Raw genomic sequence first — 72,089 nt, forward strand, 5'->3', positions numbered from 1 at the left:
TAAATAGTCATTTTAATAAACTTTCCTCTAATTAACCTACTTTTAGGAAGCCATCTATTTCCTTTTGGAAATATATATTATAAGCCACAAATATATCATTATAAGCCTCAATTTTATTTTCTGTAAAATGGGCATAAGAATATTATTTACCTCATAGATTTGTTGTGAAGAATAAATGGGATAATGGACCTAAAGCATTAGGCATAGTACATAGAAAGCACTCGATACATTTCAGGTATTACTATTAATAGTTGCAACATCAATTTTCTCCCATTCTGTAGGTTGCCTGTTCACTCTGATGGTAGTTTCTTTTGCTGTGCAGAAGCTCTTTAGCTTAATTAGATCCCATTTGTCAATTTTGGCTTTTGTTGCCATTGCTTTTGGTGTTTTAGTCACGAGGTCTTTGCCCATGACAATCTACCCATCTGACAAAGGGCTAATATCTGGAATCCACAAACAACTTAAGCAAATTTACAAGAAAAAATCAACCCCATCAAAAAGTGGGCGAAGGATATGAACAGACACTTCTTAAAAGAAGACATTTATACAGCCAACAGACACATGAAAAAATGCTCAACATCTCTGGCCATCAGAGAAATGCAAATCAAAAGAGCAATGAGATACCATCTCATACCAGTTAGAATGGCGAACATTAAAAAGTCAGGAAACCACAGGTGCTGTAGAGGATGTGGAGAAATAGGAACACTTTTACACTGTTGGTGGGACTGTAAACTAGTTCAAACATTGTGGAAGACAGTGTGGCGATTCCTCAAGGATCTAGAACTAGAAATACCATTTGACCCAGCAATCCCATTACTGGGTATACACCCAAAGGAATATAAATCATGCTGCTATAAAGACACATGCATGCGCACATATGTTTGTTGCGGCCCTATTCATAATAGCAAAGACTTGGAACCAACCCAAATGCCCATCAATGATAGACTGGATTAAGAAAATGTGGCACATATACAGCATGGAATACTATGCAGCTGTAAAAAAAGATGAGTTCATGTCCTTTGTAGGGACATGGATGAAGCTGGAAACCATCATTCTGAGCAAATTATCATAAGGACAGAAAACCAAACACCACATGTTCTCACTCATAGGTGGGAATTGAACAATGAGAACACTTGGACACAGGATGGGGGAACATCACATGCTGGGGCCTGTCGTGGGGTGGGGGGAGGGGGAAGGATAGCATTAGGAGATATACCTAATGTAAATGACGAGTTAACGGGTGCAGCACACCAACATGGCACATGTGTACATATGTAACAAACCTGCACGTTGTGCACATGTACTCTAGAACTTAAAGTATAATAAAATAAATAAATAAATAAAATAGTTGCAATATCATTCATCTTAAGATAAGGTCAAAATTAATCTACTATTGATTCTGATTACTTCAGAATTCTGTTTTCCCAACATTTATGCACTTTGAGTTTTTCCTGAATTAGCCTGTGGTAAGAAATGTTTATTTCTCATTTTTTTTCTTTTTCTTGTCTTGTCCTTTTAATCAATACTTTTCTGGAAAGATGGCTCATAGGTAATAATAGAGGAGCATTTATTAACAGGCAGGCTGAGAGAGATTATGGATTACATAGATATTGAGTTCCTATTGCTAATGTAACACACAAACACACACACACACACACACACACACACAAATAAAAATAAAAAAGATTACCTGCCTATCTCTGATAGCTTAATCCATCCATAGAGATAAGAACAGAAAATATATTTACAGTAGAATAAATCCAAACCCGCTTAGAAGTGTGAAGTTCTGGCAGGAGTTAGTAAGATAAACTAGTTGACTTTAGCTTTCCTAATCTAATTCTATGATTGATTTTGATAGAAAAAGAAAGTAACAGACAGGATGCCCAGGATCACACTCAAAGTCACCAGTACCTAACACGGTGAAGTTTTAGTCTGTGTTGATGTAACTTCAGAGCACAGTTTTGTACACGGAAGAGTTTAAAACATCTCGGGAACAGATGTAAAGGCACTTTTTTTCTTTTTTAGCAAGAAATGTGGTTACTGTCGGCCACCACAGTCAGAACCAGAGGACACCATGCTGGCTAACGGAAACCAGATGCTCTGGTAAAGAAAGCCATGGATAAATATGATTTATTTTCAGCTGAATGACCTTCAATTATCTCCCTTAACGTTTAGACCTGGTTCTCTGCCATATTCTTTCTTTGAGTACTTAAAGAAGAGACCAGCAAAGGGGCACCATTATAGAGTGATTTATGGAGGACATGGACAAGGGTCATCTATGGAATGTGAGAGAAAACAGGAGGGGGAGGAGAAAAGAGGGAGAGGGCGCACGCAAGAGACATTGAGAATAAACTCAAGATAAAAAATAAAAACATGGGAAATATAGTTTTGTGGGTAGATTCCTGGCTAGGAGCCAGGAGTCCTGGGTGCCAGTCCTTCTTTCGGTATTAACTCATTGTGACAGGCTGAACCAATTCAAAATACATTTGTTGTGAATCCAATCTCTTAGCTTCATTATGCCAAGATTCTCCTGCCATCACACAATGGAACTAGTTTTCGTAGATTTTCTAATTTCCAGGAATACTATGCGATTTGATAGTAAGATGATTTGTGTTTCTTCACCCCAGCTCTTTAATCCCAGTGTTGATACCTTTATCTTATATGCCATCCTAAGCCCGTAGTTAAACGTCTTGAAGACGCTGAGACTGAATAGCCATTTTTGTCTCCCCATCCCTTTTCCTGGAAATTCTTATTGACCACCTTTCCATTTATTAAACCACTGTTTTTCAGCTAATAACTTTATTTTGGTAACTCCTGCATGTCCTTAGGAAAAGTCAGTGGTGGTGGTGCCAGCAGGAACTATTCATAGTAAGCAAACTGTTTATGAAAAATATAATCTTTAAGAAACAACTTGCTTGTAGACTTACTTCATCTCTTTCTTTGCATTTTGCTAAATTTTTCTCAACAGTTTCAACAGCCACAAGAACATCTCTCTCTAGGTGTCTTACCAAATTGAGACTACTCATTGAGAAAGTGAAAATCATCTCATTTCTTTTTTCCTGTCTGCTTGATTCTTTCTCCTTTACTTAAAAGCATTTTCTCTTTTTCTGATCCATTCATCTTAAAGGATCCACAAGTCTTCTAGAAATCCAGATTTGGTAGAATCTCTTCTTCTTCTTTATTAAGTTTACTGATTCTACTACAATATCTATTTTAAAAAATCTGGAAAGATTTATTTTAGAGTTTGACTGAGGCCTCAGGCTAAGAGGAGCTCTAAAAAAATGAATAGTAGGGACAGATCCCAGCCATTTTCTCCTTCTCAACGAACATTTTTTCCATTAGTTCTCTCCTCTCTCCTCTAAATTATATTTTTTCCCTCTGTTTTTTTCCTAAACACACACACTTGCTTTTATTTCTTCTATCTGAAAAAAAAAGTAAGAAAAGAAAAAGACTATGTGAGTTTGCTTGGACTGCCAAAGCAAAATGTCACAGACTGGGTGGCTTAAACAACAAAAATTCATTACTTACAGTTCTGAAGGCTAGAAGTCCAAGATCAAAGAGCTGACAGGTTCGGTTTCCCGAGGTCTGTCTCCTTAGCTTGTAGATGGCTGTCTTCTCACTGTGTTTTAGTCTTTCTTCTCTGTGTGTGCATCTCTGTATGCTCTAATCTCCTCTTCTAATAAGGACACCAGTCAGATTGAATTATGCCCACCCTAACAACCTCATTTTAATTTCTCCTTTAAAGGCCATATCTCTGAACACAGTCATATTCCTAGGTACTAGGTTGCCATATGTACCTCCTATGAATTTTGGGGAACACGGTTCAGTCCATAATACAAAGGAACAAAAAAATTCTAAAATTCACTTTTTACTCGACTTTTCTCTCCTACTACCACATAATTTCCTGCTCCTCTTTACAAAAACAATTTCTCCAAAGAGTTGTATATGCTTGCTGTCTCTAGTATTTTCCCTCTCATTCTGTCATAATTTTACTCCATTCAGCTTTTTGCTTTCACGACTCCATGAAAACTACTTCAGTGGCCAAAGTCACTGATGACCTTGCTGATAAATCCAATGGTCATTCTCAGTGCCCATTTTATTTGATATAGCAATACCATTTGACACAGTTGATTATCCTTCTTCCTCAATACCCCCTGCTCCCTTGGCTTCCAGAACAACATACTCAATTGATCCTCCTTTTGCCTTCCTGGTTACACTCAGTCTCTTTTGCTGGTTCCTCCTTTTTTTCCAGAACTATTAATATTGCAACAATCTGGATTCTCTTCTCTATCCACATTCATCCCCTTGGTAAACTTATCCAGTCTCATACTTTTACTATTATGAGTATACTAGACTCCAAAATTTATCTCACTAGCTTTCTCTCTTAAATTTCAAATGTCTCTGTATTATTTCCATATGCTCATAATATGTATAAAATTGAACTCCTAATCACCTTCCCAAACCTGCCCTATTTGTAATCTTCTCCACCTAAATTTTTGGCAGCTCTATCATTCCGGTTGCTTAGACTAACAATATTGAGTCATCCTTGACTCCTCTCTTCTTTCATTCCATATCTTATTCACCATGAAATCCTGTTGGCTCTAGGATCAGAATTGATTTGGAATCAGATCGCTTCTCACTAACTCTGTTACTACTAATTTGTGCCAAGACATTATCGTCCCTCACTTGGAGTACTACACTTGACTCCAAAATGATCTCCACGATTTCATATTTAGCAACCAGAGTGATGCTCTTAAAATACAAGTCAGATCATGTTACTTTTTGAGCTGGAATCCTCCACTCACTTCACATACTACTCAATGAAAAAGTCAGTCTTTACAATGGCCAAAAGACCCTTCATGATCCCATTCTTTCATCTCATCTTCTAATATTATCCCCCTCATTTACTTCATTAGCCATATTGGTCTCATTTTTTTTCCTACAATACAGCAAGAACATTCTACCTTAAGGCAATTGGACTAGCATTTACATCTGAGGCATTTGTTTCTTAAATACTCTCATGGATAACTAGTCCTCCCTCTCAAGCCTTTGCTCAAATCACACCTTTTCAACCAGGCCTACTCTGATCTTCTTTTTAAAATGGTAAATTGCCTCAAACCCAACTCCATCTATGTGGTCCCTCTGACTGTTCTATTTTATCTATTAAATATAACTTATTACCTTCTAATATAAGATACAATGTGCTTAAGTGTATAATACAGGCATACAATGTGTAATGATTACATGAGGGTAAATGGGATGTCTATCACCTTAAGCACTTATCATCTCTTCATGTTACAGTCCAATTATACTCAATTATACTCTTTTAGTTATTTTAAAATGTACAATAATTATTGTTGACTGTAGTCACCCTTTTGTGCTGTTAAATACTAGATCTTATTCATTCTATCTAACTATATTTTTGTAGCCATTAACTTTCTCTATTCCACAGACCCCCTATATTAGTCTCTTCTCACGCTGTCAAGGCTTGGGGCTTGTACCTTCTGAGAACATGGCCTGAGCTGAACCTTGGCCCCTTTTAGGCATGGCTGGAGTGCCCAGGATGAAGGGCACTATGTCCCCAGGCTGCATATAGCAGGGGGGCCCTGGAGCCAGCCCAGGAAATCATTTTTCCCTCCTAGGCCTCCAGGCCTATGATGGAAGGGGCTGCTGCCAAGGTCTCTGACATGCCCTGAAGGCATTTTTTCCCATTGTCTTGGCATTAGCATTTGGCTTTTCATTACTTATGTAAATTTCTGCTGCCGGCTTCAATTTCTTCCCAGAAAAATGGGTTTTTCTTTTCAACTGCATTGTCAGCCTGCAAATTTTTCAAACTTTTATGCTGTGCTTCCTCTTGAATGCTTTGCCGCTTAGAAATTTCTTCCATCAGATACCCTAAATCATCTCTCTCAAGTTCAAAGTTCCACAGATCTCTAAGGCAGGGGCAAAATCCTGACAGACTCTTTGCATAACAAGTGTGACCTTTACTCCAGTTCCCAAGAAGTCCCTCATCTCCATCTGAGACCACCTCAGCCTGGACTTCCTTGTCCATATTACTATCAGCATTTTGGTCAAAGCCATTCAAAAAGTCCCTAGGAATGTCCAAACTTTTCCACATCTTCCTGTCTTCTGAGTCTTCCAAGTCTCTAAGAAGTTTTAAACTTTCCCACATTTTGCTGTCTTCTTCTGAGCCCTACAAATTGTTTCAACCTCTGCTCATTAGCCAGTTCCAAAGTTGCTTCCACATTTTTGGGTATCTTTAGAGCAGCACCCCATTATCTAGTACCAATTTACTGTATTAGTCCATTCTCATGTTGCTATAAAGAAATACCTGACACTGGATAATTTAATGAGGAAAGAGGTTTAATTGACCCACAGTTCCACAGGGCTGGGAGGCCTCAGGAAACTTACAATCATGGCAGATGGGGAAGCAAATACCTCCTTCTTCACACTGTGGCAGCAAGGAGAAGTGCCAAGCAAAAGGGGAAAAGCCCCTTGTAAAACTGTCAGATCTCATGAGAACTCACTCACTAACACAAGAAAAGCATGGAGGTAACTGACCCCATGAATCAGTTACCTCTCAGTGGGTCCCTCCCACCACATATGAGGATTATGGGAACTACAATTCAAGATGAGATTTTGGTGAGGACACAGACAAACCATATCACCCCCTAACTACCGTTCCCAGTGTCTGGTAACCATCTTTATACTCTCTATCTCCATCAGTTCAATCGTTTTAATTTTTAGATCCCACAAATCAGTGAGAACATGCACATTTTGTCTTTCTGTACCTGGCTTTTTTCACTTAACAAAATGTCCTCCATTTCCATCCATATTGTTGTAAATGACAGGATCTCATTCTTTTGAATGGCTGAATAGTATTCCTTTGTGTGTGTGTGTGTGTGTGTGTGTGTGTGTGTGTGTGTGTGTGTATCACATTTTCTTTATCCATTTATCTGTTGGTGGACATTTAAATTGCTTCCAAATCTTGGCTATTGTGAGTAGTGCTGCAATAAATATGCAATGACAGATGTCTCTTTGACTTTTGATTTCATGTCTTTTGCATAAATAGTAGTGAAATTGCTGGGTCACATGGTAGTTCTATTTTTAAGGAACCTCTGCACTGTTCTTCATAGGGGTTTTATTAAGTTGCATTCCCATCATTGGTGTATGAGGGTTCCCCTTTCTTCAGATACTTGCCAGTATTTATTATTGCTAGTCTTTTGGATAAAAACCATTTTAACTTGAGTGAAATAATATCTCATCATAGTTTTGATTTGTATTTCTCTGATGATCAGTGACGTTGAGCACCTTTTCATATACCTGTTTGCCATTTGTATGTTTTCTTTTCAAAAAGTCAATTCAGATATTTTGCTCATTTTTTTATCGCATTGTTACATTTTTTCCTGTTGAGTTGTTTGAGGTCCTTATATATTCTAGTTATTAATGCCTTGTCAGATGAGTAGTTTATAAATATTTTCTCCCATTCTGTAGGTTGTCTCTTCACTTTGTTGATTGTACCCTTGCTGTGAAGAAACTTTTTAACTTGATGTAATCCTATTTACCCATTTATGCTTTTATTGCCTGTACTTTGGAGATATTACTCAAGAAAATTTTTCCCCAGATCAATGTCCTGAAGAGCTTCCCCAGTGTTTTCTTGTAGTAGTTTTATAGTTTCAGGTCTTAGGTTTAAGTCTTTAATCCATTTTTGATTTAACTTTTGTAGATGGTGAGAGATAGGGATCAAGTTCATTCTTCTGCATGTGGATATCCAGTTTTTCCAGCTTCATTTATTGAAGAGCCTGCTCTTTCACCATTGTTTGTACTTGGCACTTTTGCTGAAAATTCACTGTAGATGTGTGAATTATTTCTGAGTTTTTTATTCTTTTCCATTGGTCTGTGTGTCTGTTTTTATGCTAGTACCATGCTGTTTTGATTACTGTAGCTCTGTAGTATAATATGAAGTCAGGTATTTTGTTTATTTTTGCTCAGAATGGCTTTGGCTATTGTGAGTCTTTCATGGTCTTGTGTAAAATTTAGAATTGTGTTTTCTATTTCTGTGAAGAATGTCATTGGTATTTTGATAGAGACTACATGGAATCTATAGACTGCTTTGGGTAGAATGAACAATTTAACAATATTTATTCTTCTAGTCCATGAACATCAAATATCTTTCAATTTTTTGTGCCCTTGTCAACTTCTTGCATCAACGTTTTGTACTTTTCATTGTAAAGATTTTTCACTTCTTTGGTTAAGTTTACTTCTAGGTATCTCATTTTTAGCTATTGTAAATGGGATTACATTCTTGATTTCTTTTTCAGATTGTTCACTGTTTGGCATGTAGAAACACTATCAATTTTCATATGTTGATACTGTATCCTGCAACTTTACTGAATTTATCAGTTCTAATATTAATAGATTTACTGTGGAGTCTTTAAGTGTTTCCAAATATAAGATTATATCATCTGCAAACAAGGATAATTTGACTTCTTTCTTTCTAATTTGGATGTCCTTTATTTTCTTCTCTTGTCTGATAGCTGTTGTGAGAATTTCAAATACTATGTTGAATAACAGTGGTGACAATGGGCATCTTTATAGCATTCCAGATCTTAGAGGAAAGGCTTTTCATTTTTCTCCATTCAGTGTGATACTAGCTATGGGTCTGTCATATATGGCTTTTATTTTATTGGGGTATGTTCCTTGTATACCCGGTTTTTTAAGAATTTTTATTACGAAGGGATATTGAATTTTATCAAATGCTTTTTCAGTGTCAATTGAAATGATCATATGTTTTTCCTTCATTCTTTCAATACGATATAACACATTGATTGATTTGCATATGTTAAACTATCCTTGCATGTCAGTGATAAATCCCACTTGGTCATGATGAACGATATTTTAATGTGTTGCTGAATTCAGTTTGCTAGTATTTTGTTGAGGATTTTTGCATCAATGTTCATTAGGGATCGTGGCCTATAGTGTTGTTTATTTATTTGTTTTGGTGTGTCTTTTTCTACATTTTGGTATCAGGGTAATATTGGTCTTGTAGAATGAGTTTGGAAGGATTTCCTCCTCCTGTGATTTTTGGAACAGTTTGAGTAAGATTGGTGTTAGTTCTTCTTTAAATGTTTGGCATAAATCAGCAGTGGGTCCTGAACTTCTCTTTACTGGGAGATGTTTTATTACTGCTTCTATCGTCTTACTTGTTATTGTTCTGTTCAGGTTTTAGATTTCTTCCCAGTTCAATTTTGGTAGGTTGTATGTATCTAGGAATTCATCTATCTCTTCTAGGTTTTCCAATTTATTGGCATATATTGCTCATAGTGGTCTCTAATAGTCCTTTGAATTTCTATGGTGTCAGTTGTAATGTCTCCTTTTTCATTACTTGAATTCTGATTTCGTCTACTTGAATTTTCTCTCTTTTTTTTTTCTTAGTCTGGCTAAAGGTTTGTTAATGTTAACTTAAAAAGAATGACTTTTTGTGTCATTGATCTTTTGTATTGTTTTTATTTCAATTTCACATATTTCTGCTTTGATCTTTATTATTTCTTTTCTTCTCCCAATTTTGAGTTTGGTTAGCTCTTGCTTTTTGAGTTCTTCACAATGCATCATTAGGCTGTTTATTTTAAGTTTTTCTGCTATTTTGATGTATGTGTTTATTGCTATAAACTTTCCTCTTATTACTGCTTTCGCTGTATCCCATACATTTTGTTATGTTGTGTTTCCATTTTCATTTGTTTCAAGAATTTTTAAAATTTCCTTCTTAATTTTTTCATTAATCTACTGGCCACCCCGAAGTATATTGTTTAATTTCTTTGTGTTTCTGTGGTTTCCAAAGTTCCTCTTGTTATTGATTTCTAGTTTTATTCTATTGTGGTCAGAGAAAGTACTTGATATTATTTCAATTTTTAAAAAGATGTTTAAGAGTTGTTTTGTAGACTAACATATTATCTATCCTTGAGAATGATTCATGTGCTAAGGAGAAGAATATGTATTCTGTAGCCATAATATGAAATGTTCTGTAAATATCTATTAGGTCCATTTGGTTTATAGTGCAGATCTGGTGTATCTTTGTTGATTTTCTGTCTGGATGATTTGTCCATTGCTCAAAGTGGAGTGTTGATGATGAACCCTGCCAGGACTAGGTCCTTCCCTTCAAGGCAACAGGCTCCCTTTTGGCCCTTGGTGTGTCTAAAGATGTCAACCAGGAGCTAGGGCCTAGAATGGAGTCCTCAAGACTTTGCTGGGTGTCCTAGTGTGGCTGAGCTAGTATCCAGGTTGCAAAGCAAAGTCTTCTTTACTCTCCTCTCTCCTCTCTTTAAGCAGAGGGAAGGAGCTCCTCCTGGAGCTGCAAGCTGTTCTGCCTGGGGTTGGGAAGGGGTGATGCAAGAAAACTCTTAGCCATCTTGGCTGGTGTCTCAGTAGGACTGCATGCATCCTAAGTCCACTGGTTCTAAGCTCAGCACAGTACAAGGACTTGCCCAGGAATTGCAGTACTTGTGGCCTAGGCAGCCGTTTAAGTCTATTTAAAACTGCAGCACACTTTAGCCCTCAGTGGTGGGACTTGCCAGAAATCAGATTCCCACTGCTGGGATGGGTGATTCCCCTCTGGCTAAGGTTGGTCTAAATGCATTCTTCTTGAGTGCTGGTTGTGTTCTGCCCAATGTTACTTTCTGTGACAGGACAGCACTGAGTTCCAATGCAAAGTACAACAATCACTGCACTCTCCCTCCTGCAAGCACACAGATTCTCAATCTGTGCCACACATCTGCTGCAGGAGAATAGGGGAGGGGTGGTGTCAGCAATTCAAGAGTCTTGCCTACTCTCTTCAGTGTCTCCTTGCTTTGATGTTAAAATCAGGTACCATGATCACTCGCCTGATTTTTGGTTCTTATGAAGGTGCTTTCTTGTGTGAACAGTTTTTCAATTTTGTGTTTCCATGGGAGGGATGATTGCTGAAGGCTTCTGTTTTGCCATCGTGTCTCATCTCTCTCCTTCCTAATTCTGTCATGAGACCCTATGTATGACTTAAGATTGCAAGCATCTTGCTCCTATGGTGTTTGTTCATACCTGACACTAAATTCCTTCAGGTGTCATTCCTCACCTCAGTCCCAATTCATACTGGCCTCCCTTCTAATCTTTCATGGCTCGTTCCTACATTGACTCTACAAGACAGCAGTATTTGTCACATTTAATATTATTGCTGTGGTCTGGGTATTCATGTCCCCTCAACATTTATATGTTGAAATATTAACCCCCAAGGTGATGGTAGTAGGAGGTTGGCCTAACTGGGGGATGATTAGACTCTGTCCTAATGAACGAGATTAGTGCCCTCATAAAAGAGGTTCTAGAGAGCTGCCTTATTCCTTCCATCATGTGAAGACGCAGTGAGAAGGCACTATCTATGAACCAGAAGGCAGGCCTCACTAGACACCAAATCTGACAGCACCTTGATTTTGAACATCTCAGCCTTCAGACCTGTGAGAAATACATTTATGTTGTTTGTAAGCCACTCAGTTTATGGTATTTTGTTGCATCAGCCTGAGTAGACCATGGCAAATATCAGAACATTATAGCAGTCACCTCCTTCTTGAAGATGTTCATTAAGTTTTGTACTGGCATTTTTAATAGCATCTAAATTTATCTCCCACTTCCAATCTTTTTTCACCTAACTTATTATTTTATTATTATTTTATTGTGTCCAGATTAAGCTTCAAAAATACAGCTATGATCCTATCATACCTTGAGTAGCTCCCAAAGATGGCTGAATAAAGCCCAAATCCTTTGGCTTAGTATTCTAGGCTGCTGTCTATAACCTAGCCACAGTCTACTCTTCAGCCTCATTTCTCACTATGTCCTCAAGCATACCTTAAACTTTAGACGAAATGGAGTACCTGATGCTTATTAAACATAGCTAGTAAGTTTCCTACCTCTATGCTTTTCTTATAGTGTTAATTCCAAATGTAGTGTTCTTCATCCTTTACCTAGCTCTTGAATTTCTTGTACCTCAGACTGAGCTTACATAACATCCCTTCTATGAAATTACCCTGAAGCATCCTTTAATGAAGAGATGTTTTCTTCCTTTAAATTACGACAGCACTCTATCTGAACTTCTCCTCCAGCTATAATTACTTCTGCCTTCTGATATATTTGTATACATACTTGTCTTTTTTTCCCTTCCCCCAGCCCCCCACCCCAACCTGCAGACTATAAACTTTCTTTCACTAGTCTGAATTTTATTCATCTTGATGCACTTCACAGCTCTTAGCTTCATGTCTGGGACCTCAGAGACACTCAGTGATACTCAGTTAAAGTCTGTTTAATAGATGTTGAATAAGTTTCTAATTTTCTCTATTGGGCTGTGTAATTCTGTACCAAGTCCCTTCCTCTTACAATATTCTACTCTTCTGTCACCTACTTCCTCTTCTTCTCTGGTCCTTTTTAGTTCTGACTTTACAATAGATCCTGTGTTTTAAGTTACTTAATAAAAAAAGAGTATAAGTGAATTAGGGAATGTCTCAAATCACTATTTCTTCATGTGTGCACTTACCAAATTGGTTTATGTATTTTTAATGCAGAAATACATGTTCTATTTATAGCACTTATCTTTTCATTGTGTGTTATACAGTTTTAAAGTATTTTTATCTTTATTTTCTCATATAATTGTCAAGGTCTAACTGGAAATTCTTGAGGCATATTACAGACCAAAAGTACTAAGAACCAAACACCTTAGTTGATCCAGAATGGTTCTATTTTAAAATATCCTCGGGGCTGGGTGTGGTGGCTCACGCCTGTAATCCCAGCACTTTGGGAGGCTGAGGCGGGTGGATTACCTGAGGTCAGGATTTGAGACCAGCTTGACAAACATGGATAAACCTCATCTCAACTAAAAATACAAAATTAGCCGGGTGTGGGTGGCACATGCCTGTAATCCCAGCTACTTGGAGGCTGAGGCAGGATAATGAGACAGGAGAACGGCTTGAACCCAGGAGGAGGAGTTTGCAGTGAGCTGAGATTGCACCATTGCACTCCAGCCTGGCCAACAGGAGAGAAACTATGTCTTAAAAAAAAAAAAAAAAAAAAATCCTCTACTGGTGTAAGACTATGTGTCTCAGTTTTGGCTTCTGATATTATGTTTGGCATGATAAGGAATCCCTATGCTTTGTTTCTTTCTTGTTCATTAGTACTTGGGGTCCTGAGTGAAGTGAGGAAAGGTATTGATATTTCAAAATAAAACCATAACTGGCTTTGCTGGTATATATTCATTTTGGTAACCTTGTCTTTCTATCTGAAGGAAAATAACTGTCTGAGAATTGACTAACCAACCAGCATTTATTGAGCATCTACTCTGTACCTAGCCATGTACTAACTTAGAAAGACCTTGAGGGATAAAACTAAATCTTATTTGTCCTTGTAATCACTCTCTCCCCTCCAATGGGCCAAGTTTAATCATTGAAACATGTATCGACCCTGTGCTATGAACCAGGCACAGAGTTTAGACACTCATATGGGAAGATAAATATGTCTGGTATCTGTTTTCAAGGAACCTATAATAAAGAAGGAGAAACAGTCAATGAAGCAAAATGATTACAATGTAGCATGGCAGGTTCTGCCTCAAATATTTCTTAAGGATGTGATAGAAGCACTTAGAATGGCCAGCTCAAGTATCACTCTGTTTTAGAAGCTTTTTCTAGGTCTTAAAAAGGTTTAATAGAGACTCAATTTATGTTCATTCAACAAAAGAATTATTATGAAAATGTAACCACAATAAAAGGTCAAAAGTAATAAAGTGGCCAGTGAATGGTAGAGGTAGTGAGTGTAGGATTTTGCAGGAAGATCACTTGGGATGGGTGGTTTATGGGGAGAGCACTGAATTCCCCAAACCTAATCTAATTGATGGCCCCAAGTCTATGGAGAGTAAATTCTTGGTCTGATTGCCCTATCCAGAATTGTAGGTCAACTTCTGATAAAGAATGTTCTAATATATTCTTTAGAGTTAAAGCTGGGATAACTGCCTGGATTGATTTTTGAGTATGTGATACTTTGATCCTCTGAACAGAAATTATATTAATATTCTATGCAGCTATGAAGCTTCCCTTGCTACTCTTTGTGGGAATTTGGGAAAAAAATCCTGAGTGAGTGTGGAAGAAAGTCTGTAAAATGATCTACTTATGCTTATTAAAAGGTAGTGAAATCTCTCTAACCAAAAGATGAGTTCTTCACAGTTAAGAAAGAAAGAGTTGGATTCTATTCTGTGTCATCTGTCATAATCTGCTATCTGTGGTCCAGCAGTTGAATATTTATTACCAGCAGTGATGCGAGAAGTGAGAAGAGCCTAGTTTGATTTTCCAGATCTAAGACTGTGTTTTGAACCACCACTTAGACAAATGCTTTGACTTAAAAGCACTGAGCCAGCTTGATTTGGACCTGTCACCACCAAGAGAGAAAATGTCTGGAATACTGCAGTGTCATTTCTGGGCAGTCTGTCTTTTATGACTTGTCATGCACTACTACAGGGAGACAAGTGAATACTGTGTACATGAAATCATTAGTGCTGTCGTAGCAGGCAGAAGAAAGACCACCAGGCAGAACACAAGACCACCCAACACAAAAAACATGAGCTCCCATTAGCAATATGGTTGAGACTATATGCCCTTGACATTTGCCTTTCAGAATATTGAGCCACCAAGCATGCTGTTGGATAATTATTGCTTTGTGATGATATTCAGCAACTCTCACAATGTGGACCACCAGTTCTGGTTTGGGTTTCTTCTTTTTATTAGGACCATTTGAGAATGTCTGTGGTAGAGACTTTGGTGAATTTCATCTGTCCTGTGGCCAAACGAATGAAAGGAAGAGCAACTTAGTTTGTTAATATGGAAGAATTCAGCAACAAAAAACCCATGACACATGTCTGGAAGAGGCTTCATTGAGGGATTTTTTTATTTTTCAAACAAAGCATTCTAAAATGTTTTACTACTGCTTATTAAAGGGCACTCTATGCACATAGCCTTATACTAATTAGCCTTATACTAATTTCAGAGCTGTAGTGATATATTTTTAATCCAACAAAACTTTCTGGTTGGTATTTCTATTTCACACAGACTGGGCTATCTCCTGGTTGAAAAACAAGCCAAAACAAAATAAAGCATTTTTTTTTTTTTCTAAAATAAGTTAATGTGATTTTAAACAATCATAAAGTTTTTATTTTTAAAATATTTTTGTAAAGCAAAAATGAGTTCAATCTCTTTCCTTTACTTGCCTTTGCCCCAAACTTTTTTTTTCTTGCCTTTATTTCATTTTATTCGCCTTCTACTTCTTATATTGAATGTCTTGGTCAAATTTTTAAACTTGAATTTACCAATACTGCTTCTCATCTGACTCATTTATTTCCTGATGACAAAGTTTTTGTTCAAGTTTTTTTTTTTTTTTTTTTAGATTTGCCATTGTTGTTGATACTTGCTTCTCTTGTACTCTTGTTCTTTCAGTAAACATTTTATTGAAGTTATTTACAGATGTTCTCAGGCATGTAAAATCTATTAGCCAACTACATATCTGTTTCATCTTTATGATTTCAATGCCTTTTAAATTCAACTTTTTTTTGAGGAATTTCTATTCTCTCTGAAAATTTTGAATTCCAAAGAGAATGGATAATCAATCCTTAAATAAGTAACTCATTATCTTAGTTGTCTTAAAGAAACTTATTTAGATTGCAGATCTTTAAATTGACTTGACGTGTTATGTTGTCATTGCTTGTAAAATCTACCTTTAGTGGAAGCAAACAAAAATTACTTTAAAAACATATATAGAGAGGTTAGATTTTATACCTAGTGCAGAAATCTCTTGATTCAAAACATTTGACAAAAATACCGTAAGTTGAAATTGAGTTATCTTCTGCAGAAGCCAATTCTCCAGCAGTGTCAGTAGTAGAACTGGGGCTCTTTACTATTCCAGTCTGTTGCTCTGATAAGCAACATCGGTGTGTACAGGTGAGATTTTCATCCAGTTAACATTCATTCAGAGAATTATATCTTCTAAAGCTTTCTAACTCAACAAGAGCAGAGTACATAAGCATCCTACACAGTGCTCAACTACAAAATATTTGATGAATAAATGGCAGGAGCTAAATATAACTAGAAAAAGCTGTAGAACAAAAAAGAGACAAAATCGTAAAAGGACTAGATCTGGAAAAAAACATTCATGAAGATCGTGGATTTTAAAGTTTAGACCCCTGATTCATCTCTACTTATGCATAATCTGTTTTGGAACCCATTGTATATGCCACTATTTCCAGTAACTGATCCAAAATTGAGTTCCATCCTGGAATGTTGTGGTTTCCAAATACTAAATTGTTTACCAGATATAGAACAATACAGATTTTTCATCAACTTACCCAGGCCTCTTCTGACCACCATTTCCTTAGTATCCTGACAAGAAATTCTGAGTTTCTCCTACTGGTATATAAGCTCTCAGGCTTATGTGAATTTGTCTTCTTTCTCACTCAGGAGATTTCTCTGCTTTCCCATGCCCTGCATCATTCTTTCATCCCTAAGGGCTGATCTGTCCATTTCCTGTGGGGTACATGCTTGGCCCAAATGTGTGTAATTATGAAGTTTCCCTTGGGATCTGGGGTGGTGGGATGGGGATAGTTCTTGATGCCTGGTGCACACAGTTTGTGTCTTGGGAGAAGAATCATAGAAAACAATTAACTGAGCATTTGTCAAAAATACTGGCACGTGCACATGTCTTTTAGCTCCCCAAAGATTTGCCTTCTGCTTTGCTAACCTCAGGATACTGGCCAGCCAGATGGAAAGACTGCCAAGCACATCCAGCTCATGTAGCCAGAAGGCCACTCCATTTGAGTATCTGGAAATCATTCTTTGCTCACTTGGGAGGTTCTGGGGCCTCTTTATTTCCTCAGAAACAAGGCCCACCCCAGTGATTTCAAGAGCACATTGCAGCCTAGTCTCCACAAGCGAACAAGCTGTGAGAGCTGGAAATCTGCAGCTCCTCTCCTGCTCTGTTTAATGCAGTACATTCTTTTCCCAGCAACATAGGTTTACGGCCTCCCAAGACCCTTCTCATGAAAGGTACTAAAATGCAGTGTCAAGTTAAGTTAAGATGAGTGATTAGGGAAATCTGTAGCTACTGAGAATGAGGTTCCCGGATGAGTATCAGAAGCAACCACAGAAGGTGAGGGTTTGCCTCTTTTCCATCTGTTGTCAGGAATAATGAAGAGAAGCAGAAGGCATTGGTTTGCTTCTCAAATTCCCAGCTCTGCTTCTTACTGTTGCCAATAATGATGCACTGGGTAGGGGATGAAGCTTCCTTCCCATATCTCTTTCCTGGCTTTGGTGATGGACTGGCCACATCTAGAAGGGAAAGAAGTGAAATTCCCTGAATGCAGATCAGTGGCCAAGGTCCTACCAAGGTCAGTCATTGAGTAGGACAGCTCCTTTACCTGCAGGACCTTACCAGAATGTCTGCAAGGCAATGACACCAATGTGAAAATAAATCCCATCTTTCACTCTGCACTTCTCTTCTTCTTATCTCAGATTAAAATGTGCCCCCCTTTTTAAAAAAATCAAGCAAATACAATAAAGATGAAAAAAGTGACTGACAGAAAGATAGAAATTTAGAGGAAATAAATTTATACTTGACTGTTCCTCCTCCCCACCCCTTCCATTCCTTAAATTGGAAACAATACTTCAGTAATGGTCTTTCTAATACATAAATGTAACCATATCACTTTCTTGCTTTAAAGTCTGCAACTACTATTTAGAGTCAAGTTAATGGTCTTTAGTATAATACTCCCCCACAACCACCCCAAACTCAAGCCAGGCTGAATTGTTGCAGCTCCTTAAATCATCAGGTCCTTTAGAGTTTCCACAGTTGGACACAAGCCACTCCCCATACTTGAGATGCCTTTATTTCCCTGGTCTTGCAAAACTGCTGATTTAAAATGCCATTCAGATGTCCCTCTCACTTGCAAATCTTCTCCAGCTCTACCAAGAATAGCATTTGCTGTCTTTGCACCATGGAATTGTGTGTATATCTTTTATAACATTATATTATTTTGGTTTTGTTGCTGTTGTTCACTTGCATGTGTATCCTAGTGGACTGATTTCTTTGGGGGCAGGGATTTTGTGTTATTGTCCCATTAACCCCAAGGTTTCTGAATGACTGCAGTGTAGTAGATTCATTACACTGTTGCAGAATGAATGGACAAAACTGGAAAATATAACTAAAGTTTGTATATATTTCCCCATTTTCTAAATTCCCACACCTTAAGAAAGATGCTTTTTCCTCCTTTTTCACATTTTGTTGAAGTAGTACAGTCTTTCATCTCTTCCCTTTATTCCTATCTTTCTTTCTTGATTTTATCTTTTTTTGGAAAAGAAGGTATTTGGCATGGCATCCTTCTCTCTGCTCTCATCATCATGGCTGCATTCTCTTATCAGAGACCTGGAGACCTCAGCTCTTGTCAAGCAGCCCTGTCTCATGGTTGCAGCGCCCGCTGGGATCTGTGCTCCCTCTCATTCATTGCCCTCGGGGTGCAAGAGTAAAGACCACTTCCCACTATGAACAGTCCCTTAGTTATTCTCCCTCCCTCCAAATGTGTAAATAGTCCCTTCATTAAATGCTCTTTACCCTTTGAGTGAGCCATCTCTTTCCTGCCTCAACCCTGACTGATACTGTGGTCAACAAATAATAATTGACTTACTATTTATTAATTAATCTCTTAATTTATAAACAAGAATAGGGATTTCTTCCACTTAGTTACATCATATCCACAATGATATCTGTAGGAGTCAGGAGCCAAAGTCTTGAAAATGTTTAGGGACCCCAGAGAAATATTCTCCATTGAAGTTGAAATTTGTATTTTCAGTCTTTCCTGTTATGTATCTCTGTCCCACTCATGCAACAAGCATTTATTAATCACTGCCTTCTCTTCATTCTTATCTTTGATTTTTTTAATCTTATCTTTCCCCTTTTCTATGTGAGAATATTCTTAGATCATAAGTCAGAGAACTTCGACTACTGGCTATGTAATTAGGCAAGTCTCTGCACCTTGGTTTCCTTATCTGTGAAATGGGAAGGATGATTCCTCTCTTACAGAACCCACAGAGCTGCTGAGTAAATCAAATAAAACAATTGTATGTATAATCTGTAATCGCATTTACTACTTTTACTGTTTTTGCTGTTTTCATGTTTGTAATTGTTGATGTCTTTCCTCCATAGTGCTTCTTTTTTTTAAATAAAAGTTTTTTCTTTCTGCTGTTTTAGGTTTTCTTCCTTTTCCATGATATTCCTTTCATGCTCCTTTTCCACAAGTGCCACCCTCTTGACCAGTCTTTTGAAAATACCCTGCAAGACCCATTAGTCTATACCTCAGCTCCTTTGGAACTGTCCTGTTCGTTTTTCTCTCTTGCCTTAGTGGCTTTCTTAAAAGCTTGTTTAAAAAAATATTCCCTCTGTGGTAAAAGGATAAAAATTCTAGAAAAATATAAACTTGTACCTAGACTGAAACAGATGTATAATTCTCCTTTGTTGAAATGGTTTGGCTTTGTGTCCTCATCCAAATCTCATCTTGAATTATAATCCCATAATCCCCATGTGTCAAGGACGAGACCTGGTGGGAGGTGATTGGGTCATGGGGGCAGTTTCCCCCATGCTATTCTTGTGATAGTGAGTTCTCGCAAGATCTGGTAGTTCTATAAGTGTTTAACATTTCCTCCTATATGTGCTTTTTCTCTCTCCTGCCGCCTTGTAGAGAAGGTATCTGCTTCTCTTTCCGCCATGATTGTAAGTTTCATGAGGCCTCCCAGCCAGGTGGAACTGTCAATCAATTAAAACTCCTCTGTTGATAAATTATCCAGCCTTGGGTAGTATCTTGATAGCAGTGTGAGAATGGACTAATACATTTGTTTTGTGATTTTTGAGAATAAAGTTAAGGTGAATATCAGAAAGGTTTTTAGGGTTCAGTTGATCACAGCCTGAATAGTGTCTTCATATGCTACTGTTGTAATTAGTAGTCTAATAACACCATCAAGGTATTGTCCCATTCATCTTTCTATGTATTCTCATTTCTTATTCTTAATATTATTTGCTCAGTGTTTATTGAGCAGCTATTTTGTGCCAGACTTTTGTTCAGTGCTGCATTTTTAAGAGAGACATTGTCTTCACTCCCAGCAAGTTTACAGTTCAGTGGGGATGAAAATGAGCATGCTGGTAATTACAAGACATGTTAGGAGAAAACACAAATGAGTTTTGTTCCCTGATATATCCACAACATCAAGAACAGTTTCTTGGACATAGCAGGTCCCTAATAAATACTGTTGAATTTATGAATGGATCTTGAGATTCCAAATGTTGAATAGGAATTCATCAGTTAAAAAGAGTGGGATGAGGCATTGGAACAGGCAGAAGAAATGGCTCAGAGGCAAAAGAAAGCATGATAGTTATGGGAAAGTGCAGGTTTCTGTTTAGCAAGAGCTTTATGTGGGAATGAGATTTGGTGAGAATTGAGCTCAATAATCAATATATCCCTTGATAATGACTATGACCTACTGTGTGTCTCCCACATATCAAGTACTTTATATAAATTATCTTAAACCTTAACGCTGTGAAAAAAAGTATTATTCAGACTCCTTTGCACATTCAACTCAATTTCACCTGGATACAAGTGATGGCAGTGTTCAAGAATAGCCATATACTTGATCCTGGCCATACATTTCTTTGATGACTGATAAGATGGTCAAACCTTGAAAGCTGAGTTCAACTGCCTCCAGGAAAAAGAATGCAGATTTTAGAAATTTTTTTCAGCTGTTATCACACTCTTATTATGTGGGAATAAATTTAAGAAGACCCAAGGTAGTAAATAATCTGGAGCCTTCAACTGTGGTGCAATGAGTTTTATTGAACAGTTGGATGCCAGATTTTAGTACAATGTACAATAAGTAAACCAGAGGCAGTAGAACTGGAGCATAACTCTATGCAGAACAAAGAACTCTGAGAAAATACTATGTTCTCTGGCTAACCCATCAAAAGGTGTGAGTTTGAAGTGGACTAGAGCAGAACTGCAGAGATTGTGACTATTTTAAATTCTAAGAACTTTCAAATTAATGGTTGGAAATTTATACTGAAGGCTATTGCTAAGTGGTCCTGAGAATCCTAGGCATTTTGTGCAGAGAAGATCTTATAGATATTTTACTGTAACTTCCTTGTTTTGTAGAGGTGGAAACTGAGGTCCAACAAGTTCAAGGTCTCACAGCTGGCACTGAAGTTAGTGCTCTCTCCACTGCACCACATTGTCTCTGCAGAAGTTTTCAGTGTTGCTCTACTATGAGATGATCTCTTTAGTTAAATCATAGGATGCACAGAATTTGCACCACTCTTTCTTAATGTCTACTTTCCAGTCACTTAGTTGTTTGTTTTTTAAAGTTACTCTAAGCTCCTTAAGGATGTGGGAAAACTCCATGAAGGAAGAAGTGAATTCAACACTAAAAGAACAACTTTTTTCAATCTTGACTTTATTGCCTTTCTGTTATTTTTATTAAAGAATCCAAAATCAAATGATTTGTCCATATATACGCTTTATTTATTTTGCACAATGTGGCAAGTATTCATAAAATATTAGTTTAAGAAACCAAATATGAGATAAATGGAGTTACTGGCTTACCTTCAGGTCACATAGGAATCACAACCAGGATCCAATTCTTAAGAATCTTAGTTGACACCAAAGGTGTCTCTCCTTGGAGGGGACTTGGTTCACTGAAAAGGGAGATCATGAAGGCCTCAAAGAATGCTTGGAGAATCTCCCAAGAAGCATTGCAATGGTACTTTTCTTATAAAGTGTGAGCCTTTATAAGATAACTTCATGAAACAACTGTTATGGTGCTTTATTCGGGGCTCTTTACTATCATCATTGACAGTGAAGCTTTAATAGGAAAACAAACAAACCAAAAACACTGGGCTGATGAAAAGAAATATGGAAGCATCTGGTACAGTATCTAGCAGAGAGAAGATACTTACTACATCTTTATTGATGGAAAGAAGGAAGGAAAAAGGGATAGGAGAGAGAGAAAAGATGGGAAGGGCTTTTAAAAACAGATGCTAAATACTAGAGTCTGGGAAGGGTGGGTAGGTGAAGCAGGGATGAAGAGAGGTAGGTTAACAGGTACAAACATACAGTTAGATAAAAGGTACAACTTCTATTGTTCAACAGCAAAGTAGAGTGACTATAGTTACAACAATGTATTATGTATTTCAAAATAGCTAGAAGAGAGTAGCTTGAATTGTTCCCAACACATAGAAAAAATAAATAATCAAAGTGATAAATACCTCAAATATCCCAACTTGATCATTACACAACCTATGCATGTAACAAAACATCACATCCACCTTCCTTAAAATGTAAAATATTATGTATCAGTAAAAAGTAAAAATACAAAATTTAAAGCAGCTTTTAACACATGAAATAACCAGCTGGTATCATAATGACAGGATCAGATTCACAGAAAACAATATTAACCTTAAATGTAAATGGGCTAAATGCCTCAATTAAAAGACACAGACTGACAATTGGATAAGGCATCAAGACCCATCAGTATGCTGTATTCAGGAGACCCATCTCACATGCAGAGACACACATAAGCTCAAAATAAAGGGATGGAGAAATATTTACCAAGAATATGTAAAGCAAAAAGAGCAGGGGTTGCAATTCTAGTCTCTGATAAAACAGACTTTAAACCAACAAAGATCAAAAGAGACAAAGAAGGACATAACATAATGGTAAAGGGATCTATGCAACAAGAAGATCTAACAATCCTAAATATATATGCACCCCATACAGGAGCACCCAGATTCATAAAGCAAGTTCTTAGAGACGTACAAAGGGACTTAGACACAATAATAGTGGGAGACTTTAACACCCCACTGTCAGTATTAGACAGATCAATGAGACAGAAAATTAACAAGGATATTCAGGACTTGAACTCAACTCTGGACCAAACGGACCTAATAGACATCTACAGAACTGTCCACCCCAAATAAACAGAATATATATTCTTCTCAGCACCACATCACACGTATTCTAAAATTGACCACATAATTGGAAGTAAAACACTCCTCAGTAAATACAAAAGAAAGGAAATCATAACAAACAGTCTCTCAGACCACAGTGCAATCAAATTAGAACTCAGGATTAACAAACACACTCAAAACCACACAACTACATGGAAACTGGACAACTTGCTCCTGAATGACTACTGGGTAAATAACGAAATTAAGGCAGAAATAAATAAATTCTTTGAAACCAATGAGAACAAAGACACAACATACCAGAATCTTTGGGACACAGTTAAAGCAGTGTTTATAGGGAAATTTATAGCACTAAATGCCCACATCAGAAAGCTGGAAAGATCTAAAATCCATACCCTAACATCACAATTAAAAGAACTAGAGAAGCAAGAGCAAACAAATTCAAAAGCTAGAAGAAGTCAAGAAATAACTAAGATTGGAGCAGAATTGAAGGAGATAGAGACACAAAAAACCCTGCAAGAAATCAATGAATCCAGAAACTGGTGTTTTGAAAAGATTAACAAAATAGACAGACTGCTATCCAGACTAATAAAGAAGAATAGAGAAAAATCAAATGGACACAATAAAAAATGATAAAGGGGATATCACCACTGATCCCACAGAAATACAAAATACCATCAGAGAATACTATAAACACCTCTGTGCAAATAAACTAGAAAATCTGGAAGAAATGGATACATTCCTGGAAGCATACACCCTCCAAAGACTAAACCAGGAAGAAGTCAAATGCCTGAATAGACAAATAACAAGTTCTGAAATTGAGGCAGTAATTAATAGCTTACCAAACAAGAAAAGTCCAGGAACAGACAGATTCACAGCCGAATTCTACTAGAAGTACAAAGAGGAGCTGGTACCATTCCTTCTGAAACTATTCCAAACAATAGAAAAAGAGAGAATCCTCCCTAACTCATTTTATGAGGCCAGCACCATCCTGATACCACAACCTGGCAGAGACACAACAAAAAAAGAAAATTTCGGGCCAATATTCCTGATGAACATCGATGCAAACATCTTCAATAAAATAATGGCAAACTGAATTCAGCAGCACATCAAAAAGCTTATCCACCACGGTCAAGTCAGCTTTACACCTGGGATGCAAGACCAGTTCAACATATGCAAATTAATAAATGTAATCCATCACATAAACAGAACCAGTGACAAAAACCACATGATTATCTCAATAGATGCAAAAAAGGCCTTCAATAAAATTCAACACGCCTTCATGCTAAAATCTCTCAATAAACTAGGTATTGATGGAACATATCTCAAAATAATAAGAGATATTTATGACAAACTCACAGCCAATATCATACTGAATGGGCAACAGCTGGAAGCATTCCTTTTGAAAACCGGCCCAAGACAAGGATGCTCTCTCTCACCACTCCTATTCAATAAAGTATTGGAAATTCTGGCCAGGGCAGTCAGGCAATGGAAAGAAATAAAGTGTATTCAGATAGGAAGAGAGGAAGTTGAATTGTCTCTGTTTGCAGATGACATGATTATATATTTAGAAAACCCCATAGTCTCAGCTTAAACTCTCCTTAAACTGATAAGCGACTTTAGCAAAGTCTCAAGATACAAAATCAATGTGCAAAAATCACAAGCATGCCTATACACCAATAACAGAGAGCCAGATCATGAGTGTACTCCCATTCACAATTACTACAAAGAGAATAAAGTACTTAGGAATACAGCTTACAAGGGATGTGAAGGATCTCTTCAAGGAGAATTATAAACCACTGGTCAAGGAAATCAGAGAGGACACAAACAAGTGGGAAAACATTCCATGCTCATGGATAGGAAGAATCAATATTGTGAAAATGGCCATACCTTCCAAAGTAATTTATAGATTCAAAGATATTCCCATCAAGCTACCATTGACTTTTTTCACAGAAGTAGAGAAAAAAAAACTACTTTAAATTTCATATGGAACCAAAAAATGGCCTTTATAGCCAAGACAATCCTTAGCAAGAAGAACAAAACTGGAGGCATCATGCTACCGGACTTCCAATGATACTACAAGCTACCATAACCAAAACAGCATGGTACTGGTACCAAGACAGATATATAGACTGATGGAACAGAATAGAGACCTCAGAAATAATGCCAAATATCTACAACCATCTGCTCTTTGACAAATCAGACAAAAACAAGCAATGGAGATAGGATTCCCTATTTAATAAATGGTGTTGGGAAAACTGTCTAGACATATGCAAAATACTGAAACTGGACCCATTCCTTACACCTTATATAAAAATTAACTCAAGATGGGTTAATGACTTAAATGTAAGACCTGAAACCATAAAAACTCTAGAAGAAAACCTAGGCAACACCATTCAGGACATAGGCATGGGCAAAGACTTCATGACTAAAACACCAAAAGCAATGGCAACAAAAGCCAAAATTGACAAATGAGATCTCATTAAACTAAAGAATTCTGCACAGCAAAAGAAACTATCATCAGATTGAACAGGCAACCTACAGAATGGAAGAACATTTTTGCAATCTATCTGTTTGACAAAGGGCTAATATCCAGAATCTACAAGGAACTTTAACAAATTTACAAGAAAAAAGCAAACAACCCCATCAAAAAGTGGGCAATAGACATGAACAGACACTTCTCAAAAGAACAAATTTATGTGGCCAACAAACTATGAAAAAAAGCTGATCATCACTGGTCATTAGAGAAATGCAAATCCAAACCACAATGAGATACCATCCCATGCCAGTTAGAATGACGATCATTAAAAAGTCAGGAAACAACAGATGCTGGAGAAGATATGAAGAAATTGGAATACTTTTACACTGTTGGTGGGAGTATAAATTATTTCAACCATTGTGGAAGACAGTTTGGTGACTCCTCAAAGATCTACAACCAGAAATACCATTTGACCCAGCAATCCCGTTACTGGGTATATACCCAAAGGATTATAAATCATTCTACTATAAGGACACATGCACACATATGTTTATTGCCACACTGTTCACAATAGTAAAGAGTTGGAACCAACCCAAATGCCCATCAATGATAGACTGGATAAAGAAAATGTGGCACATATACGCCATGGAATACTATGCAGCCATAAAAAGGATGAGATCACGTCCTTTGAAGGAACATGGATGAAGCTGGAAACCATCATTCTCAGCAAACTAACATGGGAACAGAAAACCAAAGACCACATATTCTCACTCATAAGTGGGAGTTGAACAATGAGAAAACATGGACACAGGGAGGAGAACATCACACACCAGGGCCTGTCAGGAGGTGTGGGGCTGGGGGAGGGATAGCATTAGGAGAAATACCTAATGTAGATGATGGGTTGATGGGTGCAGCAAACCACCATGTCATGTGTATACCTATGTAACAAACCTGCGCATTCTGCACAAGTATCCCAGAACTTAAAGTATAAAACACACACACACACACACACACACACACACACACACACACAGAGAGAGAAAAAAATGGACCTAAATTCAAGTTGCTTAGTGTTCCAAATATAATGTAAATGGAATATTTGGGCCTCTGCAAATCATTCTATTTGTAGAATTTGTGACTTACACTTGGAGTAACATTTTGAATTTAATTTCGAGGAGTATTTGAAAAACCTATTTATACTGGACTTTCTTCTCATACATTTGTGTAATTGAAATAACTGGGCCATCTGGCCAAAATGTGTAAGATCTATTTTACACATAGTTGCACAGATCCAAATGTCAGCTCTACCATTAAAAAAGTACATGGAACTAGGAAAACAGAATCTTCTTAAAAGAGAATTCTCAGTTGCCAAATCACATTTGTTATGAAAATTATTATGAACTTCATTATAATATGCTCTATAAAATGTACTCTGTACTTTTAAAACTCTGAGGAATTAGTGTTTTGTTAAGAAATTTTGTTAAATTACCGAGATGTTTTAGTTTTTAATACTTATATACTGGACACAATAATGATAGAAAAATCTTTCTGTGTTCTATGGGGAAGAGCTTGACATAAAGCAGGATATTTTCTCAGGGTCAGTTTCTGCAGCATCCCTCTAATTCAAAATCCATAGCACTACCAGTTTCTTCCTCAGAAGGCCCCGTTTCTTTTTTTTCTTTTCTTTTCTTTTCTTTTCTTTCTTTTTTTTTTTTTTTTTTTTTCTTTTTTTTTTTTTTTTTTTTGAGACAGAGTCTCGCTCTGTCACCCAGGCTACATAAAAATGTAAACTTCTTTGGCCAAGTCCATTTAAGGCTCACCAAGGACTACCCTTTCTACCTTTGTGGACTTCTCTCAATGAAAAATCCCTTGTGTAAGCCCAGGATTTGGATACCACCCTCCTATCCTGAAAATAACGATGGCAGTTGACATTTATTGAGTACTTACCATGTGCCAAACAGTGTTCTCGGTACTTCTCACATGTTAATCGCCAGGACAGCCTGTGACGTGGGTATTACCATTACTTTCATTTTACTGATAGGGAGCTTAGGCAGAGAGGGTTAGAATTTGCTTACGTTGTACAGAGTGGTAACTTGTACAGAATGGTAACTTAAAGGGCCAGGATTAAAACCTAGGCAGTCTGTCTCCAGAGCCCTCACTGTTAATTTCTTTATAAACATCCTGCCCCTTTCAGCCTTGCCCTAAGTCTCCCAAATAAATGAAGTCTCATGTGGGCACCTTCTTTCCCAGTTAATGAAAATATTCATGTCCTCTCTTTAAAAGACCACATGTGTTGCAGTTACTAGCAGTGAGTGAGTCTTCGGCCATCCTCAAAGAGAGCCACAGTGTCTGCTTGATAAAAGCCACAATTTTCCTGACCTGCTCTGGGGCTGGCCCCCTCAAAGAAAATGCAGGCAGACACTTGGCAACTGGGCTCTCCCAGACTCTCAAGCACATAGCTGTGTTAGTGTTGGCAGTGGGGGACGGTTTGCTTCCTCCCTGTTTCATGAACTGTCACATCAGCCTCTTTGATCCTCCCAGGGTCTCAAGTGTGCCAAGATCATTACTCCACGTTATTGCTCTGTTTCAGATAATTGCCAGAGAAAACGCTAAGGTTGGTAATGACCAAGGTAAGGAAATATTGCTCCCTGCACGGTATACCATTTATACATTGCATACTCAGAAAGGCTCCAGAGTGGAGGCATTGCTTATTTTTATTGTCCCAAAGCCATGAGGGGGAAAAAGGGGAATGAACAGAAATTGATACATCTGGAACAAGAGCCAGGCATGATTTACTCACATTTTTACCTGACCTGAAATTGCTTATTTAGAAAAAAGAAACATTATAAAGTCTCAGGAAAATGTCATGAATCACAGCCAACATGATTTCACATTGGGGCTTCATAAACTGTGTGTGTGTGTGTGTGTATTTTTTTTTTTTTTTTAAAGCAAAGAAACTGTCCAGGAAAATCAAATGAGCCAAAGATAGGCCTGCCACCATGACCATCACCATAGCAACCGTGTAAGAGCATGATAGCACAGCACGGGAGCCCCATGGCTCAGGACTGCAAACGGATGGAAACCTGCTGGTTCACTGGAGGCCATTCTTACTATGAAAAGAGGATGGGCGCTGACTTGGGAAAGTAACAAGAGACAGCAGACTTTCACTATTACACTATTGCCTCAAAAATGAACTAATCATACACTACATCACTGAAACACACAACTACAGGAAGTCAGAAGAGAGAGGGAGGAAAAAGCTGATTAAAGCCTTGCATTCTACTTTAATAGTTCCCTTACTTCATGTGCTCTTAGCACTTTGTAAGCAATATGAACAGTTTTGAAGCAATTAGATAATAAATGCTATTATTATAGCTACCAGCTGGAAGAGACTTTAGAGACCATCAATTTTTTTTTTTTAAATTAACTGAATTCCAGGATTTATTTGGTTTTCATCTGTTTTTTCATTAATGTCCTCTTTCTAGTCCAAGATTTGACCCAAGGTAGCACAGTGCATTTAGTTGTCATCTCTCCCCAGTCTCTTCTGGTCTGTGACAGTTTCTTTGTCTTTTTTTTTTTTTTTTTTTTTTTTTAAACGACCTTGGTAGTCCTGAGGAGTGCTGGCCAGATATCCTGTGCAATGTTCTCCAATCTGAGTTTGTCTGATGTCTTTCTCGTAATTAGACTGGGATTATGGGTTTCTGGGAAGAAGAACACAGATGTGAAATGCCCTCCTCATCATATTCTATTGAGGGTATATGATAATCACATGACATTTCTAGGGATATTAACCCTCATCACTTGGTTAATGTCATGTTGGCCAGCTTTCTCCTGTAAAGGAGAAAAGTGTAAAGTTACTATTTTTCCCTTTCCCTATTCTGTTGCTTGGGGTTGAGTCGTTAAGCCTAGTCTACTCTCAGAGTATGTGTTGAGGGGTGTCAAGTTTCACCTTTTTTTAGTTGGGGGTGTAGTTACATATATTATTTGAAATTCTTCTGTAAGAAAGATTTAACTTTTCATTTTTTTTTATTCAGTCATTTATTGATATTGGTGTGCACTCATATAGAGTCACAGATTGATCATCCCTAATCTGAAAATCCAAAATCTGAAATGCTCCAAAGTCCCAAACTTTTGGAGCACTGACATGATGCCCCAAGGAAAGAAGGCTACACCTGACTTCATGTGATGGGTTGCAGTCAAAATGCAGTCAGAACTTTGTTTCATGCCCAAAATTATTAAAATATTGTATAAAATTACCTTTAGGCTATGTGTAGAAAAAGCAGAAATGCATTGCATGTTTACACTTGGGTCCCATCCCTAAAATATCTCATTATATATATGCAAATTTCCAAAAATCTGAGAAAGTCTGAAATTTGAAGAACTTCTGGTCTCAAGCATTTCAGATAAGGATAGCCAACTAGTATTTCATATTTTGGGTTATAATCTAATGCCATGTTATTTATTTTGTTGAACAAGTTACTTCAAGTTTGGCCATTGGGATTGCCTTTGGGTTGGCTTCTGATTTCCTTTGACATGCCCCCATCTATTTGTGTGTTGAGCACTTCCTTCCTTTTGGCACTGCAAGATCCTCCAGCTTCTATTTTACCTGCCCCAGCCCTCACATTAGGAATTTCTCTAAGGAACCCTGATTCCTTTTATTGAAGAGTGGTATTTAAAAAACAAAGAAACCATCAATTTTTAACTTCTTCATTGGTCAAATAAAGAAGCTGAGGTGCAGATGACAAAGCAAATCACCTGATGCATCATCTGATATTGAGTTAGTGGCAGGCAGGGATTAGAAATCTGGGCTTGACCCCTAGTTTGATAGTGTTTCGATACTCCAGTCCTTGCTATATATCTCTGCTTTTCCAGCTAGCTTGTGAGCTCCTTTGAGGTAGGAAGTATGTTGTCTGCTCTTTGTAGAGTCTCCATTGTGCCTTATATAAAACTGGGCACAGTGCATATAGTAAATGCATTAAGAGACTCTCTGCTGCATCCTCTTATTTAGCCCCACTCTTCTCTGCTCAGGTCAGACCCTCATTCACTCTTGCTCTAGACTATTGCAGTTTCTACAAATACAGTGGTTTCTCCTTTTCTCATCTATCCTACTCATTGCAAGATAAAAGATGAAATTGCAGAGTTCTGAAAATCTCTTTCTCAACACCCATTTCATAAAGTTAAACTCACAACTCAAACTTACTCCCTTTTTCTGTTTATCTGAAATCATATGTGGTTTCCTATGACTGTATTAGCAAACACTGCTTCATCATGTATTGCCCAGAAAAGAGGGACCGTCAGATATAACCTCCCTCAGCTTTCTTGTTTTCTATCACTAATTCTATTTCTGTCTTCCACCAACCTTACATTTTTCATTTCTGTTCCAGAAAAAGTGTCCCTACTTCTTTCACAGGTTTTAGCGGGTGTTAAACCTGACTTCTCTGAGATAGGGCTCCAGTGGTTATTATTTCTGAGCCTTAAATTCCTACTCTTTCATTTTCTATTGGTGCATTCTGTTGAACACATTTATAGGCTGAATTTTGCCTCATCCTAAATAAATAGATACATGAAAAATCTTCCCTAGCCCTTTCTTCTTTACATCATGCCATTTCTCCTTCCATTCATTTTTACATTACTCAAGAGAAGTCTCTACGCACAGCCTCTACTTTCCCACTATTAACTGACATATCCTACCTGAATTTAGATTCCCCCACCTAATTAATCCTTTACAGTATCCCTGAAGTGTTATGAATGATCTCTTAAAAGATTTTAATGACTCCATCAGTCATGGTCTAGTAGGAAATGGCACATTCAAAGGGTTTAATTTTATAACGTGAATGTTGGTGAGGTGAAATAACCCGGTGGGAGGTTACAGAAGCCAAGCAGAGTGACGAGGTATCCAGAGACCAGCAAGAGCGGGAAGGCAAGTGGAGAAAGAAGTGTTACCAGAAATGAGCAAGAGCTGTAACTGCCTGATATGAGCTGTGGTCTTAGTAGAGGAAAATCGGCTTCTGTCAAAACTATGGACCACCAGGGAGGGGGAGCAGAAGAAATTCCCTTACTTATCATTTCTGTTACCCATGATGTCCTGCTGGTGTCTCCCATTGGTTAACCCAATCTTAAGATAGAGGGCAGGAAGCTCAAGTAACACAGTTTGTAGAGGTCAGTCCTCTAGGGGGTTCAGGAGACAGATAAAGGATTGCGAGGGGCAAAGAGAATAACCAGCATAATTACTTACCTGATTGAACAATTGGGAAGATTTTTCTGCTCACTTTTTGAAGTTTTTCCTCCCTAATGCTATCTCCTGACGTCTTTCAATAATGCATGGATTTAAAAGATAAAAGAGCACCTGCTCTGTTGAGAGGGCTATGTTAGACACTGGAGATTCAGTGGTGCAAAGAAAAGTGCTCTCCTTCAGAAACCTTATGTTTTGAAAATTCCTTTTCAGTCTGCTGTACCAGCTCTTTCTCTGCCTTCCTGGTTTACTGTTGCCATTCTTCAAAATTCTCTCCTCAGGTCTCTTCTCTCTCTAGGAAACCCAATTTATCCCCAGAGACTTTTGTTTTCACATGTATGTGAAGACTTCCAAATCCACATTCTAAACTCAGCTTCTTTAGCTTATTAGGAAATAATTTAAGGTGCTCAATATAATGGCCTCAATCTTTTTCCTCATATCTTATGGTCTCTTACATTCTCTATGCTCCTCCTTCTCATAAGAGGATCCAAGTCAGGGTTTTTGTTTTGTTATGTTTTAATCTGTTTTTGTTCATTGATGTATCATAAGTGCCTATAATAGTATCTGGCACATAATAAGCACTCAATAAATATTTATCGAATAATGAACGAATTCCTTCCAGTGAAATCAGATTATGCTCTACTCCCTAACCATATGACCTTGCTTATTTCTGCACTTTTGCTCACATAAATTTTCTTGCATCATTCTAGCATCTGTAATCCAATCTTCCTCCAAGATTTAACTTAAATATCTTTCCTATGAGCCCTTTAAGATACTGCCGAAATAGAATTAATGCATTCATCTTCTGTGTTGCCATTATATCTTGTTTATATTTCTGCTTCAGCGCTACTATGATTTCATATATTATAGTTAAACATATGTATTGCTTATCTCCTCCTACAACATCACTAAAACTATCTAGGCTAAGTCATTTATTGTCATTCCTTCTTTACATCTCCAAAGAGCCTGGAAAAGTGTTTTGTTGAATTTAAGAAGCTAAACATTAAATCTCAGCCCAAATATATAAATTAACCTCTCTTGGTCATTTAAAATGTTTAGTATCTGTCTCTATACATAATTAATGTATGTCAGGAAAGTGAGGGCATATTGCATCTTTATTTGTGTACTTCTGGAGAGGTGTCAGGAAGTGTAGCTGAAAAAAAACAATGTCAGATAGCACCAATTGGATACACCTTTAGTCAATGAATCCTCAATTAGGGTGACCTTTTGAATCTTCAATACTGCAATGCCATACCATCCTATCTGTGCTCTGAAATTTATATGATCTAGGCTCAATTAACTCAATTATATTGACAGGAAGTCACATCAATCCAGTTGCATACCCTCTGAAAACTGACTTCTGCAGAAAAAAAGAAAAAATTGTCCTAGAGTAGATATTTACAGAGATCCAGAATAAGTTTCTGCTAATTTGTAAATATTAGAAGTGTTCATCTAAGTCTATATGGAGATAATTGAGGTTTGTTTGTATGGATTCAATTGGACCTATTTTTGAATCTATTTTTCATACCCATGGGTGGAAAATCAACAGCCAAGTCCATGTTGGACTTTAGCAATCCTGGTCTGCGTCCCTTTTTCATTCCTCCACTAACATATGGTGAAGATCGAGCTTCCATGTCTGTCTTTGTATTTTTTGGTCTTGGCTCTTCCTGATCCACAGCAAGTGACTGTAAAGACTAGAACACACATGGAGTTTAAGCACTACTGCATGCAAATTAACTCCTCTGACTTCTAGAATATAAAAATCTCTCACTTCCCTCAGGTTGCAATTAGTTAGAAATTAGTAGAACTGTAGCTTCCTAAGGACAACTGTAACCTTTCAACTAAAAAAATTAGACTGATGAAGAAACAAAGAGAGTGTGATTTATTACTGGTCAGTTCTTTGCCAAACTCACTTACGTTCCATCCTGGGCATGTAGTAAGAATACATTTTCCAGCCTCTATTAAATCCATGTCATGTGACTAGCTTTAACCAGTGTAATCTGAGCAGAAGTAATATGTACTACTGAAATATCTGCCCTGTAAAAATTTCCTGTGCTTCAAACTCCATGATTTTTTCCTTGAACAGTTTGATGCAAATGAAGCCACATGTTGAGGATGACAGAACCACAAGACAAAAGCATCTTGGGTCCTTAAATCACAATGTGAAGGAGAACTGGCCAGTGATTAGGAAGACTTATTGCAGATTTTATGTAGTATATTTCTATTACTTTTGGCGTTACAGCAGCTGGTGTTAACGAAACAGAGGAAAAGTCAATGGAAGTGTTAAGAAAGACAAGGGTAGAATAAATTATGCAAATATTTTAATATAAGGTCATATATATTAGAGATTTGATGTAGTTGGAGTGGCTGCTCGTACTAAGTTCCTAGGGAAGGCAAGACAGCTTACAAGTAATAAAGGGCAAACCGAAACTTTAACTTTCTCTAGGCCTGATCGCTCATGGCCAGCAATGTGGGAAGGACAATTTAGCATCACAGACATTCGTGAGTCTAAGACTGAGCAGTGTAATCTGAATATATACGTAGGAAAGAAATATTCCTCTAAAGGAAACAATTTCCTGAAATACATTGTCATCTCTTAATTCTAACCTTTTACATTATTGTGAAAAGCAGTTTAATTCATTCCAGTCACAGTGACTCAAACCTCTCTATTCATCTGCTTAAGGAAATCCTCCTTGGGAAGGTTATTCCAGCTCAAAGTGATGCACTGCCTCAGACTTTATGTCAAACCTCTACTTCCCAGGGGGCAGAAAAAAAATCTTTTCGATAACAGATTTATCCAGACTCTGTACAAGAAGAATTCCAAAACATTTTGTGGTTGGATCTGGGTTCCATACTCTATACAACTTTCTTTTATCCCAATATATTTTTTTCAAAAGTGATGAGATTTAATTTGGGACATGACACTCATGTAAGTTGTCATTATTCCCTTCACAAATGTACCTAGAGATTGCTATTGCAAAAAAAAAAAAAAAAAAAAAAATTGGCAGAAAGACATTCTAGTTTTACCAGATATGTAAATGGAAACTTTACAAAGTATTTTGAAATAAAACATACTGAAATCAATATCATCCATGAGATAAAATGTAAAATCAACATAGATTATTGACCAAGATTTTTGGCCTTGTCATCTAGAAAAGTAGGTACTTTTGCTTAGTTATGCTGAGTAGCCTCGCATGGACAATCCTGGTTTATAATTCTTCCGATGTCAGAATCAGTTCCAGGCCAATGAAAAAAGCTACTAGCCAAGACTTTCATGTGAACAATCTCCAAGTGTGCTGCATGTAGCATGGCCAAGAAAATGTGGTGACCATTTTCTGGAAAATCAGTATAATTTCTTTGTATGATCAAATAACTCATAGTGATTACTTTTGAATAGCTTGAATTTATTTATAAACTTTCTTCTGTACACTTAATTTAAGACATAGACCAGTGCAGGAACTCTACTTAACAAATGCTGAAATTTGATTAACTGGAAGGGGAGTGGGGGCGGGGGTGTTCAAGGAAGTTTTCCGCTTACATATTCAATAAACAGTCATCCAGCAATCTTGACACTGACGTGGCAGACACTTCTCAAGCTTTGGCATTCCATTCTTTTCTTCTAGATTTGTGGCAAGACATGAAATAATAATGATAGGAAGAAAACCGACTTATGCCCAGAAAGCACCAGGTGCCATGTTCAGTGTTTATCTCTTACATTAATTAATTTAAACACTTAAAGAATTCCAGAGTTACATACATAATGATAGAATTTAGTGTTTCAGCCTAGCCTTAGAAAGGATGCCAAAGCATAGAGTTTGATCTTCTTATACCTCACAATGACAGCTGGGATTTTTATTAAAATGTGTAGATAATTAGATGCCACAAAAGATCTGTTTTGAACCAAATGTGGTTGGTGCTTCAGGGTCATCTGGAATTTGGTGATCAAATACAAATTCAATGTTATTATTATTATTGTCATCATTTATTTATAATATAACTCAGCAGAGAGCCTACTATGACCAGGCACTGAAATAAGTATATTACTTTCTCATTTCATGTATCCCTTTCAACAACTCTTTGGGGTAGATATGGTATTTATTCCTATATTAAATTACTAGTTTAAGATTACATAACTAGTAACAGGCAGGTATTAACTTAGGCAGCCTTAGGGTATCAACATAGAGCAATATTCAGTGATGGTATTCTAGAAAGTGTCTTTACAGTGGTAAATTCAAAGCTTTGGAAATTCTTTTAACAGTAGGAAATGAAATAACTTAGCTATGTCTGTGTAAACTTTATGGAAAATAAATATGGTCAGAAATAAGTAGGCCAGGGAAGCTTTACCCTTTTGCTTTATTTTTAGAATAAACACAAAATGAAATTCATGCACATTTCTCCTTCTTCTCAACTTAAAAAAATACCTTTTAAATGGCTGGATAATATACTTACAGTTCTAGTAAACTGATATACTGTATAGTCTATACACCTTTCTCATACAAAATCTAGAAATGCTGGATAAAATATAGCAAACATTCTTTTGTAGTCATAGCTGAGAATGGGCAAGTGTCAGGTTCCAAACTCAAAAAGGAGACTGAAAACAAGTGGGGAAGGAAAAAATGGTGGAATGTGTGTATATGAGGTGTGTTTGTCATTAAACTAGGGACATAGTTACTTTTGGCCTTATAGACACAGATGGTGATTCCTTGAGAGCATGGAAGGCAGAGAGTTAGAACAAAGACCATCTATATAGATCTAGGATCTGAAAAGATTGTATCTTTAATTAACGTGTGAGATGGAAAGAGAAAAAAAAACCAAAAACCTACCTACCAATGATATACAGACATGGCAAGGAAGCTTGTATACCACTATCTGGGTTTTTAGAGGATGATGAAAAGGATGTCTTCTGATAATTTATAAATATGGTACTCTCTTTGGCGATTTAAAGTTGCATGGCCTGCTTGATCTAGAAAACCATAAGCTTAGAAAATAACAGTAAAATTGGATTGTGTCTGGTAATACTCCTGGGTCACTGGGAGATGCAAACATTAAACTAATTTGGAATTTCACCCATAGGTACAAAAGATTGTCAGAGAAAAAAAAAATCTACCTCATTTAAAGGAAAGTTTCTGTTAAAAATTATAAAGCATTGAAAGAAGTAATCTGCCATGAGTGAAAGTTAGCAAATATGACAAAAAGCAAGGTAGGGATCTCCAAGAATCTGAGATAATTTATTAACAATATGAATTTAAAATGATTATGCTAAAAGCATACCAAATGAAATCAAATAAGTGAATAAGACATGAAAATGAAATATTTTTTAAAAATGGTTTACTTCAATAATTTTTTAAAGTTGTTATAATTAAATATTCAGTAAATAGTTTAAACAGTAGATCAGAAGTATCTGAAGAGAAATTAGTAAACATCAGAAATAAGAAAATTTCAAAATAATTTGACACAGAATGAAAAATAATGAGACAAAAATTATGTATAAAAAATAAGTCAAGAAGACTCATTTACTTGATTGGAGTCTAGAAGTACAGAGTAAGGAAATGGTGAAGAGAAAATATAAAAGAGATGGTGTTTTTAAATTTTCTAGAATTAATTTTAAAATGAATCCTTCTATGTAAGATTCACAAAAATTTTAACAGGGGAATAAAAATAAATCTACAATTGTGAATGTTGTAGTGAATTTGCCGAACACTAAAGACCAAACCTTTGAAGCAACCAGATTGAGAAGATAGATAACCTATAAAGTAACAGCCATGGAAATGAGAAAAGACTATTTCATAAGAACAATTGAGGTCAAAAGATAATGTAATAATATTTTAAAGCACTGATGGAAAATAACTGTCTATCTAAAACTCTATATACTGGCTAAATTATCCATTTAAGAGTGAAAGCAAAATAAAAATATTCTTAGTCAAAAACAGAGAGAATTTATCACTCAGAGACTTCCACTAAAAAAAAAAAAATCGGCCGGGCGCGGTGGCTCACGCCTGTAATCCCAGCACTTTGGGAGGCCGAGGCGGGCGGATCACGAGGTCAGGAGATCGAGACCATCCTGGCTAACACGGTGAAACCCCGTCTCTACTAAAAATGCAAAAAATTAGCCGGGCGAGGCGGCGGGCGCCTGTAGTCCCAGCTACTCGGGAGGCTGAGGCAGGAGAATGGCGTGAACCCGGGAGGCGGAGCTTGCAGTGAGCCGAGATCGCGCCACTGCACTCCAGCCTGGGCGACTAAGCGAGACTCTGTCTCAAAAAAAAAAAAAAAATCTAAGATGGCAAGGTAATGATGCAGGATTGACAAATAGACAAAGCAGTGGGGGAAAAAGTTTTAGCTGTTTCATAAATAGACCTTATAAAATTAGTCGTCTATGTATAAAAATAAAATAAAATTAGTCTTACTTTGTTTTGCACACAAAAATATATTCCAAAACATGAAAACTTTAAAAATGTTAGATTAAAATGTCTTTCAACAGAAAAGAATTTACAAAATAAGGCATTAAAGGCAAACATTATAAAAGATCGATAAATGTAATTACATTAAAATAAAAGATAAAGTGTACAACCAATGGACAGAGGTTATTTGCAACACATATAACCAATTTTATTCATCAGGATAGGCTAGATTATGACATAACACCAACATTTCAGTGGCTTAAAACAATACAAGTTTATATCTTGGTCGTGCTACATGCCCACTGAGTCAGCAGTAGGCACTTCAATTTACACAGAGACCCAGGCTGATGGAGCACCCACACTTTGGTTATTGCTAAGACCATAAAAGAGGGAAATAAAAATTTCAAGGATTCACACTGGCAGTTAAATGTTCTAACCTGGAATTGACCTATGTCACTTCTATTCATAATTCATGTGGCAGAATTAGTCAGATGGATCCATCTATTCCCAAGGGAACCAGGACATTAAATCTTTCGTGTGCCCAAAAAGGAAGGAGAACTGGGTATCTGTAAGTAGCCCTACTGACTGTCACATTGACAAAGTATTTGTATTCAGAATATATAATTAACTAATGTAGATTAAAAAGAAAAAATTAAAATTTAAGAGAAAAAATGAGTGATGGGTTTGAAAAAACAATTCACAGAAGAAACCTAAATGGCCATTAAACGTATTAGAAAAGTTCAACCTGATTACAAATCAGGGAAATTACAATTACAAATAAGTAGATAATATTAAATGACCATCATACTGACCAAATTAATGTATGATAACGCCAAATGATTGTGAAGATGTATAGAAATGGAAACCCCAGCACATGACTGTAGAACTCTACATTGTTACAATGACCTTGAGAAGAAACTGCAACATTCATTTAAGTTGTGTCTCTCTTGTTTCTCTCCTAGACAAGCTCTCACACATATGTTCAAGGGGACAAGCTCTAGGATGATTGTTTTAGCTCAGTTTATAACATCAGCAAAACAAAACAACCTAACTATTCTGCATTAGGGAAATGTGAACTATGTATACAATTGAGTAATGTATTGTAGTAATATAAACTATCTAATTAGATAAATGTCAACATAAATGAACCTGACGTATGATACTGAAAACTCAAGTCACAATAAGATCGATTTTTACATTTGTATCAAATGCTTTTATTTGCAAAATTTTTAAACATGGGAAAACAACACTACATCTTTGTTAAAGACATAGGGACATGTATGTATACATATAGGAATGTACGTTTCACACATGTATATTAAATACACAAGAATTATAAAGATATATAAAGTAACGATTACCTTTGGGAGAAGACAGGAAAAGAACAAGTGGATTTCAGAATAATTTGAAATAGTTTACTTTTCAAAAAATAAAGATCTAAAGCAAACATGGCCAAAAGTTAACATCTGTTTTATCTTGGTGGTGGTATACTGGGGAATACAATATTTTCTGAACCTTAATGTATTTCTAAAATTTCATGATTACAAACTAAAAATGAAAGAAAAATAATAAATGCACTTATAATCAGGATAGAGCTTTGAAGTCACACTTTAAATTTCTTCCCTACTTCAAAGACTTAGCAGTGAAAGGTTTGTATTTGTGTATATTTAAAAGGCGTAGACATGGTTAAAACAATAAAACAATGTTAAATATATTTGCTGATCCGATAGGGAATAAGGAGCAAAACAATAAGCAAGCGAAGAAGACAAGGGCCTGCCAGGCTCTGGAACTAAAAACGGTCTGAAAGAAATTGGACTCCCATGAGGTAATGGGGAACATAACATGTTCCACACGTGGCAAAGCATGAGAGCCAGGCTCACTGTGAGAAACAGAAGGCTGCACGAATCTTGTGGCAGACTAAAAACAAAACAAAATGCCCTCAAGAAACAAAACAAATTCAAACTTTTATTCAAGATAAACTCACAAACTAAAATTTTAAAACACATGAAGAAACTAATATTTGCAGCAAACATATTCAGTAATCAAATGATGAATTCTGTCTCAACTGCAGACAGTCTCTGACTTACGATGGTTTGATTTACAATTTTTTGACTTCATGATGATGTAAAGCAATACACATTCAGTAGAAATCATACTTTGAATCTTGAATTTTGATCTTTCCCTGGGCTAGCAATATGCAGTGCAATACTTTCTTGTGATGCTGGGCAGTGACAGTGAGTCACAGCTTCCAGGCAGCCACAACATCACAAGGGTAAACAACCACTACTCTACAGTGTACCGTGTTGGCGGCACGTTTTGATATTGTGCTTTGTATTTTTGCATCCCATTGTGTCTACAAAATGCCCATCTATGTAAAGTATTCAACATTTTATTATAAAATAGGCGTTGTGTTAGATGATGTTGCCCAACGGTAGGCTAATGTAAGCGTTCTGAGCACGTTGAAGGTAGGCTAGGTTGAGCTATGATGTTCAGTAGGTTAGGTGTATTAAATGTATTTTTGACATAGGATATTTTAAATTTATGATGAGTTTATTTGGGATGTAACCCCATCATAAGTCTAGAAACATCTGTAAATGAGTATAATAGAGCAATCTAAAAATGATTTTTAAATAATATGTTTAAGATTTTCATATATCAGAAGGCATAATAACCTTATAATATAGAATAATTAATCATGAAATAAAAACCAAGAGACAATACTGAAAGATGGGTAGATAAAAGAAGAAAATTGAATTATTGGAATTGAAAATATAATAATTAGACAAAAAATATCAAAAAGATGAGTAAATATCTCATGTAAGGTTCCGAGAGAAAATTAATGAACTGGAAGATACTATTCAGGAAACTTTCTCAATGTGGCACAGGAATAAATAAAGGATAAAATTAGATGCCTCATTATTAAAACTTCTAAAAGTAGAGAATAACGAAAAGATGGATAAACAATATTCAAAGGAATTCATATTCATAGAAAACTTTTTAGTCTTAAAGAAGAGTCCCCAGATTTAAAGTGAATACCAAATGCTATGCAAGATAACTAGAAATAAATTCACATTCTAAACATATTGTAGTAAAACTTCAGATCATCAAGAAATAAAGAAAAAAATTGAGCAGAATGAACAGTCTATCTACCAAGGAATGACAGAACATCTAACAATAAGTTTCTCATTTGCAACAATATATGCAGAACACAAAGGAGTACAAACTTTGAGGTACTGTATTAACATCCCCTTCCAATTATATATATATACACACACATATACATATATGTGTATATATATGAACTATTGTTCTTGAATGAGGAGGAAAATGAAAATATTTTTAGGTATATAAAATGAAGTCTGTTTGGGCACCCACAGATGTTTATTGAAAGAATTTTAAAGGGTAAACTTGATTAAAAGAAAAAGTGAACCCAAAAGGGAAAAAAGGAAATGCATGGTTATTGCATAAAACTTGAAAGTTAGAGAAAAGCAGAATAAAATAAGTTATCTATTAGCCATAACATCTGGAGATGTTCACAATTTATTTCCTTTCACTTTAAAAAATTTATCATTAGTTTTTGCATTTTTGTATATAATTATAGTAATATTGCATATTAAAATTTGTATATTGCTTTTTAAACCTAATATGATAACACTCATTTTCCTCTGTTATTATGCTAGTCTTGTAAATATAATTTTTGAAACATTCATAATATTTCAAATTGCTTTTCTGGACATAGACTTTTAAATATGTGACTTTGAAACAAGAATAGAAATTTCAAAAATAGTACAAGAAAGTTTGATATATAAATATATATCAACATTTGATATATATATATCCTATATATTTAATCACTACAGTATATTTCTTCAATGCATAAGCACCCAAGCATGGTAAGTAGGTAATCTTGTTTAAGAAAACATCAGTATACTCAAGATAAAAATACAAAGCAAAGATTAAGTCTGGTTGAAAGTCCTAAAGATAAAAGGAGAAATAAAGAAAGTCTAATATTTTCTGCATAATTCTTACTTATTTTTGTTTTTTTCTTCCCTGAGTTTTATTCACAACAATAAATAAAAGCCCAGAACTAAGAGAAACACTAGATACCATTCAGTGCATCTCTTCCCTACATCTGATGGATGGGTAAACTGTTCTGAAAGTGGGGTAGGGTTAGTGAGATCCTCTACTTCTATGAACAGGGTTTTTCCCAAAAGAAAGCTGCCATGGCAGTTGACAGCCCAGTGGCTTCAGTACTGGATCATCCAAGATCAAAGCCCAACTCTGTCTCTTACCAGCTGTGTAACCTTGAACAGAGGCTGTAACTTTGAAAAGCTTTAGTTTCTTTGACTGTAAATGAAGCAAAGAATATATAACTAATGAGCTTAGTGAGAGAATTAAATATGATAATATATATGTGTTCCTTTTGTCTACCTAAGTATTTTATTCTTTTGCACCAATTATAAATGACATGGCTTTCTTAATTTTATTTTCAGAGTGTTCATTGGTAGTGTACAGAAATAAAATTGATTTTTAATATCAATCTTGTATCCTGCAACATTGCTGAACTTGCTTATTATTTTAAATAGTTTTTTGTGGATTCCTTATGATTTTCTATATGTAAGATAACGTCATCTGCAAATAAAGGTAGTTTTACTTATTTTTCTAATCTGATTGTCTTTCATTTCTTTTCTTGCATAATTGCCTTGTCTAGAACCTCTAACACAATATTGAGTGAAAATAGTGAGAATAGATACCCTCTTCTTCCTGCTTAGACGGAAAAGCGTTCAGTCTCTCACCATTAAGTATGAGAGTAGCTATCGGTTCTTTTTAAAGTTCTTTTTACCTTTGATGCAGTTAGCAAAAATTACCTTCTATTCCTAGGTTGTTGAGTGAATTTATCATGTTTTCTTGGATTTTGTCAGCTGCGTTTTCTGAGTATACTGAAATGAACATGAAGTGTTTGTCCTTTATTACTATGGTGTATTATACTGATTTATTTCCAGCTGTTAAGTCAACCTTGCGTGCCTAGCATGTATATGTACTTTAAAAATTTAAATAACACTATATAAACACATTTGCGCATATAATATTTTTGGTATTGTGGAATATATATATATATATATATTCATCATGATAAATACCAGCAATATTTATACTGTTCCTCAGGACGTAACAAGTTTCCCCTTTTTCACACAGCTGTTCAAATATATGTTAATAATATAGGGGCTCTTAAAGTTTTTTTTGTTGTTGTTGTTGTTTTGAGACAGCGTCTTACTCTGTCGCCCGGGCTGGAATGCAGTGGCGCGATCTTGGCTCACAGCAACCTCCGCTTCCTAGGCTCAAGTGATTCTCCTGCCTCAGACTCCCAAGTAGCTGGGATTACAGGCGCACACCACAACCGCCTGGCTAATTTTTGTATTTCTAGTACAAACAGGGTTTCACCACATTGGCCAGGCTTGTCTTGAACTCCTGACCTCAAATGATCCACCTGCCTCGGCCTCCCAAAGTGCTGGGATTACAGGCGTGAGCCACTGCAACTGGCTAAAGTTTTTTAAAATATAAGCTTTGCTGACCTCTATTAATTGACATATTTTACACACCTCAAATACTATGAAGGATTGTGATGTAACAATGGAAAATTCTGGAAGTCAGAAGATCACATCTGAATTCTACCACTTATCAGGCATGAAACCTTCGTCAGTTTCTGTAACCCCAATAAAACTTCATTTTATCGCCTTCATAATGGAAATTCTAACATTTTCGTATAGGGTCATTTTAAATGTGTATAGAGCACAATATGGTGTCAGACATTAAAACTGCACAACATATGGTAGTTGTTTTCATTAACTTCTTGTGGTAGTAGCTACATTTTTGCATGGCAAAATTTTTAAACACTATTACAATTTTAAGAACAATAGGAAATGACCATGTTTAAATTTTGTTTCCCTGACCATAAAAGGCACTGTTAACTCTCAAGAGAATCAGCGCACAGATTTGATACCCTAGCTCCCCCAATATGAGTTCTCAGTTGAATGACAAATCCCTGAGTAGTTTGATAGCAACTTTGCAAATCTTATTGTTCCAACAATGTACATATGTTGGGCAAAAATTTGTGTTAGTAGGAATCAGTTTTTTTAAAGCACAGAGAAACCTTGAGACATTAGTGAAAACAAGCAGTGGAATAGTAATAATAGCATATGTGTGTATATATGAAACTATATAAATACATATAATACTATACATAATGATATATACATATTTAATTTCATTTACTCTTCTTAACAACTCTGTGAGTTATTGTTATGATTTTCAGTTGACGAATGAGGAAAATAAGGTTCAGAAACATTGAAGAACTTGTCTAATATCACAGAAAAACTAGGAGGTAGTGCTGGGCTTGGTATCAGACTATGCTGCCCTCAGAGTCCACTGTACACAATATCACTACATAATAATACTTCCCTTAAAACACACGTTTCTTAGCTTCCTGGGAAGAACCAGAGGAAACAATTCTTTGGGAATAATTGAGTCTTCTAGATGACAGCTTACACAAAGAAAAATGAGAAAAAAAATAAACTCATTAGCAAAAATCATTGTAATTTAAACTTTAAAAATATTAATCTATTTTATAGTATTGGATATAATTTTAAACGTAAGTGGACAATAGACTTGAACACTTTTAAAATTGTCTTTGATGAATGAATTTAATTACACTTATGGCTACAGGTAGGCACTTTCTGCTTCATGATGCTTCATCATGAATATTTAGAGAGTTCCCCGGGGACTTGGAGGGGAACATCCAAAGTATTGATTATTTAGTGACATTAAATGGCTTGGAACTTTTTCCCTTACATGTCAATATTACCGTTCTGTGGTTTTTATTAAACAGTATGTCTTAAAAGACCTTTAACCTGGCTAGAATACAGTTTATATTAAGTTGATTACATAATAAAACAAGCACTGCTGATTGCTTGTGTATGCCAAATGCTTTACTTACATTATCTCATTAATCTTCACAACAATACTTAGAAGTAAGTACTACTGTCATGTACATTTTATATATGGGGCAAAGGAAGGGAGAGAATTCACCAGGAAGCATTAACTAAAAGAGATAGAACTTGAAGTTGAAACTAAATTTGGTTTGATTCCAAAGTCCTTGTTTTTAACTACTAGTTAATACTACCTCTTATAAGCGTATAACATGACCTTAAGATATATATGACCTAATTGTTGCTTTCTCTGGCTCCCCCAATATAAGTTCTCAGTTGAATGACAAATCCCTGAGTAGTTTGATAGCAACTTTGCAAATCTTATTGTTCCAACAATGTACATATGTTGGGCAAAAATTTGTGTTAGTAGGAATCAGTTTTTTTAAAGCACAGAGAAACCTTGAGACATTAGTGAAAACAAGCAGTGGAATAGTAATAATAGCATATGTGTGTATATATGAAACTATATAAATACATATAATACTATACATAATGATATATACATATTTAATTTCATTTACTCTTCTTAACAACTCTGTGAGTTATTGTTATGATTTTCAGTTGACGAATGAGGAAAATAAGGTTCAGAAACATTGAAGAACTTGTCTAATATCACAGAAAAACTAGGAGGTAGTGCTGGGCTTGGTATCAGACTATGCTGCCCTCAGAGTCCACTGTACACAATATCACTACATAATAATACTTCCCTTAAAACACACGTTTCTTAGCTTCCTGGGAAGAACCAGAGGAAACAATTCTTTGGGAATAATTGAGTCTTCTAGATGACAGCTTACACAAAGAAAAATGAGAAAAAAAATAAACTCATTAGCAAAAATCATTGTAATTTAAACTTTAAAAATATTAATCTATTTTATAGTATTGGATATAATTTTAAACGTAAGTGGGCAATAGACTTGAACACTTTTAAAATTGTCTTTGATGAATGAATTTAATTACACTTATGGCTACAGGTAGGCACTTTCTGCTTCATGATGCTTCATCATGAATATTTAGAGAGTTCCCCGGGGACTTGGAGGGGAACATCCAAAGTATTGATTATTTAGTGACATTAAATGGCTTGGAACTTTTTCCGTTACATGTCAATATTACCGTTCTGTGGTTTTTATTAAACAGTATGTCTTAAAAGACCTTTAACCTGGCTAGAATACAGTTTATATTAAGTTGATTACATAATAAAACAAGCACTGCTGATTGCTTGTGTATGCCAGATGCTTTACTTACATTATCTCATTAATCTTCACAACAATACTTAGAAGTAAGTACTACTGTCATGTACATTTTATATATGGGGCAAAGGAAGGGAGAGAATTCACCAGGAAGCATTAACTAAAAGAGATAGAACTTGAAGTTGAAACTAAATTTGGTTTGATTCCAAAGTCCTTGTTTTTAACTACTAGTTAATACTACCTCTTATAAGCGTATAACATGACCTTAAGATATATATGACCTAATTGTTGCTTTCTCTGGATTTCCTTCAAGAAGCAAAAATTGGGTAGGTGAAGTTAGAATCTTTGAGGAGTCCCCATCTCTGCCAGAAATCTGAACTAATTGAGATTTGTCTTATTTGACAAAGTGGCAAGTCAAATGGGGGCAAAACTATCACCTCCATTAATGGTAAAGCCAATGTTAAAGTAGTAACTTAAATTGATGGGCAAGTGAACTTCCTAGTATTGAATCCTAGACATAGTTGGCTTTGTGGACATGCATTCAGGTGGCACGAGGCCCCATGCTAAGAGTCCCACAGTTGGGATTAAATGTTCTGTGGTCACATTGTTAAAATTCTCAACAATTTTATCTTTGAATTTGTGTTTTGCAAGTGAAGTTCAATGTGACAAAGAACCATGCTCTGGGGCTTGGAGCCTTGTCTCATACCCAGTCTTTACTCCTGCCTCCTTGCCAGAATGAGTTCTCAGCTGACTGCTCCCAATCCCCCGCCCACCTGTCTTCTCTTTCCTCACTCTAAAACCACTGCCAACCTCTACCCAGGCAGGGGCCTAGATGTGAGCTTGGAAAGAATCAAGAGTGAGTGCATATATCCATGGCATCTTTCGGAGAGGTTTGGCAGTGACTGTTCCCACCCTGAACTGGCAGCAGCTTGGTGTGCATGGTGGGTGACCAGCAGGAGGCCATATCTCAGGAGGGGTGAACCTCTCAAATCTCTCTCCATCATTCCCTGACTCCAATCAAAACACTGAACATGACCCAGTGCGAAGGTTTAAAGATTTTTGGGAGTAACCCATCTGCTGTGAGATAGGACTGTGGGTTTGTAGAAAGGGGAGGTTCTTGGATCAGTTTTCTCAGGCCTCACCCCCTGTCTAAGGCCTCATGTATCAATCCAGTGACTAGTGAGAAGGGGAGATATCAGACCTAAGCTGTTGCTGTTTTCCTACTTATTATATCTCCAAGTTATTTCAACCATGCTTTGCAGTTTTCAATGTACGGTGTACAAGTCATGCACTTTGTTGTTAAATTTATTCTTAAATGTTTTATTCTTTTCAATCTTATTGCAAAAATAATGTTTTCTTAATTTCATATCCATTTGTTCATTGCTACTGTATAGAGATATAATTGTTTTGTATATTAATTTTATATCCTGAAACCATGCTGAACTCATTTATTAGTTCGAATTGTTTTTTGGTGAATTCCTTAGGATTGTCTACATATAAGACCATGTAATCTGCAAATAGAGATTTTTTTTTTAACTTCTTTCTTTCCAGTCTGGTTGGCTTTTATTTTGTTTTATTGCCTAATTTTCTTGGCTAAAACCCCCATTACAATGTTGAAAGGAGTGGTGAGAGAAGGCATTCTTTGCTTATTTCTGATCTTAAGGGCAAAACGTTAAGTCTTTCACCATTGAGAATGATGTTAGTTGTGTTGTTGTTTTTTTAATAGATGACCTTTATCGGGTTGAGAAAATGTCCTTTATTTCTAGTTTGCTAGCATTCTCCATTGCTAGTTGGAATGTTTATCTCGTCTGGCCAGCTTGAGGCACCCTCCAAGAATAAGCCAATAAATACAAATTGAGAATTTTTGTGGTTTTGCATAGGAGTTAAATGCTCTGATATTTTTGCTTAAAACTATTATTGTAGAATATAAAGATGAATGAAAAAAATCATGGTAATAATTATTTAAAATTTTCAGTTTACTTAGAATGACAAGGAATAGCAAACAAAAAGCACCATGACAAGTTGAGAGTGAAAGCGGAAAAAAAGAAAAGCCTTATGTGTTCCTTTAATGGCGTATTTTTCCTGATCTTTAAACAAAGGAAGTCCCATTTTCACCTTTCACCGTGACCTCAAAATTAGATAGTTGGTCTTGACCCTAAACTTGTACCAACTTACTCATTTGCAGCACTGGACTGGGACCAGTTTTCCTATTCTGCAGGAACAAAGCCGGTTCCTAGAGATAAAGAGATAAATACATATACCCTGTGAACATTGCTTTTCTGAGAAGGAGAAAGGAAGAGACAGGTCTAAGCATCCCCAATTCTCCTAAAGTGCACCAACCAGCTGAGTTACTACTTCCTGGCCGCTCTACTGCTGCCCTTCCAGGAGTGAGCAAAAATATGGAGAGAGGCCACAAGTGTTGCATTAATGCATACCCTTTATGTAAGAGGAAACACCAGGAGCGGGAAATATGCATTTCCCCCAAATGGGGGAATTCTCACAGGATGACATGTGGGTCACAGATAAATATATATTGCCTCAAATGGAACCTCTTCAAGTGAACCATCCTTGATCAAGCTGACTTTAGTGGAAGTAGCAAAAAGGTTCAGAACCAAGTTAAGATATACAAATGAATATTTCCTTGTTTATAAAATAAATTTATCATTATTTTACTCACATTCAGTTGACCCACCAAACTAATAGAAGACAAAAATGAATAATATCTGAGATTCAATTAGGTCATTGGAATATTCATTTTCCTATTTAAGTCTCCTTATCAATACTGAAATCAAGAACAATAACTTGCTTCAAGCTAGGAAGGAAACTCTACCATCTAATTTTTGCAGACTATCATACTATAATAGGCAAAGTCATCACCAAATCTTTACAAGTAAAGCTATTATCAATGCAACTTTTCTAAAAGGAGGTTGAGTAGATAGTTCTTTGTGTAGATGTCTTTGTCTCTCTCTGAGGCTCTCAGGGTGAAAAGAAGAGCGGTTCTTGAACCATTTCCTAGACCTAAGATTTAACTCTTGTCACCTTCTACAATGTTTGACCTGTTGCCTTTAAACTCGAAATGGTCCTATTTTCATTTATTTAAGGTATAAAATGCTACTTGGTTTTTATTCACTACTTCATTTGAATTTGTGGCAATCAAATGGTTTTCAACGATGATCACAATGCTTAGGTTTTATACTAGGCTTTTTAAAAAATTAATGTGTTTTCCTACTGAAAAATATTTTTTATTTTCATTTTTAGTGAGTTACATCCTAATGTAGAATTAAAATGTGATAAATGCAAACTTCATTTTTTGGGTTTTTTAAAACATTTTTATTTTTATATATATAATAGTTGTAGTTCTGTATGTACATAATAGTTGTACATATTTATGGAGTATATGTGAATCATTGATACAAGCATACCATATGTAATGATCAAATCAGGATAACTGATCCATCACCTCAAGCATTTATCATTTTTTGTGTGTGTGTTAGGACCATTCCAGTTCCACTTTTCTAGTTATTTTGAAATATACAAATAATTTGTTTTTGACTATAGTCACCCTATTATGCTACCAAACACTAGATCTTATTTCTCCTAGTTAAAAAATAAAAATTATCTAAATGAATAACAATTGATAAAAGAAAACCAAAGGACTCCTTCTTCCTCTTACACTCCCATTAGCCTTGGGGCATCCTTGCTGAAACATACATAAAGGAAACTTGAGCCTAAATGTCAAGGTCTCAAGCCCCAGGAATCTAGATCTTAAATGAAATGGCCTGAACCCAGCACCCTTATGGTGACTGGAACCTTCAGGCCTGAGGTCAGCAGAAAAATGGAGAATGAACTCATCTCTAAAGGCAACATGTACTGGGGCAAGCTGGGGTGTGGTCCTTCTTCCATTTTCTCACTGGCTTGGGCAAGGCATTGATTCGTTATCTATAAAATGGTAAGAGAATCACTTAACTGTTAGGATTCTAGTTATTAATAAATGACATAATTTAAAAGTGTGCAATATGTGGTTAGCTTATGTTCAGTACTCAATAAATAATAGTTATTTTTGTTTCCTCTGGAATGGAAACAGAGACAATTGAAGAGGAGCAAAAGAGAAAAGAAAAAGAGGAAAACAATGAAAATAAAGAAGGAAAGCAATAGCAACAGAAAGGCTAGTGCTCAGGTGGAGGCTGCTGAGGAATTTCTTATGTGGACATTGCTACAGTGTGAATATGATTTGTCCTCACCAAATGTCATATTGAGGCTTTGCCCCCAATGTCATGGTGTTGGGAGGCGATGCCTTTACGAGGTAATTAGATCCTTAAGTTGGATTAATGTCTTTATTTTGAGACCGGGTTAGTTCTCATGGGAATGGAGTAGCTCCCTTGAGAATGTGCTGTTATATGGCCAGGCTGCCTGTCCTGTTTGTTCTCTTTCACATGCTTGTTTCCCCTTTCACTTCTCCACCATGCCATGATGCCACGTGAGGCTCTCATCAGAAGCCGCCAGATGTAGCTTCTCAATCTTGAACTTGCCAGCCTACAGAACAGGGAGCTAAATAGACTTCTTTTCCTTAACAAATTATCCAATCTCAGATATTCTATTATGGCAAAACAAAATAGACTAAGACAGAAGTGAACAATGATACAGATAGAGATTGGAAATGAACACTCTCCTTTCCACAGTGCATTATGTTCCACTGACTTCCCACCCTACTGCTAATCTGGAACACACAATATTGAGTAAGCAAAAACACAGAGGATGTAAAAAGTGAAAGATATGAGTCAGTGAGCAGGGGAAAATATGAAACAAGGGAAGAAAGAGAAGACATAAATACAATTTGAAAGTGTAGAGGAAATGTAGGATAATAAAAGTAATAAATAAAAGGTTAACTATTTTGGGTAATAATACAGATTAGCAGGCAAAGAACCACCAACTCTTTTTATTAATGCAACAAAACAGGCAGATCTTAGTTCTGTTAGTTTTGACCTTTAAGTTTTGGGATTTTTTAAAGGTTTGTGAGTAGGCTAAATAATGACAAATACCTAATTTAAAATTGATTTAGCTGCCAATCCCCTCTCCTGTGAGAACCAGCTGCCAGCTCTGCTCTAAGACAAATAAAAATACTTGGATTAATGCATTCAGTAACAGAAAAGCATATCTCTTTTCTGGTACATTGGAAACAGAATAAATAAGCTGTGCTAAGGAGAGAGACCCATATAAAGGGAGAAGCCTTTTTAGGACGTTATTGGGTCAGGGTCTGCACTGTTGAAAGCCAGGGGGAACTGAAGGTAGCAATTCTTGATTGAAAACATGATTCAAGCATTGGTCCAAGTGGAGTTTTTAGGGATCACATGTCATGGACACTATTCCGTATCAAATATTTTCTTTCCAGAACACAGTGACTGGAAAGGTTTCTCATTCCAACCAACGTCAAAAAAAAAAAAAAAAAAACCCCCGCCCCCCAAAAAAACATGGTCTACCCCTCTGATCCCATGCTAGCAGCCCTCCTGGGAATAGCTTACAAGATAAGACAGCTTTGCAACAAAGCACTATTAACTCTCTCCCTTTTGTCGCTCTTCTCAGTGAGGCTGTTTACAAGGGTGCAAATGCCCTATTTTGTAGAAGAGACTTTGACACTGTGCATAGTAAATACAAACAGCAAAGTTATTCTGACAAACTATGTAAGCCAATGTCCTCCTCTTTGATCCATTTTGTGTGTGTGTGTGTGTGTGTGTGCGCCTAATTGTTGGCAGGCCAATAAAGCTCAGAACCTGTGGCATTAGAAGAAAGAGGTGCAAGAAGCCTGCAAGTTTATGCTGTCAGGGAAGGATTTCTGGATTCCTAGCACTAAAGGATTTGAATCCCCTGGCTGCTTTGGGAAAGTGTCCTGTTTGTGTTGGGGGAGTCCCACGGCAGACTTCCATTACAGAAATTGAGAGATATTGTTGCCTTAGGCTCCAGCACCTTTCCAAGGCTTGTTACATGCCGTTCACTCATTCCTTCACTCAATAGATATTGATGAAACACTCCTGACTCAGAGCTGGGGAACATGTGAGGCCAGGGAAGGCAGTATGCTAGGCGTTGTTTTAGGAGATGAAAAGATCACTGACCCTGACCTTGAATAAGCAGAATTGTGTCATGGATATAAGTAATGCAGATATTAAAGTCAATGTTAGGACAATAAATTAGAGTCAATGTTAGGACAATATAATAATAAAAGGTTAACTATTTGGGGAAATAATACAGAGTAGCAGGCAAAGGACCACCAACTGTCAGAAAGTTTTGAGTCCATGTCCTAGACCCTCCATTTTCTAAAACCACCTTGGGCATGGAAGTTAATTTCCATGAGGTTCAGATACAGAGAACAGTGCTCACCTTATAGGGTTATTATGAGCCTTAAATAAGCTAATGCTTTACCTAGCACATTATTGCCTGAGTCATAGAAACTATTATTAGTATTTTGATAGTCTAATGTTAAAGCACATCTCTTTCTTTCTTCAGACCCCTAAATTAAAATAAAGAAGTATAGCTGTTATTGCAGGGGATAACCCCATATTTAGTAAATATCTCCGGAGATCATTCTAAATAATGGAGTTGAGCCCAAGGCAACTTTGCCAAAAGGTCTTGATCTTTGAATGCCTGAAAATGACTTACGTTCATTAAAAACTGTCTTGTTGGCTGGGTGTGGTGGCTCACGCCTGTAATCTCAGAACTTTGGGAGGCTGAGGTGGGTGGGTCACCTGAAGTCAGGAGTTCAAGACCAGCCTGGTCAACATGGTGAAACCGTGTCTCTACTAAAAATACAAAAAATAGCCAGGTGTGGTGGTGCCTGTAATCCCAGCTACTCTGGAGGCCGAGGTAGGAGAGTCACTTGAGCCCTGGAGGCAGAGGTTGCAATGAGCTGAGATCATGCCATTGCACTCCAGGCTGGACAGCAAGAACGAAACTCATCTCAAAACAAAACAAAACAAAACAAAACAAAACAACAAAAAAAACTCAAAACGGTCTTGTTTCCACTGTATTGCTTGGTGCTTTGTGAATATAAACTGATCCCCAGAGAGACAGATGCCCATTGCCTCTGAGAGAAGCCCTGTGCCTCCACCCCAGCCCACTCTACCATGTCCAAGACTTTCCTTTCCAGACTATGTGAGAGCTGAGCATTAGTGAACCTCAGAGCTGAGAGGAGCTTTGAAGGTTATCACCTTAAGCCCTACTGCAATGCATGAGCCAAACCATGTAGCAAGTAAGAGACTCAAGTTGGCTGATACCATTTCCTCTGAAAGTCTCATATTTTTTCTTTTTCTAATTTTAGTTCAGTCTCAGGACCCCAGATTTTCAAGGATTAGGCCAAGTGACATTGGAGAAGCTACCTGTGAGTGACCATTTAGTAAATGGGAAAAACAATGATGCTATTTGGGGACTTCTTGTGTTGATGATGGCTGAGCATCAGAGACTCTGGGATTGGTAAAGGGGATGATTGACCAGCCTGCTGGCTTTTGGCATGAACTATGAAATGGTATGAAAATGTCAACAACCCCATTGCTTTCGCCATCTGTACAGTTTTAGGATATATGCATTTGCTTTGTGTGTACTATTTGGAAATACATTTCTACATATGCATTTATGTAAGAGCGTTAGCAGTAACAGCCACAAGAAGTTCCAAGAAGTAGTGACTGGAAGGCAAGGAGAGGCCACCAAACCATCACTAAAGCCAAGATGCAGAAAGAGGATGAAGTGCTTTTTCAAAATAATGAATAATAACAATAATGGTAATAATAACCAGCTACTACATCAAGAAGCAAAGGGTTAAGTGTTGTTGTTCATTGTCACATGATTCTGGGAAAGAGCTGAGCAGGAACCTCAGGGATCCAGGGATCGGGAGGAGGCACATCTTGCTTGCACATGTGGCCTCTACCACAAACACTTCAAAGTGCCTCCTCAGACCGACATAACATTCTGACGCCAACTGTAAATGCCCTTGACACGCAGAGTGGAAAATATCAAACACTCCAACAGTCCCCCAAATGCAGTGTCTCTGCACTGGGAAAGGCCTTAATGAGCCTGCAGTGAAGGGAGGGAGGGGGGTTTGAGGGTAGGGCTCAGAGCCAGAGAGAGGGGAGGAGGTGTAACGGGTGGTTCTGATTTAAAGCTTGTACTGATACATGCCGGCGTGTGCAACTAGGCTCAAGCCGCTGTGAATCTAAATGCCCTAGGACCTTGCAGAACAGCCCAAGCATCAATTCCAGGCCTTGCTGAGTCAAGACCCTACTGAGACTGTTTCCCCTTGCACATTCCAAAGCATATGACTCTTAAGTGGAAGAATTTCCCGGCCCATGGAGCTGTACTTTTTCTGCAAAGGAATCTTTGTACCTAATTTTCTCTAGCATCGTCCCCCTCTATTCTTATTGATAACACTTTGTGATGCTGCCCTCTCTTTGGTAAATTTTAATGACAGAAAACTTAAGAAGCTCTTTCATCTCATGAAGGCCCACTTGCATTTCTGTAAACAGGGAGTCTTTCCATGGGGGTCTCTTTGTATCATCTCCCAGAAAACTCTCTACAAACTGAGTCAGTAGGTTAGTCCAGACAATGTGGAAGCAAAGGGCGGGTCCCTTCTTAATGTCTCATCTTCTTCCCCATCCATCATTGGGCCCTTCTGCTGGGTTGGTTCATTCATTCATTCTTTAATTCACTCACTACTTTTGAAACACTGGGGCACATAACATTCATAAAACATGTTTCTTATCTTTTGAAGATACCATGATATAATAGGGGACAGGGACAAATAAAAATTAATTGCAAACTGTGTACAGTGTGTACACAGTGTGTACAGTGCTACAGTAGAGGCCTGTTACAAAGTGCCAGGATCACAGGGGAGAAAGTGACTATGTCAGTTTTAGGCACTGGGAATCCTTCCCTTAGGAGACTGTATTTAAGTGGGGCTTTGACAAATGGGTGGGATTTCACCAGGCAAAAGAAGCAGCCAACGCAAAGACACTGGAGAGAACAAATCATGGTGAATTTGGGGAAGGATGAGTTTTGCGTGGTTGAGGTGGAGGATATGATAGCAACGGCGATAGACAAAGCTGGAAAGGCACAAAGTTAAGGGCATATGTGCCAGGCTAGTGCCTTCATTACAAAGTCTAAAGAGTGTAATGTAGAGCTCTTATTCAACCATAGCTGTGTTTTAGAAGGGCACATTGAGTTTCTGAGTGAAAGATGATCAGGAAAAGGGAAAGGCAGGAAGCTTGCTGCGTGTGACAGGCTCTGTAAGTCTGAAGAACATCATTTGCACACCGGAAGAGGAATTAATTTCTATTTGTTCCCAGGTCTGCTGAAGTGTCTTGGTACTGCTGCTCCCAACTGCTTAAAGACGTAGCATCTAAATTAATAATGTTCTAAAGGCATTCCTTTGGCCTCTGTTTTAGTCTTTCCAGTTCATGCATTCTAGGAGAGAGAACTTCGGGAAGTCATCAAAGCCACTGGTCCATTATAGAGCTACACTCCAAGGGGAGTATGGAGGATGAAGTCCGGCCCCAGGAGAGCGTGAATGCATTCGTACATAAACATAGAGCAAATGGGAAATTTTAGCCAGAAAAATGTACTGACTTAAAATGCATTCTGTTACTAAGCTTATATCAAATAGGCCCAAGGGGACCTGTCAGAAACTTTCTTGCAAATTATGTTTATGTGTTTTTAGATGGTGTGTGAGTGGTTACAGTTCTTCTAGTATAGTAACCTGGGAACAGTAGATAAATGATTAATAAAAAATGGTAATGGAATCCCTTGTGTTAGGTTCTAAAGTTTTTACCTCTTCAGGGAATAAAGAGGAATTAACCCATGATCAGGAAGTGTTCTGGAAGAAAAGAAGCAGTTGTCAGGGTTGTTGTTTAGTTTGTTTGTTTGTTTTTTACAAAATTTTGATTGTCACTGCTGGAGAAAAGACCCCAGAATGAAAGGATTAATTTGCTTGATGAACCCCAGTAGATTTTACGTAATTTAAAAATAACTAGTGGGACCTGCTCTAAAAATATCGTATCTTGTTTCTCCCCACAGAAAGACTGTAGATAGTCGAAAGTCATTGCTTCATCTGGAATATTGGCTCTGATTAAAAGTCTTTAGACAGGACTTGGTTATTTGTTACTGGAAACTTACATAGCTTGGCCTCCACGCACTGACCATATTGAACATGCACTTTTGATCTATCCATCTCTCTAACCACGCCTACCATTTATAGAATACCAAGCAGTGTGCTGAGGTCTTCATATGCATTGTGTTGTATTAGCCAGTCTTACAACAACCGCATAAGATCAGTACTACTATTAGCCCTATTTTACATGTGATGAAATTGAAGGCTCAGGAGGATTAACTTGCACCAAGTTAACTTGAAGCAACCAAGGAGTAGACATGAGATCCCAATCCAGATCTGACTCCATTACACTAGATAACACACTGATATTTCTAAAGGACACTAAAAGCTGTTACTTGAGTATGAGGGCAGAGAAAGGGGATTGGATTTGGTTTACCAGAATTAAGTAGCTTGGGTGATTGAGGGGTAGAATCAAAAACTCATCCTCCTTGTCTTTGGTCTGGGCTTTGCTTTTGACCCTCTAGAATGTAGGAAGCAGAGGACTGTTATCCCCGGGCCTGGAGTTGAGTCTCCAGGTCACCCTGCAGAGCTGGACACAGTCACCACTGCAGCAAGCTCAAGGTCTGAAAGCAATTATGCTAGGCCTAAAAGTAAATGAGCTGCAAGTAAAACACAATTTAATAATGTCTAATTTATAAATTCCCCCTGCTTTTACAAAGACACCCAGCTCTTACATGTGGAAGTTCTGTGTTTTAGTGAAGGGAAGTGAATTACAAGGATCTTATTCCTCAAAGAAGCTGCCCCTGCCAGACAACCTTTCTGTGAGCTCATTGCACAGGCAGTCTGCCCTTGTGCACTTGGCACCTTGCTCGTCTCTTAATTTAAATGGTCCAAGTGGGCAAGCAGAGCTCCTTGAGGTCCTCCTTGCTCTCTGCCACTGAGGCAAGAGAGCAGCCTTTACTGCAGTTCCCCTCTCTCAGCTCCCACTCCTGACAAGATAAGAGGAAAAAATAAAAGCATAAATTTGGTTTTGGTGAGTGTCTTCATGTGGCAACCAGCCTTGCAAGGAGACTGAGCAAATGTTCTGCTTCCTCCTGCACATGAGCTAACAGGCTTCAAAGCCAGGAAGAAATAATTCCCAGGTTGCAGGAAAACAGTAGGGTAACAGGTGATCTTGTTCCTCATTTGGTTCCAATGGAGATCCTGAATCCAGCCAAAACATTTGAAGTCTTTGTCACCCTTTGAATGGAAGCCGCAGGTCCCTTGCAATGGCATAATATCAATGTTTCAGGTTGAAATAGAAAATTGAGATGAAAGAGGATATGACTATTTGGATGTGCTAAAGGCACCTCATCATTTCCCTGTAAAAATATTCCCTGCCCACATGTCTTTTATCAGTGAATGGGTCCATCACATACCTAGGCACCCACATTGGACTCCTACATTCTTCTTTTCAACCTCATCTTCCTGTAAGTCCTGTTGTTTTTCTCCTGAATGTCTCTTTTCTCTATCTTCTTTTCACGTTGTCAATTGTCCAAATCCTCTTAATTAATCTCCCCATCCCCACCCATCCTTCACACTGCTACCAGAGTGATACTTGTAATCAAGGAATAATAATTCTCATTATAGCTAACATTTTGTATGGAAATATACAGAATTTCTACATGGGCCAAGGAACTCACTAGGTGCCGGGTGCTGTGCTAATAACTTTGCCTCTATCCTTTTACTTACTTTGGTAACATCACATCCTGCTTTGCAGTTTTTAATGATTCCTTTTACCAGAAGAATAAAATTGTGTTCTTTAATACAGTGTCATGATCTGGTCCACTCCTTACCATGATTCACTTCCTACAACTGTCACCCTTTCACTTGGCACATGATCAGGCACTACTCACAGCTCACTTCACACACTCTCATTTTCTGTGCTTTTAGACATGCTGGCCCTTGTCCTCTACCTGCACATCCCCATACCCCAACTTTTAACCTCTGGTGCCTCGTTAACAGGATCACTTTCTTAGATGAGACAGTTTCACCATAGCACATCTTGGAGAGTAGTAAGATGAATATTCTGGAACTTTACTACTAAACTTCATTGCCACAAATTGGTGCCCTCAACAGACTATGAATTCTATATTCAAACAATCTATGTCAAAAGGAAGGCTTTCGACCACCATTACAAAACCCAAATCACAATGTTTGCCAACAATCAATATTTAACTAGCTAATCTGGTGATTGGGCTTGTGAAAACACAGTCCTTAAGTGGCAAAGTTTGCAACCAGATTCTCTTGAGGACAGGGCTCTTTGCGTGTTTTGTTTCATGCTTTCTTCCCACTTTCTAGGACTAAACCTGGCATATTTTAGGCACTTGAATATTTGTTTTGTTGATACAAAGAGACACTTTTATGACTATAACAAACATTTGGATATGTACACATTTTCCCCATGTTTTATTTTTCATTTTCAATGATGATGAGAGTGTAAACATTTCTTAAAAAAGCAATTAATCAGTATGTATCAAGACCCTAAAATAATGTATATCATTTGTGGCAGAGACTGCAAACTGCCTACCCAATATCTATTTCCCTCTTCTTTACTAAGAGAAAGAAGTACTACAGAAATCCTTTATTATTGAGATGAAAGGGTGTCCAGCTAGACTTCTACATTTCCCAGCCTCCTTGCACCTAGGTGTGGCCATGTAACTAAGTTTTTATGGCTAGCGAGATGTAAGTGAAATTCCTGTGAGAGGCTTCCAGGAAGTCTCCTTAGAAGGTGGACAGAACACTGATGAAATCCCCTTTGTTTCCTTGTCCTTCCTGAAGTCTAAAACTACGGTTAGACTGCAGAATCTTCTGCAGCCATCTTAGACTCATTGAGTCAAAAAGGGTTTATTACAGGCTGTTGGAAATACACAGAATTTCTAAATGGGTCAAGGAACTTACCAAGCTGAGGAGTACTGGCCAAGGACAGCATCCCTCTGCCATGACTTGGTTGCTTACCACTTGGCACTTGCGACAGGAGAATGTCAGCTCATCTTAAAGAATCCAGGCTCCTCCTCCTCAATACCATCCTTTCCAGAGGATCTAGCCTTTCTCTACTTAACCACCACCTCCCCGTGCTCCCTTCTGCCTCCAAGTCTTGCAGCAGTGTGTGTGCATGGAGGAAATCAAATCCCTTTAGAACCTGGAGCTACCAGGAGACCTGGAAAGCATCATTCTCCTTTCTTCTTTTCCAGTCTCTGAAGTACAGGAAGACACATGCAAAGGGGACTGGAGCAGGTGTGAGAGAGCCAGTATAAGGTACTTGCCACTCTCAACTCAGCATCACCTGCAATTCTTTGTGTCAGGGCTGTCATTGTTCAGAATCAGCAGGGATATCCAGCAGTGGGAATAAATAGTGAGGTTTGTTTCATGCATGTTATGCTGAGGGAGAAAAAGTTATAGAGCCCAGGAAAGAGACGCTATAGAATCACACTTGGCATTTAGAAGACCTCAAAAATGACAGGAAATACCAACTACCAGCTAGGCATACTCAATTCAATAATTCTGATGAATCACAACAGCCTCCTAGGTGGGCTCCTGCTCTGACTACTGTTCCCTTCTCTGCACAATAATCAAAGTGATTGGGATAAAACTCAAGGCACATTAAATTTCTCTTCTGCTCAAAAATCCCCAAAGTCATCCCTTCTCAGGCAGAGAGAAGCCATAATCTGCACTCTCCTCGCTCCCTCCTGGACCTCATCTCCCACTTCCTCCCAATGCGCTTCCTCTTGGCCACTCCAGCCTTTGTTTCTCCAGTGTTCCAAGCACATTCCTCCTCCGGCCTTTGCTTTGCCACTTTGCCTGGAATACTCTCCCCAGGTATTTTCTGTGTGGGCTTTTCCTAAGTGATACTTTTTAGAGAGGCCTTCACTGGCTACCCATCCCTTATTTAAGCCTCCCCTATCCACCAACGTTTCTACCTCAGTTCCTCTTTAGTTTTCTCTTTGCACTTATTGCCCCCAATGTACCATATTTTTCAGACATTTGTCTTATTTACAGATCATCTCTTCCCATCTCCTAGAATATAAGCCCAATGCAGGTAGAGATCCCTGTCTCCTGTCTTCATCATTTTCTCCAAAGAAACTAGAGCAGTGCCTGGCACATGATAAGTGCTTCATAGATACTTGTTGAATGGATGAATAAATGAATGTACTGGTTAAATTAAAAAGCCATCAGACTGATGAGAAAATAAAAGAAAATTTTTCCATAGAGGGATCTAATGTAAGTGGGGTTTCTAAGGAGACAGAAAAGGAAATTTTCTAACTCTCTGTTCCTTCCAGAGCTCCTTGGGGTCAGGACTGTGGAGGGGCTGTCTGCCAGCCACCTTCTGTAGAGAAACCCTGGAGCCAACATTGTTGTGGCCGGGAAAGAACATTGGCCGAGAAGCCAGGAGAGCAGACTGCAGCCTTGCCTCTACCCTTCCCACTCATGTGGCCCCTGATTTTACTGATGGGGAAACTGAGCTTCTGTGGGCTCCTACCTCCTTCCATGGTGTATTGGCACTGAAGGAATGATTTACTGATAAGGGACTTATACTCCACAGGTGTAACTCCAGTGCTCAGGGGCTACGTTTTTAGCCTTTGAATTTCCTCCAGAAAGGCTCATGGCAGTAAAATTCCTTTTTTCCACCCCATGGAGTGGGGCCACATCCCCCAGGCTGTGACCTTCTGCAGACTTACACTGACACTCGGTCCATGGGGTTGGCCATGGCCTGCCTCTTTAGGATACCCCATCCCATCTGCTGCCGCAATCTTGCTGTCCAGCTTCCGTTTCTTCCCTAAATACACAAGCTTTCCCTGCACCTTTCACATGAATGTCTTGAAGGAATCCAGAATCATTTTTCTTTAACCTGCCTGAAATTTGTTTTGGCAGAAGTTCTGAAGGCTGAAGTCTTGAGAGATTTGGGCTCTGTTAAATTACAGACATAAGTTCGATGAGGTAAATAAATAGCTCAGGCAAAAATTGGAGTACCTTCACTGTTATTTCTGTGCTTGAAACTCTACCCATTCTGCAAACCCAACTCTAGAGCTGTCTCATCCACGAAGCCTTCTCAGGTCACCAGAAGGAAGGGCATCCTACTCTCCCAGTGGCTGGGTGGCAGCACAGCATGGACAAGGAGCCAGGCTGATCAGATCCCAGGTCCTGTTAGTGGGTAGCTTCAACCAAGTTCTCCAACTTCCCTGAGCCTCAGATTTCTCAATTTTAAGTAATGATAGTGACAATATATTGCATACTTGAAAATTGCTAAGACTATAGATTTTAAATGTTCTCACCCCCAAAAATAAGTATGTGAGTTCATGGATATGTTAATTAGTTTGATCTAACCATTCTACAATGTGTACATATATAAAAACATCATGTTGTATGCCATAAATACACACAAATTTTGTCAATTAAAAACAATTTAAAAATAGTAATAGTGAAAATAATAGCACCTAACATTTATCAAGAGCTTAAGCCAAGCACTGTGCTACATACATTACATTATCTGTTTTAATCAATCATCTTTAACAACCCTGTGAGAAAAGGTATTTTATTATCCCCTCTTTACGTATGAGGAAACTGAACGTAAATGGGATGATAATTTATACCTCACTGGGTGTTTAAAAATACATGCATCCTATCGTGCAGAAAGCACTCAATAAATGTAAGTTCCTTCTCCATCATACCCACTAAACCAACTTGTAGGTGTTATTCTCAACACTTACCATATATTGTCTTATATAGTGATGTACAGTACTGTACAGTCCTGGGTAGGGCATATAGGACAGGAGACAAGAGTTAGAGACTCGAGAGTGAGCCAGGCCTGGGCTCCTGCACTCAGACATGTTACTTAATCTTTATGCACCTCAGTCTCTTTCACTGTAAAATGGGAGAAAGACTGTTAACTGTAAGGACTCATTGAAATAATATATGAATATAATCTAGAAGAATGCCTGGCATATAGTAGCTATTATTACCGCTATTATTTTCATTAATGTTAAAGTACATATCACTATTTGTTCAATGTTTTCCGAATAATAAGACAAGTCTGTTCCGTGTTTGTTAATCTGTTTGGGGCTTCATCCTATGCCTGAGATGCTACAAAATTGTTTCTCAAAGTGCATCCAAAGGGCCATCTGCATCAGAATGTCCTGAAAGTTTGTTAAAAGGAAACGTCTTGAGTATCTCCCCAAAGCAAATGAATCATGATCTCTGACAGTGACCCAAAATTTTGTATTTGAACAATCTCTTCAGGTGAGTCCCATGGACACTGAAGTGTGAAGACCATTCTGCTAGGAGCACCAAATATCTGTGAATGAAATAAGCAAATAGGCATATTATTAAGCTAGTGCTAATAACTTTAGGTTACAATGACCCTGGTTTTGCTCCTGACATAGAATTTTTTACTTCAGTTGCTCATTTGGCTTTTCCTTGTTCCAAATCCTCCTTCAGTCTATTTCCTTGGTTAGGCGGAATAGCTTTCTATTTAGGCACAGGTCTTCCTTAGGCTCTGAAAAATTCCTGAGAGTTGGTATACCCCAGCTGATTCATCAAAAACATGTGCATAGACGTATGCACACTCTGGCTTCTGGCTCTGAGTATCATCCTGAAGCTCTATTAAGACAAGTTATATTGATGAAGGCTATAAGAAAGCAAATACCTCAAAACTTTCAAAATACTATAATAATAATTTTAATTGGCATATAAATCTTTTTGACCTGAACATTTTAGCAAAAGGAAGAACAAAAACTTGAGTCACATGAAACATATGAATTAAATACATAGGTATTCTGGATTTATTTTTACACCAACTAGATGTTTTTAAAAGACATTTTTTAAAGCATCACTAAAGTAAACGATTATTGTTCTATAAAGACATGTCATACCAACATTTCAGTAGAACACTACCCCTTTAAAAATAGAAGGGAGGAAAGACAGAATAGTGATGTGGTCAGCAGAGTAATAAATTAAATTCACCTGGCAGAGTTCATTCTTCAGGTCTGAGGAATGTAAAAGAACACATTTCTAGTGAATGAAAAAAAAAATCCACAGAAAAAGAGACCGGTTTCAAAACATGAAAGGAGAGGTTACAGTCTCAAAATCCTGACTCCAGCGCAAACAGCATGTCCAGGTTAAGAGTCATACTCCCTGGGTCATTTCTATACCAAATATGCAACATTTTACACAAGCCAAACAAAAGCTGTCAAGCCCAACAAGCCCCAAGCTAGTTTAATTTCTCCCACAAAAGGAAGACAATAACAATCTAGAATTGAACACTGTTTTTTTTTATTAATTAATGGTGCCTATATTTGAGGTTTTTAGTTGAGTTGGATGGTAAAAAACCACACACTGACTTCCTCCAGAAGGTAGTAGTTGTCATATGCTGAAAAGCTCAGCCTAAAGTTCTATAGCATTTGCATGGTCTCAGCTCTAGCAAATTTCTCACCCATTTCTGCTTCAATTTCTTCATCTGCAAAATTAGAAAAAGAATTGTGCCTATTTCAAAGGGTGGTTGTGAGGGTTCTATGTTATAATGCCTGTAGAGCTCTTAACACAGTTCATTGCATTCTGTAAGACCTTAGTCAAAGCTGGTTTTTATAATCGTACAAGATTTAGCTTGGAGACAAAGATGTCCACCTGTATTGGAATGAATAATCCATGCTCATGACCCTAATAATAAAAATAATGAGATACGATGTTGTGTAGCCCTAGCAGGGAAGCTAAAGGTCACATGGAAACTGAAGAACATCAGGTAAATCCAATTATCTGAGCACTGAGCAGCAGGAGATGTTTGATGTGCATTAATTGGACATAGCAAGCTGTAAAGGAGATGGTACTTTTAAACAGGCCTTATGTCATCAAGAAGTTTCTATGCCAACCATAATTCATCATAAATTTAGGAAACAGTGACAAATGCAACCCCAGATTATCTGAGTTGTAATTTCTAGGGATAATGGCTGTTAACTCCTTTTGCTCTGAGATATATAAAACCCTGAATATGAATTTGTATGTTTTCACAAGTTACACTGTAACAGTGAGGGAGTGGGTAATATTTCTGTTTTCTGTCGGAAAGAAAGAGGTCTAAGAAGATAAAGCTGCTTTCATAAAGTCAGTCAATTGAAATAGAAACTCCATCTCTTAACACCAAATTTCAACTTCGGTTCTGTAAAACTCACCGCCTTCACATGGGCTTAGAGTGCACGGTAGCTCTGATTTCCTTTGGTTTCATTTTCAAGAGTAATAACTTAAAAATTTAAACCAATTCCATGGTTTTTCCTCTCACTGTCTCTCTGGATATGGTTGAGGGTGTTTTTCTTTGCAGCTTCTGAGTAAATGTGATGCAGGTGTGAGTCTCGTGCTGGGAAGGATTAGAAGGCAGTGCAGTCATGGAGGCTCTGGGGACCTACACCTTTGGTTTTTCATTACAAGCAGGTGCACCAAACTGCGATCAAATACGAGATCTGAGAGAGAAGAGTTTGCATTCCAGGAAGCTGCCTTGGCTTCCAAGCAGGATGCAGCAAGGTAGTTGGTTGAAACTTGAGGATCAGAGAGATGGCTGTCCTGAAAGGAGCAGGACTATGAGGAAGTTTTATATACAGAAAATGGGTATCAGAGTTTGAGATAATGACCAGTCAAGATAACAGAGGTATAGAAGAATCTGCTATAATAGAAGCTGAGAGGTCATTGACATCATGCCTATTATTTTAAAACAAATGGACAAAAAAGACAAATAGAACCTGTAAAGAAATGATGGTTCTATAACTGACAAGAAGAAAGCAAATGAAATAACAGAAAAGTAAGCTTTTTGGCACCAGTGTTGGTTATCATTCGTTATTCTCAGAAATAACAAATACCTATGTCTAGAAATATACACCTTAGGAAAAAACATCAGAAATACAGCAAACACTTTTGCAAGAAGATGTTCATCACTGTGTTGCTCAGATTAATAAAATAATGGAAGCAGATTTCATGTTCAACAATGAGAGGATTCTAAATAATGTAGCACATGTTAATACAAGTAAATATCGGATGCCCATTAAATAAGCTTTTAAAGACTGTTTTATGACATGAAAATGTTTACAATATTGTATTTAGTGAAAAAGCGAGACGTAAAACATGTATGCAATGTGATTTTCTGCAAAAGAAACACAAGAACATAAAAGAAACAAAAACACTGGAGGTAAATGCCATAAAGGAAACAATGATACCCTATAATTAGGTGATGAATTTGTGAGAGATTTTTGTATTCTTTTTTGTTTAAATTTTTAGAAATACTGAAAAATACAACTAGCTTTCAATGATAAGGTGAAGTACTATTTGAATAAAGATTATGTAATAAACCTATACAGAAAGATGGCCAATGTGCCTGGAAATCATTTTTTTTTTCCTACTAAAAGCTACTGAGCATATTAAACCTGGAGAAAGACAGTTCCAAATTAACCTTACGCAGCACCAACCCCATGGCTACCTTGATTCAAACATACTGGAATTCACCAAGACCACACTACTCAGCTGGCCTCAGGAATGCACATGTCTGAGCCACTTCCCTTCAGCCATGTGGGGAACATCATTCCCATATATTCCCAGAGTTGTAAGCAGTCCAAGTTCTGTCATTTTCAGTGGGTAGAGGGAGGAAGAGGACTACGTGATAGCATGCATAGAATCACATATCATCTCTTGTGCCATTATATCTTACCAGCTTTCTTCAGGCGCAAACCCTCCAACATGATGTTTATTTTTTTCAAGAATTTGTCCAAAATTTGATATGTGTAAAAGATGTCTGTTTAGCCTTCCTTCCTTCAGCGTTTTCACCATTCATTCAAATGTGTGGTAGGAAAAGAAAACTATCTGATTAACTTTAAAACTTTTATCTGTCTGCATTGAATTCTATTTATTTTTTATTTTTTTTAGATGGAGTCTCGCTCTGTTGCCAAGGCTGGAGTGCAGTGGCGCAATCTCGGCTCACTGCAACCTCCGCCTCCAGGGTTCAAGCAATTCTTCTGCCTCAGCTTCCCAAGTAGCTGGGACTACAGGCATGTGCCACCACACCCGGCTAATTTTTTGTATTTTTAGTAGGGACAAGGTTTCACCATGTTAGCCAGGATGGTCTCAATCTCCTGACCTCATGATCTACCCACCTTGGTCTCCCAAAGGTTTATTTGGTTTTTAAATGTTCTCCTCTTGGAAAATGAGCATTTTCATATGCTGCAAGTAGGAATATGAACTGATACAACATTTTTAAAAGATCTTTTAGTGATTAAAAACACATAGATATGTATGTTATATAAAAATATATAGTATATATTAAAAACACATATATACGTTAGTAAGTTTACCTACTCGAAAGTATGTATACCCTTTCACCCTAAATGCCACCGCAAGGGGTTTATTCTAGGTAAATAATCAGCAATATTTATAAACAAAGGTTTTGTTTCTGCTGTCTTTCCTAGTTTTATTTGAGTTTCAAGTGGTACATATGCAGGTTTATTACATGGGTAAATTGCGTGTCGCCAGGGTTTGGCGTACAGACAATTTTGTCACCTAAGTAATCCACATAATACCTGATACATAGTTTTTCAATTCTTATCCTCCTCCCACCTTCCACCCTCAAATAGGCCCAGTGTCTATTGTTCCCTTCCTTGTGTCTATGTGTACCTAATGTTTCACTCCCACTTAAAAGTGAGAACATTCAGTACTTGGTTTTCTGTTCCTGCATTAATTTTCTTAGGATAATGGCCTCCAGCTCCATCCATGTTGCTGCAAAGGACATGATTTCATTTTTTTTTATAGCTGCACAGCATTCCATGGTATATATGTACTACATTTTCTTTATCACTTCACCATTGATGGGCAACTAGATTGCTTCTATGTCTTTGCTATTGTGAATAGTGTTGCAATGAATATACATATGTGTGTCTTTATGGTAGAATGATTTATACTTCTTCGGGTAATATACCCAGTAATGAAATTGCTGGGTCTAGTGGTAGTTCTATTTTAAGTTCTTTGAGAAATATCTAGACTGTTTCCACAGTAGCCAAATTTACATTCCCACCAGCAGTGTATAAATGTTCCCCTTATTCCACAACCTTGCCAGCATCTATCATTTTTGACTTTTTAATAATAGCCATTCTCATTGGTGTGAGACGGTATCTCATTATGGTTTTGATTTGCATTTCTCTAATGTTTAGTGATATTGAGCATTTTTTTGTTTGTTGGTCACACATATGTCTTCTTTTAAGGAGTGTCTTTTAATGTCCTTACCTCATTTTTTAATGGAATTGTTTGGTTTTTGCTTGTTGATTTTTTTGAGTTCCTTATAGATCCTGGATATTAGACCTTTGTTGGATGCATAGTTTGCAAATGTTTTCTCCCGTTCTGTAGGGTGTCCATTTACTCTGTTGATATCTTCTTTTGCTGTGCAAAAGCTCTTTAGTTTAATTAGGCCCAACTTGGCAATTTTTGTATTTGTTGCAATTGCTTTTGGAGTCTTTGTCATGAAGTCTTTGCTTATATCCAGAATGATATGTCCTAGATTTTCTTCTAGGGTCTTCATAGTTTTAGGTTTTACTTTTAAGCCTTTAATACATGTTGAGTTGATTTTTGTATATGGTGAAAGGTAGGGGACAGTTTCAATCTTCTGTTTATGGCTAGTCAGTTTCCCAGCACTATTTGTTGAATAGGGAATCCTTTTGCCATTGTATGTTTTTTGTCAAAAATCAGATGGTTGTACATGTGTGGCTTTATTTCTGGGCTCTCTATTCTTTTCTATTGGTCTGTATGTCTGTTTTTGTATCAGTACCATGCTGTTTTAGTTACTGTAGCCTTGTAGTATAGTTTGAAGTCAGGCAGTATGATGCCTCCAACTTTGTTCTTTTGTCTTAGGATTGCCTTGGCTATTTGGACTCTATTTGTTTCCATGTGAATTTTAGAATGGTTTTTTCTAATTCTGTGAAAAATGTCATTGGTAGTTTGGTAGGAATAGCATTAAATCTGTAAATTGTTTGGGGCAGTATGGCCATTTTAATGATATTAATTCATCCTATCCATGAGCATGGAATTTTTTTTCATTGTTTGCATCATCTCTGATTTATTTGAGCAGTTTTAGAGATCTTTCATCTCCCTGGCTGACTGTATTGCTAAGTATTTTACTCGTTTTGTGGCTATGGCGAATGGGATTGCATTCTTGATTTGGCTCTCAGATTGGATATTATTGCTGCATAGAAATGTTGCTGGTTTTGGCTGGGTGCTGTGGCTCATGCCTGTAATCCTAGCACTTTGGGAGGCTGAGGCAGGCGGATCACCTGAGGTCAGGGATTCGAGATCAGCCTGGCCAACGTGGGGAAACCCCATCTCTACTAAAAATACCAAAAATTACCCGGGCGTTATGGCGGGCGCCTATAATCCCAGCTACTCAGGAGGCTGAGACAGGAGAATCATTTGAATCTGGGAGGCAGAGGTTGCAGTGAGCCGAGATGGCGCCATTGCACTCCAGCCTAGGCAAAAAGAGTGAAACTCCATCTCAAAAACAAACAAACAAACAAACAAAAAAAAAAAAAAAAAAAAAAGAAAAGAAAAGAAAAATGAAAGAAAGAAATGCCACTGGTTTTTATGTATTGATTTTGTATGCTGAAACTTTGCTGAAGTTGTTTATCAGATTGAGAAGGCTTTGGGCAGAGACTCTGGAGGTTTCCAGATATAGTATCATATCATCTTCAAAGAGAGATTGTTTGACTTCCTGTCTTTCTATTTAGATGTCTTTTATGTCTTTCTCTTGCCTGATTGCTCTAGCTAGGACTTCCAGTACTCTGGAACAAAAGTTTCTTATCAGATTTTTATTTATAATTGAGAAAAACTGAGAATAATCCAAATGTTTAAAAATAGGAGATAAGTTAAATGAATATTCACAAAATAGTAAACTATGCCATTGTTAAAAATAATGAGAATATTTAATGGCCTGAAAATATTTATGATACATTGGTAAGCACAAAAAGCACAGTATAGAACATTGTGATGCTAATTTTGTTGTTGTTGTTGTTTTTTTTTTAAGGATGACTAAAAGCCTGTACAACACAGTGGCAACTATAGTATCTCTGGGTGATTTTTATGCACTTTTTCTACTTTCCTATGTTTTTCAAACATTATGTATTGAACATACATTATGTTACTTTATTAATAAGACAAAATAAGTTATAGTATTTCAAATTCCTTTGCATTAAAAACCAGTGTTCTCATATGAAATTTGGTTTAAACAACAACATTGACTATCACATGTCATTGGCATCTTTTGGATAAGACACAAAAGCTCTGAGAAAAGGCTAAGCAAACGATATTTGTTGAGAATTTACTATGTGCCAGATATTTTGGCAAGCTGATCTTATTTAATCCTCATATAAACCACCTGAGATAGATGGTGTGCAGCCTTTCTTTAGTTCCTCTTTATATACTGGAATATAATTCATCCAGAAGATTTTCTCACAAGGGTCTTGTTCAATGTCATTGAAACCACCCTGTATTTTTCAAAATGATGATGATGAACTGATTCCTGAGGTTGGAACTGAAAATTGTTCTGTGATTGTGAGACATGGCTCTTTGAAAGCATCACAAGCACCACCACCACAGTAAGGACACACAAAGACTTCTGGGAAGGAACTAGTTATTGGCACCAAGAATCAACGTCTAAGACAGATGTCCATGACTTTTGTCCAGTCTAGCCTTAAAAAGTTGTAAACACGTATCTCTATGAAGAACCAGAACCTCTCTGAGGGGAATGTGTATTCATTCTCCTTCCTTTTGGAGCTAATCATTTTACCAAATTGCTTGAGAACATGCACTAAAAAACAAAAAGAAGTGTAACTTTTCCTTTAATGGATTAAATAACCAGAAAGTTTGTAAAGTGGAAAAAGTAAGTATGAATTCTATTTTCCCTAAGATCAGAAGTAAAACAATTTAATCTTTTTGAAGAAATCAGATAATTTGGTTTTGGCCTTTAAAGTTCTTTGTTTTTTTTCTGTGCTATTATTTATAAGGAAAGGATCACTTGATTTTATAAATTCTTTCCTCCATCAATTAAAAATACTCTGATTCTTCCTAGTGATTCAGGTTAAAAAAAAAAAAAAAAGGTTTCATATAGATGTTTTTCTTCTAGTGGCCACAAAAGTAGAGTTTAACATTTAGGGAATGTGTATCTCATCTTTTCTGAAGTTTTATTTATTAGCAATGTGTCATTTTTACATTTTATGAAGAATGCTTCCCAAGACAGTGTGGCTGAATATCTCAACTCCAGTTGGATGGGAGTAAAAAGGCCTTTATAATTACAGGGTGGAAAAGTAATGCAAGCTTCATTTAGTCAAAGAGCTCTTTGCCCTAGACAACTTCAAAAATTAAGTGACTGAAGGAGGGTCTGGAATTTCATTTAAATGAACATGGTGCCTGTCATTATACTTGACACCTGGGTTTAGTATCAAATGCTGAATGAAGGAAAAAAAAAAAAAGACAGACCGCAATAGGACAAGATAGATTCCCTCTGTATATTGCTCTTCACCCAACACTTTCCTCATTGCCAAGAAGAGTATTGTAAATCACTCCCTGATTATTCTTCATATGTTCCCCAGATTGTAGTTCATTTCCCCGAACCTCAACTTATTGCGCTTTGCTGGACTGTAAGATCGGAGTGTGATATTGAAACCAGGCTCAACTTCTTCAGAACTCTACTAGTCATATTACTCAACCTCTGTGGTGTGCTCAGTGCTAAATCTATGGTCGCTCCACTCCCATTAAAAGCTCTCTGGATTTTGTTTAAGCAGGGTGATATCCATTGTTACCTCTGAGTGGCCTGTGGACAATTTTGGCTAACCCTTGAGAAGTCCACTCACTTTGCCTGGTTTGACATACTTCAGAAGCCATCAAATATAGCACATGTAGTGGCTCTGTGACAGGAAGATTCTGAAGCTGGGGACCAGGAATATATGTTGTCCTAATTACTGAGGGATGCTTTTACCTATCAGTATAAGCTCTAAAAGAATATGAATGTGGCTAAGTGTACATGGATCATTAAGCTTTTTTCCTCCTATAAATTGTGATCTTTCCTCCAAGTTTAACTTGAATGTCAGGCAATAGGATCACAGTTCCAAGAAGAAAAAATGTTTAAGGCCTGGAGAAGGGAATGGTGGGGAAAAGAAATAACATTTTTAAAAGTCTCTTGAGTTTTAAGTGGAGATACTAAAGGAGGCAGGATCAAAAACATCTTTTCATAATACTGGTAATAATTATTACTGATGATAATTTAAATACTTGATTGTCTCCACTATATTCAAAGGAGACTTGTGGTTTAGTTGTGCCTCCAGAAATTACAGAATATAAAACAAAGTTGGAAAGTTGCACATGGACCAGACTTTGTAGAAGAAAGAAATAGCATTTTAGATTTAAATAGAAGTCATAGAAATTATTTTGCAAATATAATTTATTAGGGGAAGCAGAAAGAACTCTAACCAAAAACAGAATAAGATGTCACATGTGTTTTTTACAAAACAACATAAAAGGGAGCTTTAAGGATGCCTTCCAGAATGCAGTAATAAATATCAGTAATATAATGTAGGGATTGGGCATGATGGGTGGAAACAGGTAAATAATAATATTTACTGGACCAGATTCTAGTG

At 37.2% G+C, this 72,089-nt stretch overlaps 1 long non-coding RNA gene across 1 annotated transcript; it reads right to left on the minus strand.

Annotated features, from left to right (window-relative positions):
* Nucleotides 1-14,453: 14,453 nt before the first annotated feature.
* LOC105539609 lies at nucleotides 14,454-27,540 on the minus strand. Its single transcript, XR_001006075.1, has 4 exons — nucleotides 27,470-27,540; nucleotides 21,683-21,774; nucleotides 16,394-17,372; nucleotides 14,454-14,832 (listed from the first exon to the last, which is right to left on the minus strand). It is a non-coding gene; the product is annotated as an uncharacterized LOC105539609 (long non-coding RNA).
* Between the last annotated feature and the right edge of the window lie 44,549 nt (nucleotides 27,541-72,089).

Source organism: Mandrillus leucophaeus, unplaced genomic scaffold (assembly GCF_000951045.1).
Source record: "Mandrillus leucophaeus isolate KB7577 unplaced genomic scaffold, Mleu.le_1.0 Scaffold207, whole genome shotgun sequence".
NCBI lineage: Eukaryota > Metazoa > Chordata > Mammalia > Primates > Cercopithecidae > Mandrillus > Mandrillus leucophaeus.